This window comes from Zootoca vivipara, chromosome 4 (genome assembly GCF_965207765.1).
Source record: "Zootoca vivipara chromosome 4, rZooViv2.hap1.1, whole genome shotgun sequence".
Lineage (NCBI taxonomy): Eukaryota > Metazoa > Chordata > Lepidosauria > Squamata > Lacertidae > Zootoca > Zootoca vivipara.
Window position 1 is genome coordinate 93,562,686 of NC_142587.1, and position 72,089 is coordinate 93,634,774.

Consider the following 72,089-nt stretch of genomic DNA (forward strand, 5'->3'; position numbering starts at 1 on the left):
ACAGGTTAGGACAGTCCTATGACCCTTGAGCTGAAGCAGTGTTTCAGGCTGGATGGCCATCTGTAAGGGATGCTTCAGGTGAAATTCAGGGGTTGGACTTGGGACCCTTGGGCTCTGTTCCAACTCTCCGATTCTATGATTTTGTGTCAATTAAAAATCCACCCATTTGGAATTCTCAGTGGCATAGTGTGGGGGGGGGCAGAGGGGCCATGGCCCTGGGCACATAATTCTGAGAGGGGTGCAACCAGGCACAATGCTTATGCGCCCTGCCCCTGGGCTGGCTAAGCCGGGAGACAGCAGAGGTGCCAAGCCGAGGAGGTGTGCAGCCACTGCCAACATGTGCCTCACAGTCTACACACACCCCGATGCACACCTCCACCCCAGCAGCCCAATCCATCAGGTTGGGGCCCTGCCCCGGGTACCGGCATCCCATGCTACGCCACTGGGAATTCTAAACTGTAAAAACTGAATTATTAGGCATGAAGTATTCAGCACTTAATGATTAGCCTTTCTTGGTGATGGCTCTGTATCTGTTAAATGGTATTTCCCACTGAAGTGAGTCTGAAACCAACATTAATTTATTTTTGATTCCAGATACAAATCCCACCCTTTGGGGGCAGGCTTTTAGAATCTGATGGGTTGAGTGATTTTTCATGATGCTGTCAGTTATGTAACTCATGGGAATTTCAATGTTTCTGCTTATTACATATTCTGCTTCTATTTACCCTATTTTTGTAAGCCGCCCTGGGGCTATTTCTTAGGAATATAGGAAAGCAGAAAGCTGCCTTAGACTGGGACCAGCTAGCCCAATATTGGCAGTGGTTCTCCAGGGTTTCAGACAAGGGCTCCCTCTTTCCCAGCCCCACAATCTCAGGGTTGTAGGTTCCGAGCCCCACGTTGGCAAAAGATTCCTGCAGATGACCCTCACAGTCCCTTAAAATCCTGATTGTACAAAACCCCAGAGAGCCGTTGACAGTCATTGTACACAATGCTGAGCTAGATAGACCAGTGGATTGACTAGCTATGAAGCAGCTCCATCTGTTTCGAGTTTTATCGGCATCACAAATTATATCCGGTATCCAAATAATCAATTGCTTTGTGGGCATATCTTTATTAACAGAGCTGCTTGGCTCTACACCAAGCAAGCAAGCAAGCAAGCAGACTTGTCTTGTGAGGTCCTGCTCCTTGGCTTCTTTGAGAAGTTTGTTTTCTCTCTGCCTTGACACTTTGGGGTGCGAGAGCATCTCGGCTTGTAGCAAAGTATCTTGTCATCATAAAGCCCCCCCCCCTCTCCAACTGACAGCAGAGAATTTCAGATTAATTACCTGATTTCTCAAAGCTCTTAGCTCTCCACTTTCCAGCCTGATATCGAGCGTTTGTGGCTTTCTCTGATTTCTTGCAAACCTGTCTTCCCACGTAAGCTCCTAGCCATTTGCTGTTGGTTGTCCTGGGAGAGCTGCAGCTATCAGAACAGCAGTGTGTTTTCTACTGCTTAAGGCTGTCAATAAAATTAACAGGTCGGGCGAAGTACTTATTTGCCAGGTGCAGCAAACGCAGAAGACATTGTCAGATGCTTGGTCGAAAGGAGAGCGTTTAATATGCCACATTAGCTTGAACCAGGACAACAGAACCTGGGCTCGCGGACCACTTTCTCCATGGATCGCTGTTCTGTTTGAAGAGGCAGCAATGCTCATTCTGAGATGATCCAGGGTTTATTTGAATAAAGAAAATAGCTGACGGAAGGACAACCTGGCCATTCACCTGAAACCTATCCCTGCTCTCAAGTTAATAGGCCCATAGTATTCAAAATATAAATCTGAACTCCCAAAGGAGATACCCTGACTCCTACCAGTGCTGGATTCGCCCAATAGGGAGATGAAACATATGTTTAGGGTACCAGAAAAGCAAGGGCGCATATGAACACACAAATGTGATTTATTTATTTTTTTGAAATAGTTTGGCATTCTGCTCCAGAGGGTAGGACCCGGACCAAACAGATGGTGGTGATGATAATAATAACAATTTTATTATTTGTAGCCCACGCGTCTGACTGGGTTGCCCCAGCCTCTTTGAGTAGCTTACAACAAATATAAAAGCATAATAAAACAACAAACATTAAAATCTTCCCTATACAGGGCTGTCTTCTAAAAGTTGTACAGTTATTTATCTCCTTGACATCTGGTGGAAGAGTGTTCCACAGGGCAGGCGCCGCTACCGAGAAGGCCCTCTGCCTGGTACCCTGTAGCTTCACTTCTCGCAGTGAGGGAACCACCAGAAGGCCCTCAGTGCTGGACCTCAGTATCCGGGCTGGAGACTCTCCTTCAGGTAAAGGTAAAGGGACTCTTGACTGATAGGTCCAGTCATGGACGACTCTGGAGTTGTGGCGCTCATCTCGCTTTATTGGCTGAGGGAGCCGGCTTACAGCTTCCGGATCATGTGGCCAGCATGACAAAGCTGCTTCTGGTGAAACCAGAGCAGCACATGCAAACGCCGTTTACCTTCCTGCTGGAGCGGTACCTATTTATCTACTTGCACTTCGACATGCTTTCGAACTGCTAGGTTGGCAGGAGCAGGGACCGAGCAACGGGAGCTCACCCCATCGCGGGGATTCGAACCGCCGACCTTCTGATCGGCAAGCCCTAGACTCTGTGATTTAGACCACAGAGTTTTCTGCTGCTCCAGAGAAGCAGAAACGAGCAATGGATTCAAACTACAAGAAAGAAGATTCCACCTAAACATTAGGAAGAACTTCCTGACAGTAAGAGCTGTTCGGCAGTGGAATTTGCTGCCAAGGAGTGTGGTGGAGTCTCATTCTTTGGAGGTCTTTAAGCAGAGGCTTGACAGCCATATGTCAGGAATGCTTTGATGGTGTTTTCTGCTTCTTCCAACTCTATGATTCTATGACCACAGCACCACCAGCGTCCCTCTCCTTCAGGTAAGGTAAAGGTAAAGGGACGCCTGACCATTAGGTCCAGTCGTGACCGACTCTGGGGTTGCGCGCTCATCTCGCATTATTGGCCGAGGGAGCCGGCGTACAGCTTCCAGGTCATGTGGCCAGCATGACAAAGCCGCTTCTGGCAAACCAGAGCAGCACATGGAAACGCCGTTTACCTTCCCGCTGTAGCGGTTCCTATTTATCTACTTGCATTTTGACGTGCTTTCGAACTGCTAGGTTGGCAGGAGCTGGGACCAAGCAACGGGAGCTCACCCCGTCACAGGGATTCGAACCGCCGACCTTCTGATCAGCAAGCCCTAGGCTCAGTGGTTTAACCACAGCGCCACCTGGGTCCACAGGGCCAAATTACAAGAAAGGAGATTTTGACTATACATCAGGAAGGGCTACCTACCTGTAACTAGAATTAAATGTCAGCAAGAGTCTTTCTAGTCTTATTCCTGCTTTTCCTGCCTCTGGCAAGGAAGGAGGGCAAATATGTGGAAACCTTTCTTCTCTTCAATCCCACCACAACTGCTGTTGCCACCACTCATGAGACAGAAACCTGTAATATAATAATAATAATAATAATAATAATAATAATAATAATAATAATAATAAATTTTATTTATACCCTCCCCTCCCCGGCCAAAACCATGCTAAGAGCGGCTAACATCAAATATATAACATACTACCATAAAATCAAGCAATCAATTAAAATACATCCTAAAATCAAATCAGGAACTTTTTTTAAAATAATTTTTATTCAATTTTCCAAATAAACAAACAACACATAAACAAAAAAACAAAAAACCCAATTACAATTCCTCTTATATTCACTCATCTCAGTTCAATTAGAATCATAGAATCATAGAGTTGGGAGAGACCACAAGGGCCATCCAGTCCAACCCCCTGCCAAGCAGGAAACACCATCAAAGCATTCTTGACATATGCCTGTCAAGCCTCTGCTTAAAGACCTCCAAAGAAGGAGACTCCACCATACTCCTTGGTAGCAAATTCCACTGCCGAACAGCTCTTACTGTCAGGAAGTTCTTCCTAATGTTTAGGTGGAATCTTCTTTCTTGTAGTTTGAATCCATTGCTCCATGTCCGCTTCTCTGGAGCAGCAGAAAACAATCTTTCTCCCTCCTCCATATGACATCCTTTCATATATTTGAACATGGCTATCATATCACCCCTTAACCTTCTCTTCTCCAGGCTAAACATACCCAGCTCCCTAAGCCGTTCCTCATAAGGCATCGTTTCCAGGCCTTTGACCATTTTGGTTGCCCTCCTCTGGACACGTTCCAGCTTGTCAGTATCCTTCTTGAACTGTGGTGCCCAGAACTGGACACAGTACTCCAGGTGAGGTCTGACCAGAGCAGAATACAGTGGTACTATTACTTCCCTTGATCTAGATGCTATACTCCTATTGATGCAGCCCAGAATTGCATTGGCTTTTTTAGCTGCTGCATCACACTGCTGACTCATGTCAAGTTTGTGGTCTACCAAGACTCCTAGATCCTTTTCACATGTACTGCTCTCAAGCCAGGTGTCACCCATCCTGTATTTGTGCCTTTCATTTTTTCTGCCCAAGTGTAGTACAGTACCTTATATTTCTCCTTGTTAAAATACATCTTGTTTGCTTTGGCCCAGATGTCTAATCTGTTAAGGTCATTTAGAAGTGTGATCCTGTCCTCTGGGGTGTTAGCCACCGCTCCCAATTTGGTGTCGTCTGCAAACTTGCTCAGGATGCCCTCAAGCCCATCATCCAAGTCATTGATAAAGATGTTGAATAAGACTGGGCCCAAGACAGAACCCTGTGGCACCCCACTAGTCACTACTCTCCAGGATGAGGAGGAGCCATTGATGAGCACCCTTTGGGTTCGGTCAGTAAGCCATTTACAAATCCACTGAATGGTAGCATTGCCTAGCCCGCATTTAACCAGCTTCTTTACAAGAATATCATGGGGCACCTTGTCAAAGCCTTGCTGAAATCAAGATAGGCTACATCCACAGCGTTCCCTTCATCTACCAGGCTTGTAATTCTGTCAAAAAATGAGATCAGATTAGTCTGACATGACCTATTTTCCAGAAACCCATGCTGACGTTTAGTGATCACAGAGTTTCTTTCTAGGTGCTCACAGACTGTTTGCTTAATGATCTGCTCTAGAATCTTTCCTGGTATTGATGTCAGGCTGACTGGGCGGTAATTGTTTGGGTCCTCTCTTTTCCCCTTTTTGAAAATAGGGAAAATTGAAAATTTGCTCTGCCGAGCTGTGACTCCCCCCCCCCCCCCGGTCATTCGGCTTTGTTTCTCACTCTTATCTCGCAGTTCCTTTTTACCCACATTTTAAACCAGTTCGTAGGATTTATTTCAGTCCTGCAGTCTTTAAACTTCTACAGTTTTTCTTCATATAGTCAATGAATTTACTCCATTCCCTTTGGTACTTTGTCTCTCCCTGGTCACGGATCCCACAGGTAAACTTTGCCAACTCTGCATAATCTATCATTTTCGTCTGCCACTCCTCGATCGTCGGTATCTCCTTTAGTTTCCATTTTGGGGCTAAAAAAAATCAAATCAGAATCAAAGTGAAAGCTAATTAGATGGCAACCTGCAAATTAGGGATGGGGACCTTAAATGCTCACCAGGCCTAACTGCTTATACTGATGAACAAGCTGAATCAAAATGAAGCATAATACGTTGATAGCCTCCACAAACTCATGTTGTTGGTGTTTAGTCATGTCCGACTCTTCGTGACCCCATGGACCATAGCACGCCAGACACTCCTGTCTTCCACTGCCTCCCGCAGTTTGGTCAGACTCATGTTTGTAGCTTCAAGAACACTTTCCAGCCATCTCGTCCTCTGTCGTCCCCTTCTCCTTGTGCCCTCCATCTTTCCCAACATCAGGGTCTTTTCCAGGGAGTCTTTTCTTCTCATGAGGTGGCCACATAGAGATTTCTCAGGAGACAGATGAGGTGATCAGGCACTCCCATTTCTTTAAGAACTTGCCATGGTTTGCTGTGGTTGACATAGTCAAAGGCTTTTGCATAGTCGATGAAGCAGAAGTATATGTCTTTCTGGAACTCTCTAGCTTTCTCCATAATCCAGTGCATGTTTGCTATTTGGTCTCTGGTTCCTCTGCCCCTTCGAAATCCAGCTTGCACTTCTGGGAGTTCTCGGTCCACATACTGCTGAAGCCTGCCTTGTAGAATTTTGAGCATAACCTTGCTAGCGTGTGAAATGAGCGCAATTGTGCGGTAGTTGGAGCATTCTTTGGCGCTGCCTTTCTTTGGGACTGGGATGTAGACTGATCTTCTCCAATCCTCTGGCCATTGCTGAGTTTTCCAAACTTGCTGGCATATTGAGCGTAGCACCTTAACAGCATCATCTTTTAAAATTTTCAATAGTTCAGCTGGAATATCATCACTTCCACTGGCCACGAACTCATACAACCCCTTTTAAAGACACCTGTTGCCACTGTGAAATCTTGTGGCAATGAATTCCGTAAGTTAATGATTTGTTGTGTAGCAAGCCCTTTATTCTGTCCTGGCTCAGTCTACCGCTAGTCAATTTCAACAGGCGACCATGGGTTTTAGTGATACGAGGGCGGGAGGATTCCCTTTGTCCACTTCTCCACACCACATGGCAATAGGATGAGAACACAAAGCACAATCAAGCTACTTTATTTATATCTGTGGCCGTTGCTTTGCTATATCAGCATGCTTATAGCACCACATGTTTCAGATACACAAGGTGGACAGTGGGAGCAGTCAGAGGACTGAAGACAGAGCTTCATCGACATTAAATCACCTCCAAACTCTCTCCATGGTTGAAGGATGGGGGAAAGAACTGTATCACATCTCAGCAGTGAGAAGGAAACGGCGATTATAGTAATGTTGTCACTCATTTCAATGTATCTGTTTTAATTACAAGGAATTAAAATTAAGCAGCGGCCTCGCCGATATCTTGCTGTGAGTCGTACGAGTTTAACTTCCCCAAAGGATGGAGGAAGTCGAATTCGCCTTCCCGGAAAGCCGAAGTTCAAAGCGCTAAAAACTCATCAACCCACCCTGCTAGCACTTTTTCCCGAGATCAATTTTCCACTCAGGCAGTTTTGACCAACTGTGCTAACTACCGCCAAATCTATACCTACTAATGGATTAAAGCTGGGAGGGCAGGGATTGTAAAATCATCAATTCCCAAGCCTCATTAATATTAGAACTGCTGCTCTGGTTAAAGGGCTCTCGGCATATTTGTTTTAGTAAACCAGGTTTGATTCCACCCAAATCCAGCGAGTTTGTGGCAGCTACCCGTGTTTGGTGCCTTGAAAAGTGAATGGGTGAGAATAGGTTTCTTAAGAACCTAAGCAGTGTCTTGCTGGATGAGGCCAATGACTTATTAAATCCAGCATCCTGCTTTCAAAGATAATAATAATAATAATAATAATAATAATAATAATAATAATAATAATAATAATTATTATTTATACCCCGCCCATCTGGCCGGGTTCCCCCAGCCACTCTGGGCGGCTTCCAACAAAATATCAAAATACAGAAATCCATCAAACATTAAAAGCTTCCCTAAACAGGGCTGCCTTGAGATGCCTTCTAAAGGTCTGGTAAGCCAAGTTACAGGGAACCAGGCAGAGAGCCTTCTCGGTAGTGGCACCCACCCTGTGGAACACCCTCTCACCAGATGTCAAGGAGAAAAACAACTACCAGACTTTTAGAAGACATCTGAAGGCAGCCCTATTTAGGGAAGCTTTTAATGCTTGATATGCTATTGTATTTTTATGTTCTGTTGGAAGCCACCCAGAGGGACTGGGGGAAACCCAGCCAGTGGGTGGGGTATAAATAATAAAACATTACTATTATTATTATTATTATTATTATTATTAATCTTTGTGTTTTAACACTGTAAAGTGCCCTGTGCTCCTTGGGTCAAGGGCAGTATAGAAATTTGCTAAATAAACAACAACAACGAATAAATGACGAGGGCAGAGCTAGAACTCGTTGGCTTCATCTGTCATTGCCTCTGGCTCCCCCTGCTGTTCAGCTCCCCGCTCTCTGCCCAAACCGTCACATTGTGCACCGGACACCACTGATTTATACTCACAGGCGGCAGGTGAATTCAACAGGCAGAGCTAGCTACCTGTCATTACATGGTAAGTTGATCTCGCTAGGTGATGGTGGACGTCTTACCCTTCCCGCTTCCCTGGAATTTTAATTAGGATCAGATATATAACATAAAGAGAACAAGTCCCAGCAAACAGAGCATGAATATAGAAGTAAGCATTAGGGATAACAATGGTCAACAAAAGCTGCATTTTAATGTATTTTAAAAGGGAAATGAGTTTTCAAGTGCCTTTCTGCAGGATTTTTTTCTCTCTCCTTCCCAGAGTGCATGGCAGTTAACCTAGAGAAGGGAAAGGTCTCAGATCTCGCAAAACCGATTCTCTCGATGGGTTAGAGGTTACCAAAAGGGAGTCTAATTCAGATAGCATTATCTCGTGCTGCAATTCTGTTTGTTTAAGTTTCCCAGTGGAATTAAATTGCTTTTTGCTTCTTCTTTTTTAAGCAAAAAGGAAAACTGCAAAAAAAAAAAAGCAGCTGCAATCAGTCTGTCTTTTGCATCTGGCTTTGGTTGTTGGATCTTGGAGCTCCAGTGGGAAGTGAATTCTGCATGTCAGAAGTCTGTCCAATCCTAGTTAGGGGTGTCCGGTCCACCAGGGATGTGGAACACATTTGGAAAAATGCTCATCTTGGTGACTTTGGGCATAGGATACGTTAGGTCAGGAATGAGGAGCCGGTGCCCATTTGCTGGAAGATCAGCCCTGGCTAGCATGACCAATGGTCAGGGATGATGGGCATTGTAGTCTAACAGCAGCTGGAGGGCCACAACTTCCCCCATCCTTGAGCTAGATGGTTCAGAGAGGAGGGTGGGGGAATCTAAACACAGCACTTCAGAAAACCTCAGCTGCGTCCTGCTTCACCCTGTTTTGCCTGGGAATTTATTCCCATCATGACTTTTCTAAAATGCATTGGCATTTTGGAACATCTACACCATTTTAGTACCGGTATCTGTGATGTTATGCAGCAATTATGTCATTTAAATATGAAAAAGCAGCTTCTGAATTTCAGGGGAAATGCTTGCCCTCGCACATACACATCTAAAAAGTTTGCTGTGCTGCAGACGATATCGCTTGATACAACTCTAAACATTCTTTTTAAACCTCGGCTCATTTTTACTGGGTGATCTTCCAGGCTGTTAATCCCAAATGTTTCATAAGCCTACTTTCTGTAATATCATTAAAAAAAAAACACCCTACTGTCGAGTAATTACCCTTTGGAAACTGGCTAGTGCTATAATTTTAGCAAGAAAGTTTCAGCAGATATATTTAAATGATAATAGCTGCATATTACAATAGATCTTCAGATGGAGTGCACCAAGCGACAGAAAATAGCAGCTCCAGAGCAGTTAAATGTATGGGTGCTATTAGACTGTGTTAAAGAGCCAGCTGTTAGTCTGCATACACATGAGGGTCCAGATCCGGCTGTGGTTGCCTTCAAGTAATCACTCTTCGCAGCTGGTAGTCTTGTGTGCCATTCACTTTAAATGATGTCCTGCTAGTTCAAGGAATCTCAGATGAGCAGCACAAAGTTATTGACATCAGTAATGTGCGCAGAGGCTTAGATGGCGAATTAATGTTCCTGGCACCTACTGTAATCTCCCATCTCTCTTCCCCCTGCTTCATGTTATTATGCAGCAGTAGCATTTACTGTGACATTTGCTTCGGGAAGCACACAAAGGCTGCACACACACTGACCCATTTGTAGCACAAAGATGTGCGCTTCCTCATTCCAGGATTGCTCATGCTCATCTTCAACATGCTGCATTTACATTGGTTCGAGATCTTGCCATCTGCAAGGTTAGGTGTGGTTTCTTGAGATGCATTTGAAAGCCCTCCCCTTGGTTAGGTTATTTATGCCTTTTCATCCTGGCACATGACCCGGGGGGGGGGGGTGAAGAAGGAAGTGGTGGCTGAAGTCTTGGTATACACCCTCCCACAATGCCACTGGGCAATTGTGAATATGCCCCTTATTGTCAAGACAGAAGAAGAAGAAGAAGAAGAAGAAGAAGAAGAAGAAGAAGAAGAAGAAGAAGAAGAAGAAGAAGAAGAAGAAGAAGAAGAAGAAGAAGAAGAAGAAGAAGAATCAGGAGTGCCAACTTGGTCCTGTGACTGTGGGTGACCGGGACCGTAGGTGCCATGCAGCCCTGGCACCTAAATTTGTGGGTGCCCAGTCCCTTTATGGGAAATTTTGTGGGTGCTTGGGCATGCAGTGCCCCAGGGAGTTGGCATCTATGATGGTGATGGTGATGGTGATGGTGATGGTGATGGTGATGGTGATGGTGATAATAATAGTAATAGTAATAATAATAATAATAATAATAATAATAATAATAATACAGTGGTACTCAGTTTATGAACACAATTGGTTCCGGAAGTCTGTTCATAAACTGAAGCATTCATAAACTGAAGTGAACTTTGCCATTGAAAATAATGGAAAGTTGATTAATCTGTTCCAGACGGTCCCCGGAGTACTTAAACTGAAGCATTCATAAACTGAAGTGAACTTTCCCATTGAAAGTAATGGAAAGTGGATTAATCCATTCCAGACGGGTCCGTGGAGTACTCCACCTGAAGCGTACTTAACCCGAAGCATAGGTGTAATTGGTTCTGGAAGTCTGTTCATAAACTGAAGCGTTCATAAACTGAAGCGAAGTTTCCCATTGAAAGTAATGGAAAGTGAATTAATCCGTTCCAGATGGGTCCGCAGCGTTCGTAAACCGAAAATTCGTAAACCGAGGTTCCACTGTAATAATAATAATATCCTGCCCATCTGCTGGGTTCCCCAGTCTCCATCTGTTTTCAAATGGGCACACTGTGGGGTAATGTCAATCTGCAATGAGTTTATATTTTCAGAATGAAACCAGTCACTCAATAAGCGCTTTTTTAGGGGCAAAAAACAAAAAAGTGATAGATCTATATTGTGTGTGAACTACATAGACAAAACCTTGCATTACACCTTGAAAAGGCCCACTCAGTCTCAGCTGGACAGAAACTGGTACAACTTCAGTTGCTACAGATTCAGAGTCTTTGATTATTGAATCTGGCAGATTATTGAATCTGGCAGAGTCTTTGCAAATAGACCAGTGTACTTTTTCCAGCCATTTGAGGTGAATTGTTGGCATGTGTCCCTAGATTATAAATTCCCAGACTGTACTTCTTCAGACCACAAGGAGGTGCATGTTATCCTCCCCAGATGAGGCTTGCCCAGTAGGATGGACCTGCAATGTTTTCTTGGCAGCTGTGGTGTTGTTGCTGCTTACTGGGGGGGGGGGGGGAGAGAGAAGTTGAAGAAGAAGGCAGCCGAAAGTTCAGTGTGGTACGGGCTCACCAGCAAGAGTGCTGAATTGACTCTGCTGCAGAGTCTCTACCATGCCACCCTTCTGATCCTTCCACATTGAAAAAAGCAGAGAAAGAAGAAGAAGAGTTTGGATTTGATATCCCGCCTTATCACTACCCTAAGGAGTCTCAAAGCGACTAACATTCTCCTTTCCCTTCCTCCCCCACAACAAACACTCTGTGAGGTGGGTGGGGCTGAGAGACTTCAGAGAAGTGTGATGAGCCCAAGGTCACCCAGCAGCTGCATGTGGAAGAGCGGGGACGCGAACCCGGTTCACCAGATTACGAGTCTACCGCTCTTAACCACTACCCCACAAGGAGAACATTTATCACCTAGCCTTCTCCCTGGCATGGTAGTCATCTATGTGCAGGGAATGTCTCCCTATGAGAGATCACTGGAACACTACAGCCCAAGTACAACTTTGCTGTCATTGGTTTAAGCCTAGGCAGCTCGTGTTGTCAGGAGGCTGGTGGCCCAGGAAAGTATAAAGACAAGGGAAGGATTCTTACCGTCCTTTTTTCATTTGGTAATTACTCAGAGAGACTATAGAACCCAGCCTCTTGGATGATGTCATTGTCCCAAGTGAATCTCCACCCACCATCTCTCCCACTTCCTCATTGGTCACTTCTATGGGTGATGCTACATGCCCTTTGTCTTTGAGCTCTTTGCTCTCCTACTTTTAAGGCTCACCAGGTTCTGGGAGATGGAGGCTCTGGAATTGCTTTCTAATGACATGTCAGCCAGGTGTTGCTCTGGCTCCCCCATGATTTCCCAGCTTTTCCCCTCATCTGCCTCTGAGCTGTGACCTCCCTCAAAGCCCTGTTTCAAATCTATACTGTCTTCCTCTTCCTCCTCCCTGGAGGTGCCTGGGGAGGTGGTCTCCACCATTTCTCCTCTGCTCAGTCCCTGACACATGTAAATAAATCAGGAGAGGGCTTTGCCACTATTTCTGCTGCTGTGCCCATTGTATGCAGGCATATATAGTCGTACCTTGAATCCGGAACGCCTTGGTACTCAGACGTTTTGGCTCCCGAATGCTGCAAACCCGGACGTGATTGGTCTGGTTTTCAAACGTCCTTTGGAACCCGAACATCTGGCAGGGCTTCCGTCGCTTCCGATTGGCTGCAGGAGCTTCCTGCAGCCAATCAGAAGCCGCGGTTTGGTTTCTGGATGTTTTGGAAGTCGAACAGACTTCCGGAACGGATTCCATTCGGCTTCCAAAGTATGACTGTATTTAAAAGTTGTTTCTCAGAAAAAGTGAGTAGGCAGGATTGTGGTGGAAAACATGGGAGGCTGGAATCCTGAACATTTTGTTGCAGGACCCACTTGTAATTACATAAAAAAGCAAATTCCTTTGATTTTTGGGGGGTGGGGTAGGGATTTCTCCATGCTTTTAATATTTCCAATTGCAACATTAAGGATTCCCCAAAATTGCTGATGTTAAGTTATATATTATTTTCAATATGTATCATTTATTTACTGGAAACATTATTTGAATTCACAAGGCCCCTTGCATTATGCAAACAGGGAGGAAAACTTTGTCAACGGAGGGTAGAAGAAAAAGCATGCATCTCTTTATGAGTTAGAAATAATTGTTTTACATGTTGCTATAGAAAGAGACACTGAGTGTGGAAGTTTATATAAGAGCTCATATATAATGAATAGAATAATATTTAAGAGAAAATATATTAAGGCAGACTCAGAAGGAAGGAAATGTCCCCTTGTTGCATGCAAATGTAATTTGCATCCAACAAAAAAAAATGTGGTTTGGAACCTAATACCAAAACAAAATTCAAAAAGTGAATTAAAGTACAAATAATAATTTCAATGCAGCTATTTTTTGAGGTCAAAATAGAACTTGATTTGGGGCAGAGGGGGCTTGAACACAGGAAAATCACAGAAACAACTGGACTTTTCAGTGTTATATAACGCTCTCTGTAATGACCTTTCATAGGACGAACTTTTTAGGATGGCTTTTGAACCCAGTGCTTGCTCCTTCCTTGCAGTGGCAATAATTGCCATGGTTATATTGTTTCTGATTGCTGTTTGAGCAGAGCAATCCCATGAGGTTGTGAGAGGGAGGTTTTGTGGTGGTTGTGTAGGAAATTAATTTTAGAAGACTTTTAATTAGGTGCCAGAAACTTGATTTGGAAGCTCCCTCAAAACTTCCTTATCATCTCAAAATATCTTGCTAACGTTGTGATGTGGAAATGTGAATTTGCATTCATTCACAGCTAGCACAGTAATTGCTGAGACGTCTCCCCAAACTCAGGGATCAGGGCCCACTGGGAGCTGGCCATGGTCCTGATTTGCCTTGTCTTGAACCAGGACCTGGAGTGGGCTGGCCTAAGATCTGCTATTCATTACAACTTCCCTTACAAATACTCTTGTTATTGTCTTGTTGGGCTGTCTGTGCAATAAAGGGGAGCCACACCGGGGTGAAGGCATCCTCTTTTTATTTGTCCCCCTGCTAGTTTCAGTTCGTTGGTTAGCTTTTCTAGTTAGGCTATTTCCCATACAGGTTGGTAAGAACCCACCGACAGCATACAAATCAATATGGCTAAATTGACTCAGTGACTCCCCCCTCTCCTTCCCACCACACACAAAGAAAACTCACTGCAGTCAACCATAGGCAACCTACCATGCCCTGCTGCCCCACAATCTCTCTCACTGACAGGGAAAACTAATAAATGAATAGAAAGAAAACCTATTCACATGACACTGATGCCTTAAAACTTGCACATACACCGTGCAAGAGAATGAAAGTTTACTATCCCCCTTCTCTCCCTCCCCACCCGTCTTCTCCCCCCCCCAACCTTATACACAGGGCCGGCACGTCCATTCAGGGGACCTAGGTAGCTGCCTAGGGCGCTAGAATGGAGGGGGCGCTGGCCAGCCTGCCCGTCACCCGCCGGTGCTGAGCGGCTTCGGAGGCGCACAGGAGCGCGAGCCTGAGGCCACCTCCCTGCGCCTGTCAGCTGCCCGCGCCTCCGGAGAGTGGCCTGAAGCCGCTCTACAGCCTACAGCTGACAGGCGCAGCGAGGTGGCCCCAGGCGCGCGTTCCGGAGGCGCGTGGGAGCAGGAGCGGGAGCCTGGGACCACCTCCCCACACCTCTCAGCTGTTTTTTATTTTATTTTTATTTTTTCTACTTTTTATTTTTTTCTATTTTCTATTTTTATTTTTTCTATTTTCTATTTTTTCTATTTTCTATTTTTTTCTATTTCTTATTTTTATTTTTCTATTTTTCTATTTTTCTATTTTTTCTATTTTTTCTATTTTTTCTATTTTCTATTTTCTATTTCATTTTTTCTATTCTTTATTTTTATTTATTTATTATTATTTTTATTGGGGGGGAGCCCCCGGAAGGTGATCTCGCCTAGGCCGCAAAAAAAAACCTAGCACTGGCCCTGCTTATACAGTGGTACCTCGGTTTATGAACACAATTGGTTCCGGAAGTCTGTTCATAAACTGAAGCGTTCATAAACTGAAGCGAACTTTCCCATTGAAAGTAATGGAAAGTGGATTAATCCGTTCCAGACGGTCCGCGGAGTAACTGTTCATAAACTGAAGCGAACTTTTCCATTGAAAGTAATGGAAAGTGGATTAATCCATTCCAGACAGGTCCGCGAAGTACTTAAACTGAAGCGTTCATAAACTGAAACATGGGTGTAATTGGTTCCGGAAGTCTGTTCATAAACTGAAGCGTTCATAAACTGAAGCGAACTTTCCCATTAAAAGTAATGGAAAGTGAATTAATCCGTTCCAGATGGGTCCGCGGCGTTCATAAACCGAAAATTCATAAACCGAGGTGTTCATAAACCGAGGTTCCACTGTACATCAAAATCTCACACAGAATAGAACTGGCTTCATGCAGAAAGGACTTTATGATCTGAAAACAGAGACGATGTACAGTGGTGCCTTGGTTGTCGAACGTAATCCATTCCAGAAGACCGTTTGACTTCCGAAATGTTCGAAAACCAAGGAGCAATTGGCAAATTCATTTGAGAAAATGTCTCCTTGGAAGGCGTTTGACTTCTGAGGCACATTCGAAAATGGAAGCATTCAATTCCGGGTTTTCGGCGTAGTCACTTTGACTGGACTTAACCGTCCAGGGGTCCTTTGCCTTTACCTTTTCAATATATATATATGGAGCTGGACTTACGAATGAACTCATGTGAAATTCACATGAACCAGAAATACATTTCCCCCAGCTATCCATAACTATAACTCGGCAATGCCTTCATTTCACCATAGTTGGTTCCAGCATCACAAAGCAGGTAAAGCTTGCAGATTATGGACAGAACGTCATTCAAAAAGTAAAAGAGACAGGAAATACAAGCAGTTTTTCAGGCAGTTTTTCAAATAGTGCCATCCCCTTGCTATTAAAAGTTTCAGCACAAACAAACTTGTTAGGAGGAGTATTTTTTTTCCTTTAAATGTGGGTTTTCAAGCAAACATCCAATCCAGGCAATTCTCTCCCCCAGCCCACCCAGTGTGTGTGTGTGTGTGTGTGTGTGTGTGTGTGTGTGTGTGTGTGTGTGTGTGCAATGAATAACAACCCCCTTGGCTCCATGTTGTCAAGGAATTAGGATTCCAGGTAGAGCATGACATCTGATTCCTTCAGTTCTGTGAAGAATATTTCATAAGCGACCACAGTCCCGAGGGATTCCATTCCCCACTGAAATTCAAGAATGACACTCAATCAAATAATTTTATGGTACTGGCAGTTAAAATGGGAATTAAACTGCATGTAAATGCTGGCATGTCAGGTATCCCATGATTATACATAAGCCCTTGTCAGACTTGGGGGGTATATATATTTCCTTAAATGTGGTTTTGATATATAGTGTGGCTTCCCTGTTTCTTTTCAAGAATAAAAAGTGCAGAAGGAATACATCTTTGCAGATGCTCACTTTGAAGGGGGAATGAAATGGTGTGTCTCCCACCCCCCCACCCCCAACCCTACTATGGAGCAAAAGAAACAGGGGGGTCCCTGCAAGTATCTCCTGTCCTGGTTTCATGTTTAAAGTCACAAGGAATTGTCATTTCATTTCAATCCTCTGTTCTGCAAAAAGGGAGGCATAGCTGGAATTTGTAGCAATGGCAGCCAACTTTGAAGACTTTACGAGAGTATCAGTGTCTGCCATGACTGCTATGTTCTGCCTCGACTCTTGGAGGCAGCCTGCTTCTGACAGTGCCGGATTTATGTTTAAGCTGAACAAGCTGTAGCTTAGGGCCCCACTCCCTTGCCCCCCCCCAAAAAAACTGGATGTACATTTCCAAAATATAAGATAAAAAACAAATGAAATAAAACCTACATGAAGCAATAGTGTTTTGTGTTGTGTAGGCTCCTATAATGTACAGGTGAAACTCGGGAAATTAGAATATCGTTGAAAAGTGCATTTATTTCAGTATTGCAACTTTTTATTTTATTTTTTATTTTTACAAACGCTTTCTTTTGGAAATTCCACAGTAATAAAACAAATACAGTGGTACCTCGACTTGCGAAGACGATCCTCTCCGCAGTCGTCTTCGTAAGTCGAGGTTTTCGGTTGTCGAAGCGCTTTTACAGCGCATGCGCAAAGTGCGATTGTGCACTTCTACGTATGCGCTGACTGCCTGCGCGCACTGCTCTGCGCAGGCGCAGAACACGTGCGCCAAGAACACTTCCAGAGGCTTCAACTTCGGAGGTCGAATTCTTCAGAAGTCGAAGCCTTTGTAAGTAGAGGTATGACTGTAGTTACAATAATACAAAAATAAACAAAAATAAACATCGCTATTACATTTCATTAATTACATTCCATTTATAATTGACCCGCCTAACAACAAATAATTACAATTACAACAAATAAAGGCTTGACGTATCTTGCTTTGCATGTTGTGCATCTATCTCATATATTCATAGCTGCCAAGTATCCCGTATCTGCCGGGAAAACCCCTTTTTTCTTACTGTTTCCCGGCGGTCTCCCGTTTGGTGATAAATCCCGGCATTCTCCCTTAAATTCGCTTCTTCCCGGCGGCCATTTTTCTGGTGCCGCTTTGCCCTTCTATGGGCACCAGAAAATGGCGCCACCGGCGCCGGAAGTCGCTTCTGCGCATGACATCAGAAAATGGCGGCGCCGGCGCCGGAGGTCGCTTTTACGTGTTTCCGGTCATGCGCGGAAGCGACTTCCGGCGCTGGCGCCGCCATTTTCTGATGCCCATAGAAGGGCGAAGCGCCACCGGAAGTCGCGTCACGCAACTTCCGGTCATGCGCGCGCTGCCGATCCCGGATCTTTACGACCCGGACTTGGCAGCTATGTATATTGGTTTCGCCTTTTAAGTTGCATTACTGAAATGAATGCACTTTTAGATGATATTCTAATTTTCTGAGTTTCACCTGTAAGTAATAGGCCCCGCCTGCTAGCCTGCTCCCTAAAATATCACTGGTTGGCTCATTTCTATATAGGGTGCCTACATTCTGCGTGGCTTGGTTGCATGGCAACATGTGCAAATGGCTTTAGATACCTATTAGGTCCATAAATTAGCATATAGCATTTATTCAATGCAAAAAACAGTGACAATTTGTTGTTGAAAAAGGAAAGCTGGACATATAAAGGGCCCCATTCCCTTCAGTAGCTTAGGGCCTCATCAAACCTACATCTGGCCCTGCTTCTGAACGCCAGTGGCTGGGAATCACAGGTGGAGACAAGTCACAGGTTGCACTCAAGTCTGCTTGTGGACTTCCTATTGGGGCATCTGGGGGCCACTTTGAGAAGAGGACCCCAGACTAGGTGGGCCGTTTTCCTGATCTAGCAGCTGGGTTCTTATGTTATATTATACCCCTTAAAGATGGTGAGGGGTGTGACCTGGGGAGAGGGGCTGTGGTGATTAGTATAGCCTGCAGAGAATTCTGAGGGACACACAGAGAGACCTCCCCCCCCCCCCGGGCCTGAGGTCTCCCTCTCCTTTCATAGGCAACGGTTGGCATTTGTCTGTCTCGGGAGACAATGGAGGAGTGTGTGTTTTGGAAGGTTGCAGCACCTGCTGTGGCTGTAGAGACCAATATGGGAGAGCCATGTTTTGTTGCAGCTGGGGCAGATGAAGGCATCTGGTTGCACTGCTGCAGATGAACCACCATGTTACTTCTTTCTGAGCTCCCCTGAGCAGGCATTCCTCTTCTGGTCCCTGATCTGGATGCACAATCTGACTGTTGGTCTCCAGGCACTGTGGTTCTCTGCAGGGGATTCCCACATGGAGGGTTGGTGTTGCCAGCCTTCGTGTCATGTTTGCAGACATCTTTGTTGGTCTGCCAATGCGCCTGGTGCCAGAATCATAGAGTTGGAAGAGACCACAAGGGCCATCCAGTCCAACCCCCTGCCAAGCAGGAAACACCATCAAAGCATTCTTGACATATGCCTGTCAAGCCTCTGCTTAAAGACCTCCAAAGAAGGGGACTCCACCACACTCCTTGGTACCAAATTCCACTGCCGAACAGCTCTTACTGTCAGGAAGTTCTTCCTAATGTTTAGGTGGAATCTTCTTTCTTGTAGTTTGAATCCATTGCTCCGTGTCCGCTTCTCTGGAGCAGCAGAAAACAACCTTTCTCCCTCCTCTATATGACATCCTTTTATATATTTGAACATGGCTATCATATCATTCTCTTCTCCAGGCTAAACATACCCAGCTCCCTAAGCCGTTCCTCATAAGGCATCGTTTCCAGGCCTTTGGCCATTTCGGTTGCCCTCCTCTGGACACGTTCCAGCTCCCCGTAGAGCACGTCCTTAGGGATCCTGCCCTCTTCCATTCTGTGGACATGACCAAACCGTAGACATCACTAAGTCATGAGTTCAAGCATATGCAATAAAAATAATATAAAAGGAGAGCAAGTAGATAGGGCTTCTGTGGTGGCCACTTTTGAATGGCGATATGAGCCATATTCGAGCATTCAGTTCCTGCAGCGGTTGGGATCCCATGCGGCAGTGTGGAGACATGCTCCCTGGATCTATCCCCACCACCATTCCTGCCATGAGGCAAAGGCTACTGGGAGTCTACTCCCCCTTCCTATAAGGAAGAAGATAATGGTCGGATACAACCTGACCCTATACATCAACCAGAGAAGGATCAGCTACAAGGAGCCCACATCACTGCTTGAAAGAAGACTTTGTAACTAAGAATTGTTGCTGGCATCTGCTTTCTTCCTCTTCCCTCCTACTCCTTAATTTTTCATGTGGTGCATTTTAGATTGTTGTCCCTGACCATCAGGTCCAGTCATGTCCGACTCTGGGGTTGCGGTGCTCATCTCGCTCTATAGGCCGAGGGAGCCGGCGTTTGTCCACAGACAGCTTCCGGGTCATGTGGCCAGCATGACAAAGCTGCTTCTGGCGAACCAGAGCCATAGCTGCCAAGTTATCCCTTTTTTAAAGGGATTTTCCCTTATGCTGAATAGGCTTCCTCGTGAGAAAAGGGAAAACTTGGCAGCTATGACCAGAGCAGCGCACGGACACACCGTTTACCTTCCTGCCCTATTTATCTACTTGCATTTTGATGTGCTTTTGAACTGCTAGGTGGGCAGGAGCTGGGACCGAGCAACAGGAGCTCACCCCGTTGCAGGGATTCGAACCTCCGACCTTCTGATCAGCAAGCCCTAGACTCTGTGGTATGAGAAGTAGAACTGCCTTATTGCTCAAAGCTGTTCTGTTCTTGGAGCCTTTTGAGGCTGACAAATGCCATCGAAATGCTTTAAATAATAAACAAACGCCAGCAACGTCTAACTTTTTGTTGGATTGTACCCTTTGGGTTTAAATCCTGGAACGGATTTAAATTCTGTGGTGCAACGGAAGCTCGTGTTGGGGGATACAATTCTCAACTGGACCATTTGTTCAGTTGCTAAACCGTTATTATACTTAGAAAAATTCTTCTGTAACATTACGCCTAGATCTGTATTGCAGCTTAAAGCTGTTGCCTCCAGAATAGTGTTATTGACACAGTTTAAAAAAAACAAAAAACTGAAATGAAAGCCCTCAAAGCAAAGCTTAAAATATCTTGGGATATGTGCTATAATAAAGAGTGGGGATAATTAATTATTTGCTGTAATAGTTTTCTACATGGTAAAACTCTTAAATCCTTACTGGAGGGTATCAAAGGAATCTGATTAGCTTTCTCATGAGATAAACACACACATACACATATGGTAGACCTAAAAAACCAAAACCAAAATATATTACAGAATTTGAATTTGAGGAGGGAATAGAGTTGCAATCTGAAAATACACTAGAGGAGGGGACTTATGTAGGTTGTGGGAGTATAAGGTTACACTAAGTAAATGTAGCTTGGGGAGCAAAGAGGGAAAGTTTTAAACTCTCAAAGAAGTTCAGTTCTAGCTGCAGCGGAATAGATGAAGAAGGCAATAATAATAATAATATATTATTATTATTATTATTTATACCCCGCCCATCTGGCTGGGTTTCCCCAGCCACTCTGGGCGGCTTCCAACAGAAAAATGAAATAAAATAATCTATTAAACATTAAAAGCCTCCCTAAACAGGGCTGCCTTCAGATGTCTTCTAAAAATCTGGTAACTGTTTTTCTCTTTGACATCTGATGGGAGGGTGTTCCACAGGGTGGGCGCCACCAACGAGAAGGCCCTCTGCCTCGTTCCCTGCAACTTAGCTTCTCGCAACGAGGGAACCGCGAGAAGGCCCTCGGTACTGGACCTCAGTGTCCGGGCAGAACGATGGGGGTGGAGACGCTCCTTCAGGTATACTGGACCGAGGCCATTTAGGGCTTTAAAGGTCAGCACCAACACTTTGAATTGTGCTCGGAAACGTACTGGGAGCCAATGTAGGTCTTTCAGGACTGGTGTTATGTGGTCTCGGCGGCCGCTCCCAGTCACCAGTCCAGCTGCCGCATTGTGGATTAGTTGTAGTTTCCAGGTCACCTTCAAAGGTAGCCCCACATAGAGCGCATTGCAGTAGTCCAAGCGGGAGATAACTAGAGCATTCACCACTCTGGCGAGACAGTCTGCAGGCAGGTAGGGTCTCAGCCTGCGATTCACATTTTGCATTTGCAGAGGGGGTGTCTTGTTTCCCACAGCTTCCTTCCATGCCACACTGAAAACGCTTGCAGCTCAGAGGCAGGTGCACAGGTGTGATCTGGTCCTGCAGTTCCTTTCCACCAAAATATGACGTCCCTTCCTGGCCCAGGGAACAAGACAATGGGGATAGGGATCCTGCGTTTGACACCGGAAACTCAGGTAGCCTTGGTGGCTAGGAGTAGGGCTGGGCGATATCTGGCTTTCAACATCAACCTATGTCACCGGCTAAACATCGCAATATACCAATACATCACAGTGTTTGAAATAAGGATGAAACCATGTAGATTGCAGTCAGGGGAACAGTAAAGGGTAAAGGGGACCCCTGACCATTAGGTCCAGTCGTGACCGACTCTGTGGTTGCACGCTCATCTCACATTATTGGCCGAGGGAGCCAGCGTATAGCTTCCAGGTCATGTGGCCAGCATGACAAAGCCGCTTCTGGCAAACCAGAGCAGCACATGGAAACGCCGTTTACCTTCTCGCTTGGAGCGGTACCTATTTATCTACTTGCACTTTGACGTGCTTTCAAACTGCTAGGTTGGCAGGAGCTAGGACTGAGCAACAGGAGCTCACCCCGTCACAGGGATTCGAACCGCCGACCTTCTGATCAGCAAGCCCTATGCTCAGTGGTTTAACCAACACAGAAAGGGTGCTAAAATGAAAAAGGCCCTGAACCTATTTGTGTGCAGGCTTAACTCGCCTAGAAGGGACTCCTCTGCCTGCAAATTTCAACCACTTTGGACAAAAAGGGGAAATGTTAGCTGTTTTTAGAGTTCCCGTTGTACTGAATGGGGTACGCAGACCTTCATTTTATGCAGAGGGGCTCAGATCAATGCAAATCAAAGCAGAGAGAGCACAGAGTGACTTGGAAACAGATCAGCATTTCAAAAAATGTCAAGATGCGGATACAGTAGAAGGTGAATCTTGCTGCCCACGTGAAGCCCCAGTCGATGCAAGTTCACCCTCCACATCATTCAAACTCAAACAAATTCATTGGGAAGTTGTGCTGGTTTTGCTCAGTGATGGAGTTTTCTTCAAAAATGGCGACTTCTTCAAGTGGAGTTTAATGTGAGGATTTTGAAGCTTTAAAGAGAAATGAAATCCAGCGATGCTTTCTTGTAACAGAATGTTAACTTGAGTCCCAGAACCCCAAAGACATATACGGCAATCACGTTCCCAACAAAATAGCTCGTCATAACGGTTAATGCTACATGGAATGAATCCCTGAGAAATATAATTGGCTTTTTTTTCTTTACCAAAGTTGCAAGTTCTGCACATTCTAATGGAGGGGGGGGTGTATGATAGCAAATTACATTTAGGTAAGTTATTACAATGAGCTCCTAGGCTGTTGTGTTGCATGTGGCAGAGCAAAAGGAGCCCCTCCTCACTCTTCCCGCATAACCTTTATGCTCTCACTGCGCAGTGCCACTAAACCTCAGCCTCCCTTCCCACACTCTTGAGCAGCGTGATTTCCATTCTATGCAAATCGGTGTACTAATTATGTACTTAATTATGCTAATTAAGTGCGCTAAATTAGCACACCCAATTATTTCCAGCGCTTGCTTCATCCCTTCTCCTTCCGAGGAACGGAGGCGGTGAAGAAAGTTTTCCCCTTAAGGATCGACAGGGACTCGCATGAAGGTGGGATTCAGAGCACCATGGGATACGTTTCTGCATGTGCTCTGACTTTCAAATGCCACCTCTTCTAACCACAGCTAGAGATGGAGGAATCCTGAGTTGTTGTCGTCCCCCCCCCAAAAAAAGAAGCTAATTTCTTCCATTCTTAAGTTCAGTGTGTTTGAACGCAAGTAGATCTTCAGTGTTTCTCAACCTTGGGTGCGCAAAGGTTGTTAGACTACAACTCCCATCGTCCACAGTCAGCTGAGTCGCTTAGTCATGGATGATGGGAGTTGTAATCCGACAACATATGGCAATGTGAGATTGAAGACCACTGCTCTGTCCAGTTGGGAACTCTGATAAAACAAGGTTGGCAATTATACAGAGGCTCTCTCAGGCTCAAGCAAGAACAGGTATGAGCTCCATTCAGATCATCCCAGCTCAGGGAGGGAGGTCAAGGAACTACCTCCACTCTCAGAGGCGCTATGCTTCTAAATAGGTGTGGTGCCCCTATAGTCATATACACAGATGCCTAATATAACTGCATTCTTTTAAAACTATAAATTAAACAAAAAACCAAGCAACATTCAAAAAGAGAAGCAACCAAGCCAGAAATAAATCAGTGACATGAGCAGACCAGGGCCGGTGTTAGGGTTTTTGCGCCCTAGGCGAGATCACCTTCTGGCGCCACCCCCCCCCCCCAATTTCCCAGAGTCGTTGACCTTTCTTAGAAAAAATAAAAGTGGAATAAAAAAAATAAAAAAAGAGAGTTCCTTGGTTGTTGGTGAGGGGAAGGGGTAAAAAGCAGTCTCTTTACCTTGTCAGCTAGCGGCCTTCCCTGTTTCTGGCTTGGCCTTCCCCTGCTTCCTCTGGAGCCCGATCTCAGCGCGCTTGCGAGCGAGCGGAGAGGGCACCTCTAGGGCCGCCCCTATGTCCAGACTGGGTGGCGCAAGGCGCCAGGGTGCCTGGCCATCAGGGGCGTGGAAGGGGTGCCAAACTCAGCGGAGGCGGCCCCAGGCTCCTGCTCCCCACGCGAAGCTCCGGAGGCACGCAGGGAGTGGGAGCCTGGGGCTGCGCTCCCCGTGCGCCTCCAGAGTTTCGCGCGGGGAGCGGGAGCCTGGGGCCGCCTCCACTGAACAGCTGAGAGGCGCGGCGAGGTGGCCCCAAGCTCACGCTCCCCACACGCCTCCAGAGCTTTGCGCGGGGAGCGTGAGCCTTGGGCCGCCTCCACTGTGCCTCTCAGCTGTTGAGTGGCTTCAGGCTGCTCTCCGGAAGCTGCCTAGTTTGCCTTAATGGATGTGCCGGCCCTGGAGTAGACAATAACTGATGTTAGGAGAATCTGCATTAGATTTTTTTTAATTACTATACTTGTATAAATGCAACTGTTTCCATTGGTTTTGTTTAAATATAACGTTAGGTATAGACATATATCACACCCTCTGCTATTTCTGTGATAATATATGCACAACTCTCAAAGGTTTTGCACAAATGTGAAGAAGAATAAACGCATATATGTACAGTACAGATAGATACATCTATCTATTTATCTATCTATCATCTATCAATCTATCTATCCAGTGCTTTTTTTCCTGGGGGGATGCAGGGGTACACATACCCCTAAACTAAAAATGAGGATACCCCAACATATTTTTCTAGAAAAAAGAAATCTCTCTCTCTCTCTCTCTCTTAATAATAATTTATTATTTATACCCCGCCCATCTGGCTGGGTTTCCCCAGCCACTCTGGGCGACTCCCAACCAAATATTAAAAACACAACACAGCATTAGACATTAAAAACTTCCCTAAACATCTATCATTTATCTATCTATCTATCTATCTATCTATCTATCTATCTATCTATCTATCTATCATCTATCTATCTATCTATCTATCTATCTATCTATCTATCTATCTTCTATCCTTGGCATGCTTGCTGTGCCAAGGCAGCAACGTAGAGAAGGGAGTTTGCTTTCTTTCCTCAGTTGGCTGTGAGAGGCTGTCAGAAACAGCCTCACCTCCAGGGCCCTTTTTGAATTAGCACCAGCTTGACATTTTCTGCTGGATTAAAAGTGTGCAGAACAGAGATGTCACTCTGACCACAAGAGGAGATGACATTCAGTAGATTCTTATTGGATTGCATCTTTATTACAGGGGAAAGCATGTCTCCCTTGTTCTAGTGCATGTCTGGCTGGCTTTTCATTTCGGCAGGCACCAAAACAATGCAGGCTGACAGACTGATTAGCTTGAGTATCTTTCTCCCTTGATGATTCTCTACTCGGCCGGGTTTCGAAGGGGCCAGAGACCGCTCTGAGGCAAGGACAAGAAAGGCAGGACGTTAAAGTCAAACCAGTTCATCGTCACCTTTCAGACAGTTGAGCTAATGAGCCAAATTTTGTTCGTGTGGACTTGGAACGATGGACAAAGTCCCCCTCAAATTTTGACAAAGCCCTGTCAAAAACCCAAGTCTTTTGTGTTGCCCCCCCCCTAAACTACAAGAAAAATTATTTGGGCGTCTGTTTTTCCTCATTGAAGTAAGGCACTGAAGTAAGACATGAGTCAACAGTGTGATGCAGTGGCTAAAAAAGCCAATGCAATTCTGGGCTGCATCAATAGGAGTATAGCATCTAGATCAAGGGAAGTAATAGTACCACTGTATTCTGCTCTGGTCAGACCTCACCTGGAGTACTGTGTTCAGTTCTGGGCACCACAGTTCAAGAAGGATACTGACGAGCTGGAACGTGTCCAGAAGAGGGCAACCAAAATGGTCAAAGGCCTGGAAACGATGCCTTATGAGGAACGGCTTAGGGAGCTGGGTATGTTTAGCCTGGAGAAGAGAAGGTTAAGGGGTGATATGATAACCATGTTCAAATATATAAAAGGATGTCATATAGAGGAGGGAGAAAGGTTGTTTTCTGCTGCTCCAGAGAAGCGGACACGGAGCAATGGATTCAAACTACAAGAAAGAAGATTCCACCTAAACATTAGGAAGAACTTCCTGACAGTAAGAGCTGTTCGGCAGTGGAATTTGCTACCAAGGAGTGTGGTGGAGTCTCCTTCTTTGGAGGTCTTTAAGCAGAGGCTTGACAGGCATATGTCAAGAATGCTTTGATGGTGTTTCCTGTTTGGCAGGGGGTTGGACTGGATGGCCCTTGTGGTCTCTTCCAACTCTATGATTCTATGACTAGTGGAAGATAGCTGGGTTGTTTTGATAGGAACTCAAGAAAGGAAGGGCCTTCTTGGCGACTGAGCCCAAGATGTTGATACTGCCTTCTAGGGATGGGGGAGAAACTCTCTTCAGTTGACAGTGAAAGGTGAATTTATCAAATTCGCACTTTCTGAACGAGCTCGAAAACACAGCCGTTCTTTGAAATTCACACTTCTCTGAATTTCACACTGTACTCCACCCCACCCCCCCATCCATGCATTAGAGGAAAGTGTGCTTTAAAAGAATATATTCACAACCGTAGCAGGCAGAGATCAATTATATTAGGGGAAATTTATTTATGAAAATGGGGGTTGAAAATGGGGGGGGGAGGGTGCATTAGGAGAAATTCTACTCAAAATGCTGGTGGTTTTTAATTAGTTTTTTTTAAAAAAAATGCAAATTGCTGCAAAAATGTGGAGAACTGAATTTAAGACGGCAAAATTAAAAACGACGAGAAACTGAAATTGGCCAGAAGAGGGCAACCAAAATGGTCAAAGGCCTGGAAACGATGCCTTATGAGGAATGGCTTAGGGAGCTGGGTATGTTTAGCCTGGAGAATAGAAGGTTAAGGGGTGATATGATAGCCATGTTCAAATATATAAAAGGATGTACAGTAATATAGAGGAGGGAGAAAGGTTGTTTTCTGCTACCAAGGAGTGTGGTGGAGTCTCCTTCTTTGGAGGTCTTTAAGCAGAGGCTTGACAGCCATATGTCAAGAATGCTTTGATGGTGTTTCCTGCTTGGCAGGGGGTTGGACTAGATGGCCCTTGTGGTCTCTTCCAACTCTATGATTCTATCATTCTATGTCCACCCATCGCTATTCCATACTTGTTTTGTGGTTTTTTGTACCCCAGTGTAGAATACTTTGACAACCTTTTACTATGGGCTTTGCGAGTGTGGCAGGCCTTGCCCAGTGGAACTCCCTGCTGCTACAGGTTGGGCAGGAATCATTCCTCCTTTCCTTTAGACATCTTCTGAAAAATGTGTGATTCAGACAAGCCTTTGAAATATGAATGCCTTTTTCTCAACCAGTGCTTATTGGGGGTTTGAAAAAGAAAACATTTTCTCATAATTTTGTTTGTATGTTTCATAGTGCCCTGCTGTATTTTTATGAAAGCGAGATCTAGAAATATTTCAAAATAAACAAGCAAGCAAGCAAATTGCGGTGCATTACAAAATCAGATCTAGGAACCACCAAACCACTATGGTTTACTTTCAAAAAACAGTGACATATTTTCTAAATAAAGACCCACAGGAATCAAGGTGGTACCATTGCTTTATCTATGCCAGCTGTCTTGTATTCTAATAACCCATTTTAAGTCATCACGGTTATTTTTTTTAATTCCAGGGAGAAACTCCTTTCTGCTCTGTGCGTTAATCATAACTCAAGAAGACATGTATCCATCTTCCGAGCAAATCTGAATGACATCTGATTTGCTCAGCAGGCTGTGATCATTAAATTTAGAGAAGGCAAATTTGATTAATATCAAATAAAGCTCATTTGAGCAAGTCAGTTGATCAGGATGGAGTGGCACGTGCAATAATTACATTTTAAAAACACCTTGATTTCCGACTGGCATGAACAGAATTGTCTTTTCTTCTCACTTGACAGCGTGCCGGCTTCTTTCAATGAGACCTGCTAAGTTTTATTGCTGGCAAGTTCTTTTTTTCCCTGTAGGCTCCCGCCCCACTCCCCTCGAGGTAACATAATTCCTTGCTTCAAACAGAAATAATTTAACTTATTTATGCCTTTCTGTTGTATAAAGCTTCCAGGTTTCTCAAAGAAAGGAGAAAAGATGTGGTTTAGATTTACTAGTCCTGCTGGAAGTTTAATCATCCAAAGGATCCAAAAGAAAGGCAATGAAGATGCATTATTCTACTTAGGAAGAGTTACAACCCATTTAGCCCCTATGTAGAATTATACTCTCTCCCCACGCCCCTTATTTATTCAGCTGTTTTTGCGGCAATGAAGAGCAGTCAGCGGGCTCTGCCACAATTCACCATTGGTTCTGAGGAACCTGCCTGCGGTGAAGAACCAGGATGAATCAACATGGGAGGTCTGGAGCTCAGCAGCTTCTTCTTCTTTGGCAATCCCTCGTAGTCGAGTAAGATTGTCTTCCATAAGCACGTTCCCAAATAAACAACAACTATATATATATATATATATATATATATATATATATATATATATATATAACACATTCCATCTTATATAGCCCTCTCATTTCCATCTCGCTCTGCTGAGCTGTGACTTCCCTCCCTCCCTTCATTCGGCTTTCTTGTTTCCTCTTGTCTCACAGTTATTTTATAGGATTTATTTCAGTCCTGCAAGTGTCTGGGGCAACCCACCCAGATGCGTGGGGTATAATAATAATAATAATAATAATAATAATAATAATAATAATAATAATAATTTATTATTTATACCCCGCCCATCTGGCCGGGTTCCCCCAGCCACTCTGGGCGGCTTCCAAAAAAAACAGAAATTCTAAAATACAAAAATCCATCAAACATTAAAAGCGTCCCTAAACAGGGCTGCCTTGAGATGCCTTCTAAAGGTCTGGTAATTGTTCTCTTTGACCTCTAGTGGGAGGGCATTCCACAGGGTGGGCGCCACCACCGAGAAGGCCCTCTGCCTGGTTCCCTGTAACTTGGCTTCTCGTAATGAGGGAACCGCCAGAAGGCCCTCGGAGCTGGACCTCAGTGTCCGGGCAGAACGATGGGGGTGGAGACGCTCCTTCAGGTATACCGGACCGAGGCCGTTTAGGGCTTTAAAGGTCAACACCAACACTTTGAATTGTGCTCGGAAACGTACTGGGAGCCAATGTAGGTCTTTTAGGACCGGTGTTATGTGATCTCGGCGGCTGCTCCCAGTCACCAGTCTAGCTGCCGCATTCTGGATTAGTTGTAGTTTCCGGGTCACCTTCAAAGGTAGCCCCACGTAGAGCGCATTGCAGTAGTCCAAGCGAGAGATAACTAGAGCATGCACCACTCTGGAGAGACAGTCAGTGGGCAGGTAGGGACTCAGCCTGCGTACCAGATGGAGCTGATAAACAGCTGCCCTGGACACGGAGTTGACCTGTGCCTCCATGGACAGCTGTGAGTCTAAAATGACTCCCAGGCTGCGCACCTGGTCTTTCAGGGGCACAGTTACCCCATTCAGGACCAGGGAGTCCTCCACACCCGCCCGCCTCCTGTCCCCCACAAACAGTACTTCTGTCTTGTCAGGATTCAATCTCAATCTGTTAGCCGCCATCCATCCTCCAACCGCCTCCAAGCACTCACACAGGACCTTCACTGGTTCTGATTTAAAAGAGAGGTAGAGCTGGGTATCATCAGCATACTGATGGACACCCAGCCCAAACCCCCTGATGATCTCTCCCAGTGGCTGCATATAGATGTTAAAAAGCATGGGGGAGAGGACAGAACCCTGAGGCACCCCACAAGTGAGCGCCCAGGGGTCTGAACACTCATCCCCCACCACCACTTTCTGAACACGGCCCAGGAGGAAGGAGCGGAACCACTGCATGACAGTGCCCCCAGCTCCCAAGCCCTCTAGACGGTCCAGAAGGATGTTATGGTCGATGGTGTCAAAAGCCGCTGAGAGATCCAGCAGAACAAGGAAACAGCTCTTACCTTTGTCCCTAGCCCGCCGGAGATCATCGACCAGTGCGACCAAGGCAGTTTCAGTCCCATGATGAGGCCTGAATCCTGACTGGAAGGGATCCAAATGGTCCGCTTCTTCCAGGCGTGCCTGGAGTTGTTCCGCAACCACTCGCTCAATCACCTTGCCCAAGAATGGAAGATTTGAGACTGGGCGATAGTTGGCCATATTGGCCGGATCTAAAGATGGTTTTTTAAGAAGCGGTTTAATAACCGCCTCTTTCAGCGGGTCTGGGAAGGCTCCCTCATGGAGAGAAGCATTTACCAACCCGCGAAGCCCATCGCCCAGCCCTTCCTGGCTAGCTTTTATAAGCCAGGATGGGCAAGGATCAAGGAGACAGGTGGTTGGTTTCATTCGTCTAAGCAGCCTGTCCACATCCTCGGAGGTAACAGATTGAAATTGATCCCACAAAACTTGACTAGACAGGACTCTAGCACTCCCCCGCCCCGGCCCTGCTCCCACGGTGGAGTCTACCTCTTCCCGAATCTGAGCGACTTTATCTGCAAAAAACTTTGCAAAATCATTGCAGGAGATCATGTGGCCCGTACTGGGCCCGGATGGAGCAGGTGGTTCCGCTAAATTGCGAACCACCTGGAAGAGTCTCCTGCTGCTGTTTTCTGCAGATGCGATGGAGACGGTGAAGAAGGTCCTCTTCGCCGTCGCCATTGCCACTTGGTAGGCTCGAAGTTGAGCTCTAGCCCGTGTCCGGTCTGATTCAAAATGAGTTTTCCGCCACCGGCGCTCTAGCCGTCTCAACGACTGTTTCATTGCCCTCAGCGCCGGGGAAAACCACGGGGCTGTCCGGGCTCCATGCAATCTGAGAGGGCGCTTCGGAGCCAGACAGTCAATAGCGCTGGTTAACTCCGCATTCCAGCGGGCCACCAGGGAATCAGCTGAAAGGCCATCGACATGGGATAAGACATCCCCTACCACTCTTTGGAAGCCAATTGGATCCATTAAGTAGCGGGGGCGGACCATCCGAATCGGTCCCACCTCCCTGCAGAGGGAAAGGGTTGCGGAGAAGTCCAGTTGCACCAGAAAGTGATCTGACCATGGCACTTCTTTTGTTTCGCTTTTACTTAATGTCAGATCACCAACATCCATAGAGGTAAACACCAAGTCCAAGGCATGTCCGCGGCTATGAGTTGGGCCAGACTTATTCAGGGACAGCCCCATGGTGGCCATGCTTTCCACGAAGTCCCGAGCGGCTCCTTGTAAGGTCGTGTCGGCATGGATGTTAAAATCCCCTAAGACAACCAAGCTAGGTGTCTCCAGGAGCACATCCGACACGACCTGAAGCAGCTCGGGCAGGGAATCCTTGGTGCAGCGGGGAGGTCGGTACACCAAAAGGAATCCTGTACTGCCTCTATTGCCCAACTTCCAGAACATGCACTCAGAGAACTGGGTCTTCCCAATAGGACGCCTGGTGCAAACTAATGACTTCCTAAAAATCACTGCAACCCCCCCTCCCCGCCCAGATGGCCTGGGTTGCTGTGCATAAGAGAAACCTGGTGGGCAAGCAGCGCCAAGAACGGGCCCATCGGCTTCCTCCAACCAGGTCTCTGTCACACATGCCAGGTCAAATCCTCCATCCACAATCAGGTCGTGAATGGCGGTGGTCTTATTCATCATCGACCTGGCATTGCACAGCAGCACCTTCAGGTCATGTGGGTATCCCTTGCTGATTTCAATATCCGTCCGGTCAGGACCAGACCTGGAGGCAGGGATAGTCCTCAGACAACGACTAAGTCTGCCTCCTCGGTAATGACATGGTCTGGTCTTAGCGTAACTCCTCCTCCTACCCGTGACCACTGAGATCGGTTGTTCCAGTGCACACCCCCCTGTGGAATCTGCCCCAGCCATTTTGCTTGCTGGGACCCCCTCCCGGGCAGCCCTGGCCCCTCCCCTTAAAAACAAAATAAAACCTCTGTAAAAAACAGCAAAGAACTCAACAAAAGAAGAACACAAAAAAGACAATAAAACAATAAAACCAAAAACAATAAAAATTACAAATACATTAAAATTTAACAGATTCCCACACCCAACTAAAAATCCCTCCCACCTACCACCCCAAAGAAGATAAAAACATTAAAAATTCTTTAAAAAGCATTTTAAAAAGGACTCTGTGCTGTTTCAAGTTCCCCTGGGCAGCACCAGCAGCAGAGGGGCGGCAGCAGTCCTTTATGAGGCCTTCCAGGCCCCGCCCTAAACCAGGTGGAGAGAGGTAGGGACAGGGCCTGTGGGCACTCACAGCAGGAGAGAGTCCTGGGCAGCACCAGCAGCAGAGGGGCGGCAGCAGTCCTTTATGAGGCCTAATAATAATAATAATAATAATAATAATAATAATAATAATGGAATGTGACGTCTCTATTTTCATTGGAGGAATGTTGGAGGGTATGCTAAGTCAGATGGCCCAATGGTCTGACTCAGAATAAGGTAGATCATTTAGAGCAGGAGATCATTTTCTGGAAGTCTTACAAGCTGCAAGAATATTCAAAGCCCTATGCAATCTGAAGGCCCATATTCTTCCATACGAACCTGCCTGGTCTCTGAGATCTTCAAGGGAGGCCATTCTCTCAGTCCCGTCACCCCACAGCCATGCTTAGTGGAGATGCAGAAGAGGGTCTTCTTGGTGGTGGCTCCCAGACTTTGGAACTCCCTCCCTAGAGAAGCTCGGCTGGCTCCCTGTTGTCAAACCTCCACTGACAGGTGAAGAATGTTTTATTCCAACAGGCTCTGGGAAACTGATTTGGTTTTGTGTGTATGTTTAAGGGAAGCGTTTTTAATAGTGCTGTATTTCCATAGATCTGTATTTCCACAGATTTGTTTTTATATTGTTTTAATTCCATTATAGTTTAATTACTTTTTAACTATTATCCATCTATTTAATCATTATGCTTTTAGCATGATTCTTTCTGTTTGTATAGAAGTTAAAATTGTGTCTCATGCCATTGATCTACTTAACACTTCCAAAAAAACCACAAAAAAACCAGTTGCATGTAACTCTTAAGTGCTGCATGTAAATTGTATTGTACAGTGGTACCTTGGTTCTCAAACTTAATCCGATCTGGGAGTCTGTCCCAAAACCAAAGTGTTCCAAAACCAAGGCTTGCTTTCCCATAGAAAGTAATGGAAAACGATTAAATCCGTTCCAGACTTTTTTTAAAAAACCCTAAAACAGGAATTTAACATGAATTTTACTATCTAACGAGACTATTGATCCATAAAATGAAAGCAATAATGTAAAGGTAAAGGTAAAGGGACCCGTGACCATTAGGTCCAGTCACGAACGACTCTGGGGTTGCGGCGCTCATCTCGTTTTACTGGCCGAGGGAGCCGGCGTACAGCTTCCAGGTCATGTGGCCAGCATGACTAAGCCGCTTCTGGCAAACCAGAGCAGTGTACGGAAACGCCGTTTACCTTCCTGCCAGAGCGGTCCCTATTTATCTACTTGCACTTTGATGTGCTTTCAAACTGCTAGGTTGGCAGGAGCTGGGACCAAGCAACGGGAGCTCACCCCGTCGCAGGGATTCGAACCGCCGACCTTCTGATAGGCAAGCCCTAGGCTCTGTGGTTTAGACCACAGCGCCACCTGCGTCCCGTAATAATCAGTGTACTGTAGTATAAAGTAAATAAGACAGTATTGTAGATGATTAAAAAAAATTAGAAAAAATTCTTACCTGCACTGATGATAGTCATTTTTTGGATGGGGTGCTTTTATCCATTTCCGCAGACACACAATCAATCAGTCAGTAGCTGAACTGGGTTCCACACAGTCACAAAAACAAATGAACCAAAAAAAGCCTCAAAAACAAAAATGCAAAATAAATAGCAAAAACGAAAGAGCCAAACTGAATCTGTTCCAGATTAATCTGCTCGAAAACCAAGGAGCAGCTTCTGATTGGTGCAGGTCCCCCAGAAACAATAGCTGACAACCTCACTGGATGTTCAGCTTCCAAAAAAAAGCCCATTCAAAAGCCAGGACACTTACTTCCAGGTTTTCAGTGTTTGACAACCAAGGCATTTGAGAACCAAGGTACCACTGTATCTGTTTTGTTTAAATTTGTGTAAACTGCCTTGAGTCCCAGTCTGGGGGATAAGTAGGGTATAAAAGAGGAGAATAATAATATAATAAATTTTTATTTATACCCCGTCCTCCCCAGTGGGAAGACGTTTTATTTTTAAAATAAAATGTAAAAGAAAGAAAAACAATTGATTAAAATGCAGATTAAAATACAATTTAGATTTAAAAATTGTTTTAAAACAGAGGAGGAGGAGAAGGAGAAGGAAAAGACAAAAAAATAATAAAAATTGTTGTGTCTGGGAATCTATAGATGAGATCTTGCCTGGTTGCTTTTCCTACAATATCGGTTCCTTCTGAGTTCAATGATTAGAATGCCTAACAGATTGCTTAAAGTTTAATGAACTTTGTAAATGAAAAAAGAGATGATCTCAGCAGTTCCAAGGCCTGCATAAAATAATCTAGATTTCAGCTGGCAAGGAAGATTGCCCAGGAGGGCTGATTATCTAACCTTTTGCTCAGACATTACCTTTCCCACTATTGACGGAAATGAGACACTTAACACAATGCTCGCTTTGTCCCGGAAAATTGCAGGGTTTTAAACAATGCAAAATGGCCCTGTTCTGATCGTAACCACCAGCCCCTGTCAAGTAGGTATTAGCCAATAAATAATCATTAAAAATAGAGATTTAGAAATGTGCGCCTCATTTTTCAAATGGAATTAGGGGGGGGGGACTATTCCGAATAAATCAGCCCCACAGCTGGCTGCTGACACTACAAGGATTTGAGTTAAAAGTCAACAGGAAAGGATTTTACCACTAGGGTTTATTTAAATTAGCAGCTAAGTAAATGTAACCTTCTGCTTCAGCTCTCTGTTTTTGCGTTTGGAAATGAACTCAGGCGATCGGAAGCAGGCTTACCAGGCAAGGCTGCATTAACCATTGTGATCGGTGCTCTCTAAAGGAAGGTGCTCAGTTAAATTGGTTCCTCTCCAGGGTTTCAGAGAAGGGTCCGTCCCTATCCCAGAGCTCCCTAAAAATGCCAGAGATTGAACTCGGGATCTTTTCCATGCAAGGCAGCTGGTTAACCACGCTGAGCTATTGCCCTTCCTCCGAGTTCCAATGCTGGCTGTCACCGAAAAGAGCATCATTTGTGCTTATCTCCCCCTGAAAACTTTTCTGCTTAAAACAAGACACTTGGGGGGGGGAATGTCATAGGGATGGATCTTGAAGCCAGATTCCTCCTCTTTCGCCTCTGCATCACCACTGTAGAACTCAGCACCTAGGAAGGTCGGGACAAAATTGGAATCAGTTGGCTCTGCCCTTTGTTGGGTGTCTCCCCCACCCTGCTGCTTGGGCTCCTGGCTGGCTGTCGGATCCTACTCAACTCCCCCAGAGCCACAGGAGCAGAGAAGAAGAGTAAGCCAGGCATGAGATTCAGGGCTAACCCCACCGAAATGAGGCTATTCTGGATGAGGGGACAGCACAGGACCTGGCTGAGAAGAAGCAACATCTCTCTTTCCTAGCTGTAGCCTTTCTGAACGGGGGAAATGGACCACTGAGGTCACCTGCTTGATGCTATCATCAGAAGATGAAGAAGATCTGGAGTCTGAAGTACAGAAGTGTGAACATTACTGCTCTGTAGACCAGGCAAAGGGAGGGAGGGAGCCAGAATGCATTTATTCATTCCAGGCCTGGTGCATCCAGTGGCTTCATTTTGCCTGCCAATTTCTCGAGTGAAATGCGAGAGAAGAGGTTCCTTTCAATATCAATTGATTCACACACACACACACACACCCCTGGCTGGTAAGCAGGCTTCCTACAAGTGGAACTGGAAGCTGTAAATTTCATTATCCAGATTATATCGCAATGGCTTGCGAGAGACGGGAAGAGTGTTTTCAATAAATAAACGCTAATCTAATCTCTACAAATATTTCAAACATAGCACCCTGAATGCTTAATTTGCCAGCAGAATTCTACTGCAAGCCAGGCAATGGACAAGGACAACACATCTCTGCCAGGCCCCATGGTCTGCACAAGGAAGGTTAGCAACATAAGAAGTTGCCTCATATTGAGTTCTGGTTCCTCTACCTCAGCGCGGCCTACGCAAAGTGGCTGTGTCTCTCTTGTGCAGGAGTTGGGTACCTGCGACCCTCCAGATGTGGTGGAACTCCAGCTCCCACCAGACCAAGCCAGGTAGTGGAGAAGGTTGATGGGATTTGTAGTCCAGCAACACCTGGAAGACCACAAGTTCTCCATCCCTGTTGCACACCCTCCAACATTCCTCATATAAAAATAGGGATGCTGGCCTGGGCTTTGAGGCACACCTTCTTCTCCCACTTCAGATGGCCCTGACAGACACCTAGCTCTGTCTCCAGCGCAACCACTTTCTCCCACAGGGTCACCAGCTTGGAGCCCGATGGTCCCAGAGCTTTGGCCATCCTTCAGCTTCCACCGCCCCATTGCTTCACCTTCTCCTCCTCTCCAAGGCCGAGGCAGGAGCACAGACGCAGCAGCCGAACAAAGCAAGATGGCGCCAAGAAACCATAATGGCTCTGCAGACAGGACCTGCCCCCTTCGTTCACCCACTCACCGGCTGAGGAGAGGGAAGCCTTTCTTAGGGACATGCACGTGACCCAGAACTTGTTTGCATAGACCAAAGAGTTCAACTTTCTATTCTCACAGTGGCCAACCAGTCCACAAACAGGACACAAGAGCCATTACTCTCTCCTCCTTGTGTTTCTTAACAACTAGAATTCAGAGGCACCCTGTCTCTAATACCTGAGGTAATATATATAGCCATCTGTTGGGTGGGGAAACAGGGCAGAGTGCAGGACAGGTTGCAACTTAATGACCCCTGGGGGTGGCCCCAAATGTCCCAATTGGTTGGTTGGGCTTGCCACCAGGGGAATGCCCAAGCAAAGCCTGCGGGCATTGGCCAATTAGCCAGCATCCGGCCCATCTGGCCTGCCATTTGCCAGATCACCTGCATGGCCTGAGGTCTGGCCGCAACACCGCCCACCAAGGACTCTACTGCAAGATGTAGAAATGAGCATGAAAGGAATAATTGGGATGCTATTTCCAATGAAATCTATTGTCTCATTCCACAAGTTGCAGCACCCTTCCATCAGATTCAGTAAGCTGCCAAGTCCTTGCATCTGCTGAGAAAATTGAGCAGTCCCACCTACGGAGAACATGTGGAGAAGTTACAAGGGGTGGGCATCCTCTTAGTTGGCTGAGAGCCATGTTACTCCTGAGTGTGCCAGGCTATCTGTGGGCTGCAATTTCATCTTGCCATCCTCCTGAAGAAGCTCACGCATTGTATTTTCCCCAGATTTCGTTGCTCACAGTTCTTGTGGAGTCCTCTGCCTGGTGCTCCATCTGTTACAGGTGGAATCCTGAGCAGTTTGCTCCAATTGAATCTTGAGCCGAAACATATGTGCTCGTTCACAAGGCCGTCTGCTCACAAATGAAGTTACGTCAGAGAAACCTTGGGTTGCCATATTTCAAAAAGTAAAAACCAGGACGCCCCGAATAATAATCCCAATAATGTCCGGGATAATCCAGATGTATGGCAGCCCTATATAAACCAAGGATCACAAAGTGTGATTTGCAGTTATGTTGCATACATTTGTGAAGATGGGGAGGGAGCTCTGGTAGAGATCATGGAGGCAAAAGTTTCACTTTAAAATATAATCTTTTTTCCAAAAGAAAGGATTATACTCTTATGTGTGAAGTGATGATGATGATGATTTCAATTTATGTACGGCCCTCTATCAAAAGATCACACAGCATTAAAAACACATTACAGAACATCCATTAAAAAAACATAATAAAAAGCATACTGACAAATAACAAAATAGTTAATAACAGTCCTCTCCCCCACGCTTCCACAGGCCATAGTTCATTTAATAGCTATAGGCCTGGGTAAAGAGGAATGTTTTTGCGTGGCGTCTAAAGACATGTATTGATGGCACCAGGCGAGCCTCTCTGCGGAGAGCATTCTACAGTCGGGGAGCCACCACCAAAAAAGGCACGTTCTCTTGTTGCCACCCTCTGAACCTCTCTGGGATTGGGGACATGGAGAAGGGTTCAGGGTCCGGGTTGGTTCATATGGGGAGAGGCGATCCTTAAGGTATTTTGGTCCTTGACCTCTCAAACGCTACACCTTCAGTGTAGAGGAATTACTTGGCATTATGGTGATCTGTTTTAATGTTTATTAGCTTAATACAGCAACGTTTCTGTCGTTATTATTTTTGTGTGTGTGTTTTCTTTTTTTAAAAAAAAAAAAGACTAGGGAAGCAAAATGAATAGAGATGCTAAAAATAATCAAATATTCCCATTTTACTTCCCCCCCTCCCTCTCCGCTTTGAAAAGAAAAAAGAAAAAGAAAGGGGAGAAACCAGTATTACCTCCATGCAAAGTCGAAAGTGCATTAAAAAGTAATATTGTGCTGAGCTCACATATATGCAAACGCCTCTAGATATCTTGTCTCAATAAAGTTTATAGGATGCATTCCCAGAGGTCTGACAACAAAAACAGAATAAATCGCAAGGCTCATAAAAAGATAATGCATGCTTTTTTTTCTTTTTTTTCTTTTTGCTTACATAAACACAAACAAATGTAGCAAGTGGTGGTGGTCGTGGTAGTACGAGGTGTGTGTGTGTGTGTGTGTGTGTGTGTGTGTGTGTGTGTGTGTGCTTGAGAGGCAGCCTCCAAATATTCCAGCCCATTTTCTTCATCCTACAATTGTGAATAAATTACCGCCAAGGAAACGTGGGGAGAGGAGAATTGCTATTGTAGCTCAGACACACGTCCTAAGCTTTAAAAATGGCAGGCAGGCCAAGCCTACAGAGGGTTGTTCAAATTCCCCCCCCCCTTTTCTCGTTTTTTCTTTTCTTCCAGTAAGCTATTCAAAAAGCCATCTTCGGGAGGCTCCATTCCCCCAAAGGCGAGAAATCAAGGGGTAAGAAATCAGGGCTAAATAAGTCATCAGGAAAAGCCCCGTGCAGAAGAGAGGAAGGGGCAGGCCCCAGAAGAGAATCTACGCACTGGGAAAGTCTCCTGAAAAAAAGGTCCCCGTCCCTCCAGACCACACTGTTATGAATGGGGAAGTGTACATTTATTTGTGTAATTGATTAGCCATCCCCCCCCCCTTACCAGTGCTACCCAGAGAGATTTACAGCAATAATTATTTAACAAAAACAAACAAAAAGAAAACCCAAACATTAAAATAAAAAAATTCCTTCAGTAGCACCTTAAAGACCAACTAAGTTTTTATTTTGGTATGAGCTTTCGTGTGCATGCACACTTCTTCAGATACAGTGAAATGGAAGTTTCCAGGCACTTATGTAGAGAAGGGGTGGGGAGGGGTGGGGATGGGGAGGGGGGATCACTCAGAAGGGTGGTGGAAATGGGTGATTGACTGACTGATAGCTGTTGATGACCGGAAACGACTGCAAATGGTTTTGCATGAAAAAGCAAGGGTTGAGATGGCTGAAGATCGCTTATCATGTATAATGAGATAAGAACCCGATATCTCTGTTCAAACCAGGTCCCTCCATGGTTTTGAGCTTGGTGATAAGTTGCAATTCAGCAACTTCTCTTTCCAGTCTATTTCTGAAATTCTTTTGTAGTAAGACAGCTACTTTGAGATCTTGTATAGAATGTCCTGGGAGATTGAAGTGTTCTCCTACTGGTTTTTCTGTCTTCTGGTTCCTGATGTCAGATTTATGTCCATTTATCCTTTGGCGTAGGGTTTGGCCTGTTTGTCCAATATAGAGAGCTGAAGGGCACTGTTGGCATTTGATGGCATACACAATGTTAGAGGATGAGCAATTAAATAGTCCTGAGATGGTATGTTGGATGTTGTTGGGGCCAGTAATGGTGTTGTCTGGGTGTATGTGGCAGCAAAGTTGGCATCTGGGTTTATTGCAGGCTCTGGTACCAGTGTCCATGTTAAGTCTGGTGGTTGTATTATTGTGGGTGAGGAGTTGTTTAAGATTGGGTGGCTGTCTGTAGGCAATGAAAGGTCTTCCTCCCAGAGCTTGAGAAAGGGAGCGGTCATTGTCCAGGAGAGGCTGTAGATCTCTGATGATGCGTTGTACTGTTTTAGCTTGGGAGCTGTATGTGATGACTAGTGGTGTTCTGTTATTTTCTTTTTTGGGTCTGTCTTGCAGCAGGTTCTCTCTAGGTATCTGTCTGGCTCTGTTGATCTGTTGTTTAACTTCATCAGGTGGATATTTTAGTTCTAAAAAGGTTTGCTGTAGATCTCTTAGGTGAGATTCTCTGTCTGTAGAGTTGGAACAGATGCGGTTGTAACGTAAGGCCTGGCTGTATACGATGGATTGTTTGGTATGTTTGGGATGGTAGCTAGAGGCATGTAGATATGTTTGTCGGTCAGTTGGTTTTCTGTATAAGGTGGTGTCTATACGTCCATCCTGTATTTTTATAGTAGTGTCCAAAAAATGTATTTCTTGCATAGATTGGTTCATTGTTAGGTTGATGGTGGGGTGAAAGTCATTGAATGTCTGGTGGAAGGTTTCCAGGGTCTGTTGTCCATGTGTCCAGATAATAAAAATATCGTCAATGTATCGCAGGTACAGGAGAGGTTTGAGTGGGTAGGAGTTAAGGAAACGTTGTTCTAAATCTGCCATGAAGATGTTGGCATACTGTGGGGCCATGCGGGTGCCCATGGCTGTGCCGCTGATCTGGAGGAACAGGTCATCACCAAATTTGAAGTGGTTGTGGGTAAGGACAAAGTGGCAGAGTTTGGTAGCAAAGTCCGCTGTGGTTTTATCTGAAATGGTGTTCCTTATGGCTTGTAAACCATCATTGTGTGGGATGTTGGTATATAGAGATTCCACATCCATAGTGGCTAGTATAGTATTGTTAGGAAGATTGTTCAAATATTGTATTTTCCTCAGAAAATCTGTGGTGTCACGTACGTAGCTGGGAGCACTGATAGCATATGGTTTCAGAACAGAGTCCATATAGCCGGAAACACCCACTGTAATGGTGCCAATACCTGAGATGATGGGGCGTCCTGGGTTTCCTGGTTTGTGTATTTTGGGTAGAAGATAGAAAGTTCCTGGCCGAGGTTCCGTAACCAAACATTAAAGCGTGGGAAAATCTAAAACACATTCATTCTCTTTTTAAAAGGCAGGATTAAAACATTCCACCCCACAGACAATTAAAAGCCAAAGGTCAGGCAAAAATAAAATGTTTTCACCTGGCGCCTAAAGACCATGACGCCAGGCGAGCCTCCTTTTCCACAAATGGGGAGCCACCACCTAAAAGGCCTGTTCTCATGTTGACACCCTCTGGGCCGTCCATGGAAGGGTCACGTCTCAGTTGATGACTGCAGGGTCCAGGTTATTATTATTTATTAAATTTATATACCGCCCTATACCCGGGGGTCTCGGGGTGGTTCAGAGAATAAAATCAAGATATAAAACCACAAAATACATGATGATAATAAAAACAACAACCAAATAGCCTCCCCCACAAAAAACACATTTTAAAAAGGGTATAGGATGTGTAGATCAAGTCAGGCAAAGGCCTGGTTAAAAAGGAACGTTTTTGCCTGGCGCCTAAAGGTGTATAATGAAGGCGCCAGGTGAACTTCCCTGGGGAGAGCATTCCACAGATGGGGAGCTGCTGCAGAGAACGCCCCGTTCTCATGTTGCCACCCTCCGGACCTTTCCTAGATGCGGCGCACAAAGAAGGGCCTCAGAAGGATCTCAGGGTCCGGGTAGGTTCATATGGGAAGAGGCGGTCCTTGAGGTATTGCGGTCCTGAGCCGTCTTAGGTTTTATAGGTCAAAACCAGCACTTTGAATTGGGTTCATATGGAGAGAGGTGGTCCTTGAGGTATTGACGTCCTCAGCCACTGGCTGCCAATTACCTAGTTTCTGGGACCAATTTAAAGTGCTGGTTTTGTTCTATAAAGCCTTCAGTGGCTCAGGACCACAAAATCTCAACGATTGTCTTAGTTTATGCAATTTTCTTAGTTCACTTAGATCCACTATTGTTTTAATGGGCTTTTATGGATGTCATTGTTTTATGTATAATAATAATAATAATTTATTATTTATACCCCGCCCATCTGGCCGGGTTCCCCCAGCCACTCTGGGCGGCTTCCAAGAAAACAGAAATTCTAAAATACAGAAATCCATCAAACATTAAAAGCTTCCCTAAACAGGGCTGCCTTGAGATGCCTTCTAAAGGTCTGGTAATTGTTGTTCTCTTTGACCTCTACTGGGAGGGCATTCCACAGGGTGGGTGCCACTACCGAGAAGGCCCTCTGCCTGGTTCCCTGTAACTTGGCTTCTCGTAATGAGGGAACCGCCAGAAGGCCCTTGGAGCTGGACCTCAGTGTCCGGGCAGAACGATGGGGGTGGAGACGCTCCTTCAGGTATATGCTTTTGTTGTACTGTGAAATCGCTTTGAGGTGCTTTGTCGGAAGAGATTCATAAACTACAGTCACACCTCGGTTTAAGTACGCCTCGGTTTGAGTATTTTCAGTTTAAGTCCTCCACGGACCTGTCTGGAACGGATTAATCCACTTTCCATTACTTTCAATGGGAAAGTTCGCTTCAGGTTAAGTACGCTTCAGGTTAAGTACGGACTTCCGGAACCAATGACACTCATACCTCGGGTTAAGTACGCTTCAGGTTGAGTACTCCGCGGACCCGTCTGGAGCAGATTAATCCCTTTCCATCACTTTCAGTGGGAAAGTTCACTTCGGGTTAAGTACGCTTCAGTTTAAGTACTCCATGGACCGTCTGGAACGGATTCATCCATTTTCCATTACTTTCAATGGGAAAGTTCGCTTCAGGTTAAGTACGCTTCAGGTTAAGTGCAGACTTCCGGAACCAATTGTGTTTGTAAACCGAGGTACCACTGTAAACTAAACTAAAAAAAAAAAATCCCAATCCTGTATTATACTCCCAATAGGGAAAGGCTGCAGCTTAGCAATAGAGCAAAGGCCTCGCATGCAGAACATCACAGGTCCTGGCATCTCCAGGTAAAGTTGAGAGAGCCCACTGCCAGTCCATGTTGACTCCACAAGGCTCAATGGACCAGTGGTCTGATGCCGTACAAAACTGCTTCTTTTGTCCCCATCTTCAAGACAAATAGCAGTTTCACGGAGCTCTTTCTTAGCGTTTGTGATTGCCCCAGCCCAAAGTGGTCGGTGATGTCTCAGTACAATGGAGCTTTCATCAATATATTCAGAAGAGGCTGTAATCATCGGAGACAGAGCACTATAATTTTTAGCTCATGGCTTTCTTTCACATTCTTCAGTACTCCTTTTTTTCGTCGCATTAGTGATTACATGATACATGGTTTTGAAACAAAGTATTGCGTCGAGCTGTCGCTCGTTTCACCGAGTCTTTTGATCCAATCGCTGTAAGTGGGAAATGTTGAGCCTCGCCCGAGCACCGTAATGACTTATTCAGAACCAGGTTATGAGTCTCTTGCCAATCAAAATGAGCACTTACCAAGATGTGTGTTTCCTATTATCAGCACTTATGAAGCAGATGCTATGGAAATCAATGCGTTTTCATGTTGGTCTTGCGATTTGTGCCTGAAGGCTTGCTTCATGCATGAATCTGTTCCTACACAAGAGTAGTGGCTTCACCCCAGTGTGGTTCCCCTTTATTGCATACATAGCATAATAAAGGTAAAAGATAAAGGACCCCTGGATGGTTAAGTCCAGTCAAAGGTGACTATGGGATTGCTGTATAAAATAACAAATCAATATGGCTAACCTGACCCAACACCCTGCCAACATACAAACCAGCCACACTGCAACCAAGTAAACACAACCAACCTAATCTCTTGTGCATATATATATATAGAGAGAGAGCTTTTTTCCTTTAAAAAATGCTTCGGGGTACTCTCATTTTCCAACTCACATGGAAATACTGCTCCTTAATGTGGCGAAACTTAGATTCACAAAATGTTTAGGGGTATGTGTACCCTTGCGTACCCCCCCCCAAAAGCACTGTACAGTGGTACCTCGACTTACGAAGGTGATCCGTTCCACGGCGCTCTTCATAAGTCGAAGTCTTTGGTTGTCAAAGCGCCCGCTTTGCGCATGCGCGAAGCACACTTTTGCATTTCTTCGCATGCGCCGACCGTGCGGGCCGCTTCTGCGCATGCACAGAACGTGCGCAGGGTGAAAAGACTTCCGGGTTTGTCGACTTTGGAAGTCGAAACCTTCGGAAGTCGAGTTGTTCGGATGTCGAGGTACCACTGTATATATATCCTTCCCCATGTGATGCTGACACAAACCCCAACACAAAAACTAGGCAATAGAATGAAAAACCGACAGCCCCATCTCTCTTCCTCCTTCTCTCTCCTCTCTTCGCCCCCTATTGTGCTTTCCTTTGCTTATTTATCTGTTTTGTAACACAAGAAACTCCTTAATAACTAACTTATATAAAAGAATTCCTGAACATGCCAAGAAAGAAAGAAAGAAAGAAAGAAGGAAGGAAGGAAGGAAAGAAAGAAAGATATACATTCATGTGAGATATCTGGTGGGGAAACTATGGAAGCATGTGTGGAATGTCCCTGAGTAATATCTGTAATCATAGAGTGAAGACAGATATATATGTGTGTGTGTGTGTGTGTGTGTGTGTGTGTGTATATATATATATATATATATATATATATATATATATATATATATATGAATGATATCAGGTTGGAGTTGATATCAGGATGCATTCTGAGGGCCACATTTCCTCATGAACATAATAATAATAATGATTTATTATTTATACCCCGCCCATCTGGTTGGGTTTCCCCAGCCACTCTGGGCAGCTTCCAACCGAATATTAAAAACAATAAAGCATCAAACATTAAAAACTTCCCTGAACAGGGCCACCTTCAGTTGTCTTTTAAAAGTAAAATAGTTGCTTTTTGCCTTGACATCTGCTGGGAGGGCATTCCACAGGGCGGGTGCCACCACCGAGAAGGCCCTCTGTCTGGTTCCCTGTAACCTCATGTAGCACTTGTGGGTTTGGTAGTAGTAAACAAAGCAATGGAGCTGATCCTTAGGATAAATCTGAGAGAGGAAAAGGTTTCTGAACAAGCGGATCTCCTCATCTGGTAAACCAAGAAGCATTATCCGCATTCCAGTTGCGTATAAATGCACAAGGAGAGCATGGATCAGAGATGGTGAGAAGCGTTTGGGCTCAAGGAGAGTCAGAGAGGCTGCTTTCAGCTCATGAGAAAGAGGTTGCCCGACTCTCTTTTAAAGTATAGTGTTAGAAGTAGCTTGAACATCCATAACTTCCTGGGAATGCAGTGAGCTGGGGTTCAAATCTAAACAACGAAGCCAAGGGAATCGCAGGGAGAGTAATGGAACTGTGAAGTTTTCCATATTGCCGAGTTATAATGGGATTCTGCCTAAGGAGAGCTTGGAACAAAATTTGGAGGAAAGCTCGATTCAATGAGAGAGGTTTGAGAGGACAAATGAAATTGCTTAAATTTCGGGATTCTCAGAGGGAGACGAGTGCTGCATCAAATGTAATTCAAATTCAGTTCAAAAGTGCAACTCTCCATCAGAGAAACATTGGAGAAATTGTGGGAATCCAAAGCTGTTTCAGTAAGACAAGCAAAATTTGGACTGAAAGTCCCAGCAGCTTACTACAGTGGTACCTCGGTTTAAGAACAGCCCTGTTTAAGAACTATTCAGTTTACAAACTCCGCAAAAACCGGAAGTAGTGTCCCGGTTTGCGAACTTTACCTTGGTCTAATAACGGAATCCGAACGGTGGAAGGGCACTGATGACGAGAGGCCTCATTAGGGAAAGCGCACCTCGGTTTAAGAATGGTTTTGGTTTAAGAACGGACTTCCGGAACCGATTAAGTTCATAAACCAAGGTACCACTGTAATGAGTATATCTATCCCATCATGCGTTTTCCAAAGCTAAGCCTCACCAAAGATTCCGTACAATATAGATTTTCCTGCCCATTGGCCTTTCTGTTCAGATTTTCTAGGGGTGTGGGGAGTATAGCATCTAGATCTAGGGAAGTAATAGTACCACTATATTCTGCTCTGGTCAGACCTCACCTGGAGTACTGTGTCCAGTTCTGGGCACCACAGTTCAAGAAGGATACAGACGAGCTGGAACGTGTCCAGAGGAGGGCAACCAAAATGGTCAAAGGCCTGGAAACGATGCCTTATGAGGAACGGCTTAGGGAGCTGGGTATGTTTAGCCTGGAGAAGAGAAGGTTAAGGGGTGATATGATAGCCATGTTCAGATATATGAAAGGATGTCATATGGAGGAGGGAGAAAGATTGTTTTCTGCTGCTCCAGAGAAGTGGACACGGAGCAATGGATTCAAACTACAAGAAAGAAGATTCCACCTAAACATTAGGAAGAACTTCCTGACAGTAAGAGCTGTTCGGCAGTGGAATTTGCTACCAAGGAGTGTGGCGGAGTCTCCTTCTTTGGAGGTCTTTAAGCAGAGGCTTGACAGGCATATGTCAAGAATGCTTTGATGGTGTTTCCTGCTTGGCAGGGGGTTGGACTGGATGACCCTTGTGGTCTCTTCCAACTCTATGATTCTATGATTCTATATATAGCTCACCTGTGCCAAGCTTTTTCCCGCCCAGAAAATAATTTATCTAACTCAGGAGAGTTTTCTTTTGGCTGGATTCTGATTTCGCACAATGAAGCAGCTCGGGCCCTGCAGACCCCCCTTCTCTCTCTGCCTCACCCAAGGGAGGTGTGAAGAATGAGTCTTTTTCTGGGGTGCCCCTGAGCTTATCTGTGGAATGCTCTCCCTAGTGAAGCATGCCTGGAACCATCACTGCCAGTTTTAAGGTGCCAGGGCTATATATATAAAAAATCATATTTACCCAGGAATTTGGTGATTAATTAACCTCTGCTGTGGTGTTCATATATTGGGGAAATACAGAGTGGGTGGCGCTGTGGTCTAAACGACTGAGCCTCTTGGGCTTGCCAATCAGAAGGTCGGCGGTTCGAATCCCCGCAACAGAGTGAGCTCCTGTTGCTCTGTCCCAGTTCCTGCCAACCTAGCAGTTCAAAAGCATACCAGCACGAGTAAATAAATAGGTACCGCTGCGGCGGAAAGGTAAATGGCATTTCCATGCACTCTGGCACAAATATATAAAAGGATGTCATATAGAGGAGGGAGAAAGGTTGTTTTCTGCTGCTCCAGAGAAGCGAACATGGAGCAATGGATTCAAACTACAAGAAAGAAGATTCCACCTAAACATTAGAAAGAACTTCCTGACAGTAAGAGCTGTTCGGCAGTGGAATTTGATACCAAGGAGTGTGGTGGAGTCTCCTTCTTTGGGGGTCTTTAAGCAGAGGCTTGACAGGCATATGTCAAGAATGCTTTGATGGTGTTTCCTGCTCGGCAGGGGGTTGGACTGGATGACCCTTGTGGTCTCTTCCAGCTCTACGATTCTATTATTCTATGAAACACTGGCTCCCTCAGCCTGAAAGCAAGATGAGTGCAACAACCCCTTGGTTGTAGAATGGAATCCATTCCGGAAATCCGTCTGACTTCCAAAAATGTTTGGCAACCAAGGCGCAGCTTCCGATTGGCTGCAGGAGCTTCCTGCACAAACAATCGGAAGCTGTGGAAGCCGCGTCGGACGTTCGGGTTCCAAAGAACGTCCACAAACTGGAACACTCACTTCCGGGTTTGCTGCGTTTTGGAGCCAAAACGTCCGAGTCTCAAGGCATTCGGGATCCAAGGTACGATTGTGCAGTATGTAACCCCCTACACCCCACTGGATCTCTTGCCCTGTCTCTCCTCACTCAACCACTGCCCCCAAATTGCATGAATATAAGGCATGGGTAGGCAAACTAAGGCCCAGGGGCCGGATTCGGCCCAATCACCTTCTAAATCCGACAGTCCGGGAATCAGCGTGTTTTTACATGAGTAGATTGTGTCCTTTTATTTAAAACTAGCTGGCCCTGCACGTGTTGCTGTGCGTTAGTCTGTGAAATGGAGGGTAATAGCCCCCCTTCAGACCCCCCTGAGCCTCAGAGTCCCCCTGAGTCGAGGCGAGATACTGTGGAGAGGGCAGGTTTCATCCCTGTGCCTCCCCCCACCCTGTTCTGACCCATTACGTATCCCTGCCCCCTATTTGGGCCCCCATCCCCCCCCCGGCAGGCCCCTACCTCCACTTGGCAATGTTGGGCCTTGTTGCTGGAAAAGGCCTGTTTTCAGTTGGTTTGGTCTTCAACACCTCTGCCGGATGGATGGATGTGAGTGGTGGATCTCGTGGTGGAGGCGGGGTTTGTGGGTGTGGTGTAGATTTCACAGGAAGGGAGAGGGTGTACTGTGGGAGGAAATCCACTTGAGGGCGCTGTTTTACTTTGTGGAAAAACAGGTTTCTACCTGCCCAGGTGTGAAATTTGAGGGATTCTTTTTCTAACAACGCTCGGGGAGTGGCCTGGATTGTTGTGTCAAAATTTCAGGACGATCGGTCAAGCGGTTACGGAGAAAAGTGGAGCCCGCACTTTCATGATTTTTACATTTTTACATTTACATGCATCTCTGGGTTATTTGGGGGGCATAGGAATTTGTTCATCTTCTTTTTTCAAAATATAGTCCTGCCCCCCCCCAACAAGGTCTGAGGGACAGTGGACCCCTGATATAAGGCCACCCTTCCACGTTGACAGACTACCGGCAGTTTTGATTATATAAATAGCACTTTGCAATTCCAAAGCAGTCGTGGGAAACAAGGGGAAGGGGCTCGCAGGCCGCCTTTTGCAAGCTTCATCTATCACTGCATCGTTTCCCGCTTGCCATACATCATCTGCCTCCCCCCCCCGTGCCTTCCTCGACATCTGCAGGATTTGTAGCTGGCTAAGTGGAGCACGGCCTCTTCTGAAATTCCTTACCATGTACCTGGGCTGCCTGACACACTTCTGCATTTTTTGCCGCTTTCGCTTTACTTTAAATAAAGTTGACAGGTTCAATATATCCTTCCTACGAAAGGATATATTTGGCAGGATCATAAGTAAAAGGGAGTAAACTGAAGGTCTTCGGCTGGAGAAGAGAGAGAGAGAGAAAGGGAAAGGGAAAGGGAGAGAGACTTAGAGAGTCGGAGAATTGCTCATCTCTAATGCTTATGCGCGTTTATAATAACACAAGCAGCTACTGCTACAATAATTGTATTTGCTCTTAACTCAAGGGGCCTATAAAACAGCATAATGTAGAGTAGGCATTGCTACTGAGTCCTTATTTGTGCAAAGCATTATTTCACATAGGGAAGCTCACTTCCTGGACATAAATGCATGTTAGCCTTTTCTCCTGTAGGTTGCTCCTCCAAAACTTCAACTTTTTCAATATGGTGAATTATGAAATTTTCCTCACTCGAATTTCTCTCCACATTTATCTTCTTCTTCTTCTTCTTCTTCTTCTTCTTCTTCTTCTTCTTCTTCTTCTTCTTCTTCTTCTTCTTCTTCTTCTTCTTCTTCTTCTTCTTCCCCTCCTGAATTTTGGACAGAGAATTTCCCATATAAATAAAGTGGTACCTTGGTTCTCAAACTTATTCCGTTCCGGAAGTCCATTCCAAAACCAAAGCGTTCCAAAACCAAGGCTCGCTTTCCCATAGAAAGTAATGCAAAACGGATTAATCCGTTCCAGACTTTTTAAAAACAACAACCCCTAAAACAGGAATTTAACATGAATTTTACTATCTACTGATACCATTGATCCATAAAATGAAAGCAATAATTAATTTACTCTTCTATGAAATAAATAAGACAGTATAGTAGATGATAAAAATTAAAATTATTATTTTTTCTTAGTTGCTCTGATGATAGTCATTGTTTGGATGGGGGGGGGCTTTTACCCATTTCTGCAGTCACACAATCAATCATTCAGTAGTTGAACTGGGTTCCACACAGTCACAAAAACAAATTAACCAAAAAAGCCTCAAAAACAAAAACACAAAATAAATAGCAAAAACAAACGCGCCAAACTTAATCTGTTCCGGAAGCCCGTTTGACTTCCGAAATGTTTGAAAACCAAGGCGCAGCTTCTGATTGGTGCAGGTGCCACGGAAACAATAGCCGACAACCACATTGGACGTTCAGCTTCCAAAAAATATTCAAAACCCGGAACACTTATTTTTTGGGTTTTCAGTGTTTGGGAACCAAGGCATTTGAGTGCCAAGGCATTTGAGAACCAAGGTACCACTGTAATTTGAACTTAAGTCCATATGTCTGAGTATATCTTCTCTGTAAAACACTATGTTGTAAAACTGTCTGGAGATCTATGGATGTAGAGCAGTTGTTCATCATCATCATCATCATCATCATCATCATCATCATCATCATCATCAAATCTGCACTTCTAAATGAACTTTATATCAAAAATGCACATTTATAAACATGCATTATCTCAAAAATACACCTTCTAAGCCACATTCCACATTGCAAGAAGTTTGTTGAGCTGAGAACTAAGTCACAACATTCGAGAACTGCCAAGACCTAATGACAGACCTTCCGAGAGTCCCTATTTTCTAGGGACAGTCCCAGAGTTACAGAAGACGTCCCCATTTCTGATTTGATTCCAGAATGTCCTACTTTTACTTAGGAAATCCTTATTTTCATCAGAGAAATGTTGGAGGGTATGTAATGGATCCCTGTGTTCCAACCTGCGCCTTTATCCACAATGTGCCTAGCAGATCACTTAGTAGCTGAATTCAAGCATCCATAACTATATCAATATACTTCCTGTGACTTTTATTCATTATGATGTTTCTTCCACGCACCTTCCCTACTTTTGCTATGTCTCTTAGTCTATTTAGGAAAGGCCGTGGCTCAGCGACAGAGACCTGTCTTGCGTTCAGGAGGTCCCAGATTAAATCCTTGCCCCCCTCCACATAGTAGAACTATGAAAAGGGGTTGTCTAAAACTCATAGACCATGAGCTGAGACTCTGAGACCCTCTAGATCAGGGATCAGCAAACTTTTTCTGCAGGGTGCCGGTTCACTATCCCTCAGAACTTGTGGCGGGCCGGACTGCGCACACACACATGTTCCCTGCCTCCCTCCTTCCTTTGGAGACAGAGCAGCTGAGATACCTCCACTCACCGCATTCAGGCGGAGCAGGCTGGGCTGGGCTGGGGAGGGGGCTCCCTGCTGGTGCTGGGTCTAGGCTTGCATGGAAGGGGCCACAGCCACCTTCCATGTGCTGCTAATGTTCCACCGCCGAGCAGCACAGAAAAGTCCTCCTCCTCTTCCTCCTCCTCCCTCCTCGCAGGCTCTCTGCTCCCTCTTACTCCCGCCCCTTCACTTCTCCTCCTCCCTTCTTGGAGCTAGACGTCAACAAGGCACCCTGCCCTCCGCCTCTCCCTAATTGGAGCAGCGGGTCTCGGGAAGGGTTGCCATTGGCCGCTGGCTCACGTCAAACCGGCCAATGGAGGGGAGGCCTGAGGTTGGTAAGTCTTTGGATTGGCCAGCGTCACAGAAATCTGAGCAACTTTGGAACAAACTGGGAAATGTAGTCGGGGTGGGGGGAAATTGCAAAATATGGTGCCCGGGGGGGAATAGGTGATTGTGCCAATCCAAGTGGCGATTGCAGAACTGTTCATGGGCTGGATCCAGAGGACAATTGGACCGGATCTGGCCTGCGGGCCATAGTTTGCCAACCCCTGCTCTAGATGTTGCAGGATGACAACATTGACCATCCCTGTCCAATAGAAATGCTGGCTGCGAATGATGAGTGCTAGAGTCCAGCAACATATGGCAGGCCAAACTTTCTCCATCACCGGTATAGACAATTCTGAGCTAGCTGAATCAACGGTGTGGCTTGGTTGAAGACAACTCTTCCTATTTAAAATAAATATATATCCGGAGGGACTCATATTTCAGTCATCATTGGGAATGGCGAAGAGAGAGTGTTGTACCTTCACCTTTCAAGCACACACTTTAAAAAAGATCTTCAGGAGAGACTTAATAATTGCAAATGTCGAAAAACATAAAAATAGACAGGTCTTTTTTTTCTGGAAGGCTTTAACACCCCCCCTTTCTTTAACAAGCTTCTTCTGTCTTTCTTAATCAACTAAGAATAGGCTGTGATTACAGTCATCATTATGCAATTAATCACTATAATTACATTTTATTGGGGGTAATAGTTTAAAAATCAGTGAACATACTCTGTACTTTCGCTTGACTGGGAAACATTCTAGAGCCTGTCAAACAGGAGTTTCTCTGAAAAGTTCCATTGTTACTTCCTTTTCTTGTTGGCATTTGTTAAGGGGTTTCACCCCTTTGCTTTCCTTTTGCAGATATAGCACTTGTGGTAGAAATTGGGAATGGTTGACCATCCTGGTCCAAAAAGGACCTATGCAGTTAGAATTAGAATTCCAGATATTTGACATTTGTTTGTGTGAATGGTGTTTTCAGTTCAGGTCAGCCTCCATCCTTGTTGAACACTGGAAGATTCAGGACAGATAAAAGGAACACAGTTCATGGTTTAACTATGGAACTTGCTTCACCAGGGGCGATGACCATTCACTTAGCTTTAATAGAAGGTTGGACAAAATCAGGGGTCAGCAACCTAAGGCCCATGGGCCACAAGTGGCCCACAAGGGTTGTTTTACCAGCCCACAAGCCGCCCCCAAACTGAGCCGCCTGCTTGGCGAGTCCCTGTGCGCTGCGCTAAACCAGTGCAGCGCGGCATGGGGACTCGCTTCCGCAGGACTGTGTGACGGAATACTGCCTGATGATGATTCCGGTTCATCATGGGTTAACCTGTCACTCCCATGACAGGCAGGTGTTCCCTGGGAGGCGGAGCTAGACGGCGTTCTAAATGGAGGGGGAACAACCGTTGAAAGGCAGTTGGGGGTTGGGAGTTGGGGAAGTGGAGTGTTAGAGAGGGAGCAGGAGGTTAGGTAGATGGGAAGAAAGGTTATAACCGTTATTCTCAAGATGCAGGAGATGTATTAACATGTCTGTGTTATATGAAAAGAAGATAGGCGCTTTTAAGAACCAGAGAAATCCATGTTTTCAAGTTAAATAATAAAGTTAAATGTGCCTAAACATTCGTGGATTCTGGCAGCGTCTCAGTACCTTCAGAGGTGTGACTAAGAGTGACAAAGCTTTCCTGTGGAAGAGGAAACTGTTTGCTTTTTCTCCTGTCATACAAAGGGCTGGTTAGTGAAACCAAAGGAGCCACATAGTTGCCTAAGGGAGAGGCAAATTGTAGCAGTAGGGATCCATGGGAGGGAGACACCACTGGTGGCAATAGGTTTCAAACGCAGAGCCCTGAGGTACCCTGGGGACAAGTCCAATTTGGACACTGGAGGTTTTCTCCCATTTGTAGAGAAGCACAGGGAGAGCCTCTGTTGTTAAAGCAGTGAGGGGTGGGAAACGGGGAATCCCTCACAGTCTGCACAAACACAGATGCCGGAACTTGCGGGCGCATGTGCTCATGCACGCCTGTGATCCAGCCCACGGAGGGGGCTCCGTGGCAGTGAACCAGCCCAGGCAAGGTAAGCCTTGCCGAACCCTGGACAAAATGATGATAAGACAATAAATGGCTCCTAGCCACGAAGGCTATGCTCTACCTCCATGGTTGGAGGCAATAATGCTTCTTAATGCCACTTTCTGTCAGGTTTGGGGGAAGCAGCTCCCTCCCTCCCTTTGGCCTTGGATAAGCAGAACAAAGCAAAAAATAGTCTCTTGCCATTGAAATAGATTTTTATAATCCCAGTGAAAGAACAAAGAGTCTATTCTCGGAGTAAAGGTTCTCCCAATTAAGGTTTACACCCACTTCCCCACAAGTCACCCGAGTCACTTCCTCGTCTCGCAACCTGATCCCGCAACCACTTTGCTTTCTGTGCTGCCACTTTATCTGCTCGTCGTGGTCTTGGGCTGGGCGGATGTTGGCTTTCCAGCAAAAGAGAGTCTGTTAGCTCTCTCTCTCTCCCAGTTCTTTGTCTGCTAGCTGTTCACCACCCAACTTCCCAACTTCTGAACTAGGTCCCTCTGTGAACCACTGTTCCAAATCTATACTGTTTGAGGATGCCTGATCTGGAAGGAGCAACAGTGCCCCTTGGGACTGGTAGGGCTGGAGGCAGGGAGCCCACCATTAGGTGGCGCCAGAGCCACCGACAGCCTGAGCCAGAGCCTATGACAGGTGGAGCCAATTAATTCCAGTTTGGTCCCCATCCTTCTCCTTGCTGAGGCAACACGGAGACTTAAGAAGGAAGGAGCTGACAGGCAGTGCTCCCCCGCACCCCAAACAGGTTGCAAGGAAGAAGGCAGGGTGATCAAGGCAGGCTGTAGTTGGGAGGGCAAGGTCCCGATTTCCCCCACAGGCTGACCACCACTGGTCAGGAGGCTGTTTGCACATCTTCCATGTGACACCTAGTTTGGCCCTATGTTTCTTCTCTTGTCCAGTTGTAAGCGGAGGTGGCTTGGCTTCCTTTCCCTTCCCCCAAGTGCTGCCACGGAACCGAGAGCATCACACGAGTTCAGTTATGATAGACAAGATCACCCAGTAAGTCACGGAAATAGGATTTTGTGTACAAATCCAACCAGTTTTAAGGAAGGCTTTGACGAGTGGAACACAGAGGGAGAGAAATACCAACAGGAGCAAAGGTTTCTTATTTGAGTGTGTGTTCAGTTATAATGTCACTAAACTCTCAAAATGCAATGAAAGCCTTTCTAAAAAAAATAATACCCAGAAATGTTCAGATTCACGTTGTTAGATCAGAGGTTGAGAAAACCATTATAAGTTACTGTTTCTTTTCTTCTTCTTCTTCTTCTTCTTCTTCTTCTTCTTCTTCTTCTTCTTCTTCTTCTTCTTCTTCTTCTTCGCTCGTAAGAGCAATATACATATTCAGAAATTCCCTCAGGGGGAGGTGGCAAAGCATTTCGTAGCTCACCAGAAAGAAATTACAGTACATGAGATTATAATTACAGCACGTGAAAAAGGCGGTTGAATGTTCTTGTGGCGCTTCATCTGTCGGGTCTTGCGGAAGCTTCCCTTGTCTTGAAAAGCATTGAAAAATGTCTCTTTAGTGGAAAACGTGTACACAAAATGGATACAGTTGGCATGGAAATTTGTCCTGTGAAAACCTGCCAAAATCAAGTTGAAATAGATCGATGTCTAGTTACCGGTGAAACTGACACAGAATTCAGCTTAAAGTGATCTGTGCATTCCTGTCTTTCTTGGGGACATCCTATAAAGCTGAGAGTTTCAGACTTTGTACTCCTTATGCATACTTGAGATGGTTGAGAGTTACTGAGGCCCACCTGCCATAAAATGGGGGGGTTCGGGGGCAGAGCCAGCCACAAAATGGCAGCAGATGGAGGTGGAGTTTGGCATAATCATCTGGCAAGTCCTGACATCACTTTCTAATTCATCTATGGAATTCCCTAAATTATTTTCTGCTGCATTTTCCTTGTGGCAAGGAGTTCCACAGCTCATCCCATCAGCAGATAAGGTTGTGTGGGCAACCTGAACTCAATTCCATGCCATTTTCACTGGTACTCAGTTATGTAATGTGCAAACACCCCACGAGTGACAAATGGATGAATCTCATTTCTTCACATTTATTGCTCTGGACATGTGTTTCAGAATGAAGAAAATTAGCACCTCTGGCAGCTTTGGTTAAGCTTTTTTCTTTCTTACCAAAACAAACGTACAATGCTGTCAGGAAATCCGTAGCGTTTCTGGTGAACAGGGGCTATTGGCATATATCTGTAACACCCAGCTCCAGTATTCTGTCCCCTGCAACACATAGACTCTTCTGTCTTCTACCTAGCACAGAAGTTGTGTTTTTTAATAGCTCTGTAAATCAAATGTGCCCAGCTAATAATTTCTGTCTATGGACCAGAAGATTATTTATGGGAGGCAAAGCACTCTAGGAAATCCATCATTTTGTTCCTAAAACAAACTTGTAGGAAGCAGTTAAATCTTTTCTGGAGGAGAAACTTGCCCAGAAATTGTTTCCTCAAAAGGACAAAGGGAAGAATCGCAAGAGTAAACACGGATGCCCGTTTTTCATCTTTCTCTAAATTGTAGTTATAGCCACAAAAAGGGTAGGGTTGAACGAAATCAGTCTGTTTCTAGTCTGCCTCCCTTTCACACATGCTCACAAAGGTCCTTTTGGTCCTTTTTCGACATGAAACTGCAAAAATAAATGAGTAGATGAATTCTGCATGGAAATTTGTCGATAAATATGTACTGTAGTCTTCTTTCCACATTTCTCTCTCTGCTTTAAAAAGAATAAAAAAAGCTTTCAGGAAGTGTGAAACAGGAGAAATAACTAAGTCCTCGTCTGCACACTAGTCTGGTGGGGGCATGTTGTTGTTGTTTAGTCGTTTAGTCGTGTCCGACTCTTCATGACCCCATGGACCAGAGCATGCCAGGCACTCCTGTCTTCCACTGTCTCCCACAGTTTGGTCAGACTCATGTTGGTAGCTTCGAGAACACTGTCCAACCATCTCGTCCTCTGTCGTCCCCTCCTCCTTGTGCCCTCCATCTTTCCCAACATCAGGATCTTTTCCAGGGAGTCTTCTCTTCTCATGAGGTGGCCAAAGTATTGGAGCCTCAGCTTCACGATCTGTCCTTCCAGTGAGCACTCAGGGCTGATTTCCTTCAGAATGGATAGGTTTGATCTTCTGAGACCAAAATTCAAATTCACAAAAAACACAAATTCCTTAAGCATATGTATGTGGGAGAGCTTATTCTGTCTATAACAATACAGTAATCAAAACACGCCAATGAATTCTGGTGTTTTCTGGGAGAGGGAGCCATGCATAGTTTTATAAAGATCGGACAGCCCTCATCACTTCTCTAAACTAAATGCTGCAACCTTTCTTAACAGGGAAGTCACTTCATCTTATTCAGGAGATTCCCAAACTAAGGCCCGGGGGCCGGATGCGGCCCAATTGCCTTCTAAATCCAGCCTGCGGGCGTTCCAGGAATCAGCATGTTTTTACATGACTAGTAAAGGTAAAGGGACCCCTGACCATTAGGTCCAGTCGTGACCGACTCTGTGGTTGCGCGCTCATCTCGCATTATTGGCCGAGGGAGCCGGCATATAGCTTCCAGGTCATGTGGCCAGCATGACAAAGCCGCTTCTGGCAACCAGAGCAGCACGTGGAAACGCTGTTTACCTTCCCACTGTAGCGGTTCCTATTTATCTACTTGCATTTTGATGTGCTTTCGAACTGCTAGGTTGGCAGGAGCTGGGACCGAGCAACAGGAGCTCACCCCGTCACAGGGATTCAAACCGCCGACCTTCTGATCAGCAAGCCCTAGGCTCAGTGCTTTAGCCCGCAGCGCCACCTGGGTCCCATGACTAGAATGTGTCCTTTTATTTAAGATGCATCTCTGGGTTATTTGTGGGGCCTGCCTGGCGTTTTTACATGAGTAGAATGTGCCCTTTTATTTAAGACTAGTGTCATTCAGCCCATTTAATAAACGGGCGCTAGAACATTCGGCCTTTTTCGGTGGCAGCGGCGTGTGTGGGGCTTTTATTCCTTGTCTAATTGATTGTTCCTAATTTATCCCTAATTCCCCCCCCCGTTCCCAAACCCCAAGCCAAAGTCCCCCCCCTTTTTTTACCTTTACAGCCCGGGCTCGGCTGGGGGGTGCAGGGGGTATTTCTTCCTTTACCCCCTCTGAAGCTTGTGTTTGGAGTGCGGATCCCTCCCCACCCTGTTTTCGCGCACTTTTTGCGCCTGCCGTTTGGTTCCTAATTTTCCCCCGTCAATAGCGCTGCTGCTGCCAGGGCCCAGTGGCCGAATTCTGGCTCCTGGACGGCCCGGCCGGCTGCTCCGGGGTGTACGCCCAGTTTTTCGGGGGTGGGGGTGGGGTTGGCTCCCGCTACTTTTGTTGGCCTCCGCGGCTGTTTATCAGTCGCCTGCTGCGTCCGGGGGGGAGCTTTGCTGTCCGGGGGGCTTGCGCCCGCCCCGGCACTTTCTAAGGGTCCCACGGTTGGCGCTGAGCATTCGGTGGCCTCCCCGCGCCTTTCCTGGCCGTTCCGGCCCAGCGGGGGTCTCCCGGTTGCTTGCGCTGTTTGGGCCTCAATTTTGGGCCTGTTAGTGAGGAGAAGCCGGGGCCTCGATTTTTTGGTCGTCCCGGCTTCCTCCTCAGGCCCTTGGGCACGTTGAGAGAGGGCCTGCCCTGCTTAGAGGCCTTGCTGCCTGCTCCTGCCTTACACCTGGTGGCCTCTGTTTTAACTGCTTATTGAGCCAGTGCAGGGCAGAGGGGTGGGGTGGGTGTGTACGTGCAGTCTCTGCGTCCAAACCCTGTGTCCCTGGGGCACATGCTCAGTAGCGCAGAAAACGGGACACAGGGAATCTGGGTGCAGAGACACTTGCACTTTATTATATAGGATGCACCTCTGGGTTATTTGTGGGGCCTGCCTGGTGTTTTTACATGAGTAGAATGTGCCCTTTTATTTAAGATGCATCTCTGGGTTATTTGTGGGGCAGAGTAATTCATTCATATATATTTTTCAAAATGTAGTCTGGCCCACCACAAGATCTGAGGGACAGTGGACCGGCTCCCTGCTGAAAAAGTTTGCTGACCCCTGATCTTATTGATCATTTTTGGCTGCCTTTTTTCTGACGGTGTTGGTTGAGCCCCAATCCCTTCCCTCCCAAGCTGCAGCTAAACAGTATGGTTGAGATGAGATTCACTCTCTCCCCCCCAATCTCTCTGTGTGGTGTGACATCATCACGACATCACTGCATGTCGCATTTGGCCTGCCTCTGCAATGCCCAGCCAACTGAAATGAGGGTGGGAGGGGCAGCACTTACAACTGGCTTTTTGTTTCTTGCACAGTACTAAGAAGTGGGGGGGGGGGTTGTATTTATCTGTTCTTCCCTCTCATCCACAGCGAACATTCAGAGCTGCTGCAAAACCATCAGCTTCCTTTACCTTATTAACGCTGCTTTGAAAGTAAATCAAAAGAGCGTGGAGTATGAAGTGATGTAAAACTATGAAAACACCGTTCACTACAAAGACAGCCGGTCGCAGTAAAGTAAGAACTGATCTTTTCAGACATGAATGCACAATCAGATAACCCTGCTTCGCTTTTCCGTGTTGCGGAAGGGTTTGCGGAAATCAAAATGCTTCTTTTAATAGGCTGGCTGAGTTGCAAATACTTGTGTTTTTTTTCTTGAGAGATAGCACTGATTTTCTTCTTTCTTTATCAAAGAGCGAGTTAATAGACTCAGCACATTAGGAAATACATTCCATGCATATTGCATTGATAAATATTGCAGAATATCAATGGAGAGAGAGAGAGAAGCAGTTGCTTTTTTAAAAAAGTACATTGTTATGAGGTCCGTTCTTAACCTGAAACTGTTCTTAACCTGAGGTACCACTTTAGCTAATGGGGCCTCCCACTGCCACTGTTGTGCCGCCGCCGCCGCCGCCGCCAGATTTCTGTTCTCATCCTGAAGCAAAGTTCTTAAAGCGGAGTCTGTAACCTGAAACGTCTGTAACCTGAAGCGTCTGTAACCTGAGGTACCACTGTATAGGCATCCCCAAACTCAGCCCTCCAGATGTTTTGGGACTACAACTCCAATCATCCCTAGCTAACAGGACCAGTGGTCAAGGATGATGGGAATTGTAGCGCCAAAACATCTGGAGGGCCGAGTTTGGGGGTGCCGAAGCTAGTACAACATGGGTCGCCAAGGTAGTGCCCACCTGCAACACTCTGCCCACCAATACTTCCTATGAGACTGTGGAAGGTTTCAATATATATATATATATATATCCCCTCAAAAATATACAGTGGTAGCTCAGTTTGCGACAGCAATCCATTCAGGGGGGCAGTTGCTCGCCGAAGTGGTTGCTCCCCGAAGGCATGCTTCTGCACATGCGTGAAGCGCTGATAGAGCACTTCTGCGCATGCGTGAGATGCGCAGATCGCGTCTGCGCATCCGACGCCACAGAACCCGGATGTAAACACTTCCGGGTCCGCGGCGGTCAGAAACCGAAGCGGTCGCAAACGGAGACGGTCGCAAACCAAAGTTTGACTGTACTACACATGAGACGGTTGGTACTTTTTACTCAGTTCCTGTTTGATATAGAACTAGACAACTTTTAGAAGACATCTGAAGGCAGCTATGTATTGGGAAGTTTTATTATGTTTTTTATGTTTTCATATATGGTAGAAGTCACCCAGAGTGGCCAGGGATACATGTGGGGGTATAAATGATAACATTGTTGTTGTTGTTGTTGTTGTTGTTGTTGTTGTTGTTGTTGTTGTTGTCATCACCATAAACACAGCCCCTTAAACATACCCACATTTCATCGATTGCTACATTTCATTGGACATTCGTTCGTTCTCCATGCATTCTGATCATAGTGGGAGGTGATACAGGAGTCCTTTCCCTTAAGGATGGGGCAGGGGGAGTTGAAACGCTATATGAAAACATTAACATTCTCTAGGGTTGCCATATTTTGAAGAGCAAAAAATAGGACACATTTCCCGACTTCTACTTTTAACTATGGATCGCTATGACGACTCTCATTTTACATGAAAAAGAGGGTGTGTCCTGGGAAAAGAGATGACATTTTTTCCCCTTTCTTCGATGAGTGTTCCAAGGTGACTCTGTGGGAATCCTGAGTAAAAAGGTAAAAGGTAAAGGACCCCTGGACGGTTAAGTCCAGTCAAAAGTGACTATTGGGTTGCGGAGCTCATCTCGCTTTCAGGCTGAGGGAGCAGGCTTTTGTCCGCAGACTAAACAGCTTGGACAGTCACATGGTAGGCAGGACTAAACTGCTTCTGGCGCAATGGGACATCATGACGGGTGCCAGAGCACATGGAAATGCTGTTTACCTTCCTGCCGCAGCGGTATCTATTTATTTTCTTGCACTGGCATGTTTTCGAACTGCTGGGTTGGCAGGAGCTGGGACAAAGCAACAGGAGCTCACCCTGTTGCACAGATTTGAACCACTGACCTTCCAATCAGCAAGCCCAAGAGGCTCAGTGAGTACACATGGATTGGATCAGACTGTACACCTGTATTGCCAGAGGAAGCCTTGCTCAGGGATGCAGCACCTGCTTTTTGTGAAACCAGAATACGGCAGCTAGACTGGTGACTGGGAGCGGCCACCGAGACCACATAACACCAGGTTTGAAAGACCTACATTGGCTCCCAGTACGTTTCTGAGCATAATTCAAAGTGTTGGTGCTGACCTTGAAAGCCCTAAACGGCCTTGCCCAGTAGATGTGAAGGAGTGTTTCCACCCCCATCATTCAACCCGGACACTGAGGTCCAGCACTGAGGACCTTCTGGCGGTTCCCTCACTGCAAGAAGCGAAGTTACAGGGAACCAGGCAGAGGGCCTTCTCGGTAGTGGCGCCTGCCCTGCAGAACGCCCTCCCATCGGATGTCAGAGAAATAATCTGATGTTTAGAAGAAATCTGAAGGTAGCCCTGTTTAGGGAAGTTTTTAATGATTGATGTTTTAATGTATTTTTAATCTTTTGTTGGAAGCTGCCCATAGGCGGGGTAGAAATAACAAATGATGGTGATGGTGATGATGATGATGATTCCAGGTTTACGGAGCTCAATGGGATATCATCACCATTGTTATTAGGGTTGCCAATGACTGTTCACCATGATAACATCATCGTCACCATCAAATGGAATTTCCATCACTACCTGAATTGGTTTTTGCCTCTACAACTCCGGCACGTCGAAGACTTGTTTGTCACTGCATCACCTTCTCAGGGATGTTTGTTACTTTCCCGCCTTCTCAGAAAACAGCCGTGCTCAAACCTGAACTGATGTTTTCGGGGCTAAAGTGTTAACTTCTCTGTCACATATTTCTCCGCAAATGTGTGCTGTAAAGATCACTAATGATCACGTTCTGAGATGCCCTTGGTAGTTCTTTTTTTTATATGTATAAAAGCCTCTGGCACATTCGCGCTGCAGCATATATTATTCCACCCCCCCCAACCCCCCGTTCTTGCTATTAGGAGATATTTGCTTCTTTTAATCTCTGCACAGCAGGCCGGCATGGAAGTTGGGGGACACAGAGAGATGTAGGGAAGAAAATGAGAAGGCGGACGGCCTCGTTTTATCTTCCTTCAACATAGCATAGCATCACAGAAGTGGAAGTGGAGTTAAGCCCCATTGAATACAGCAGGACTTCTATCCGAATTAAGCAATCAAAGGCTATCCCTGTGGGACAAGAATGTTATTCTGCGTAATGTTTAATCTGAGGCTGAAATTCTCGCACACTTACTTGGGAGTAAGTTGTGTTGAAGACACCGGGACTTAACTTCCGAGTAAGGGCTGGAAGAAAATCAGTTTGCCTTTAACAAGTGAACATGCCTAATTTGAATTTTCCAAAACAATATGGAAACTGAAACACAGCTGCTCTTCAAAATTCATAGTTCCTTTAATTTCACAATTCGCACTGCTCCAGCCAAGCAATGTGCCTACAAATACATACAAAAATGTATTCTATTCTGCTTTGCAAAATTGCATCAATAAGGTATTAGGCAAAATTGCATTAAAAGGTGTGTTTATATGGGGAGGGGACGCGGGTGGTGCTGTGGTCTAAACTACACACACAGAGCCTAGGGCTTGCCGATCAGAAGGTCGGCATAAAATAAAATAATATAATAAAAAAGTGTAAGATGGTATAAAAATGGTAAGAATATAAGAACATTTAGGTAAAAGATTTCAGAATTCAGGTAAAATAAAATAAGCAGGAGAAGCTAATGTCAAAACAAACCAGAAGAGGAGGTTGAGGGACATCAAAGGAGGGAAGGGGGAGAGATTTGGATTTACATATTTCTTCTTGTGATGCCGACGACTATGTTCCCTATAAAATTGTAAATTCAATGCAATATATTTTTTTAAAAAAACTTAGTAGGTACTCATCAGCTGACCATTCTAACTTTTTAAGAGTGACAGACTATAGTGTTGTTGTTTAGTTGTTTAGTCGTGTCCGACTCTTCGTGACCCCATGGACCAGAGCACGCCAGGCACTCCTGTCTTCCACTGCCTCTGTTGTTTGGTCAGACTCATGCTGGTAGCTTCGAGAACACTGTCCAACCATCTCATCCTCTGTCATCCCCTTCTCCTTGTGCCCTCAATCTTTCCCAACATCAGGGTCTTTTCCAGTGAGAGCCAGTGTGGTGTAGTGGTTAAGAGCGGTAGACTCGTAATCTGGGAAGCAGGGTTCGCGTCTCTGCTCCTCCACATGCAGCTGCTGGGTGACCTTGGGCTAGTCACACTTCTTTGAAGTCTCTCAGCCCCACCCACCTCACAGGGTGTCTGTTGTGGGGGAGGAGGGGAAAGGAGATTGTTAGCCGCTTTGAGACTCCTTCGGGTAGTGATAAAGCGGGATATCAAATCCAAACTCCTCCTCTTCTTCTTCTTCTTCTTCTTCTTCTTCTTCTTCTTCTTCTTCTTCTTCTTCTTCTTCTTCTTCTTCTTCTTCTTCTTCTTCCAGGGAGTCTTCTCTTCTCATGAGGTGGCCAAAGTATTGGGGCCTCAGCTTCAGGATCTGTCCTTCCAGTGAGCACTCAGGGCTGATTTCCTTCAGAATGGATAGGTTTGATCTTCTTGCAGTCCATGAGACTCTCAAGAGTCTCCTCCAGCACCATATCAGCACTTATCAGCTGACCATTCTAACTTTTTGAGAGTGACAGACTATAGTAGTAATTATTATTGTTGTTGTTATTACTGAGAAGGCATAAATTGCAGCAGATGCCTGATTTGCACATGAACATTCTCCAATCTGCGTATGCTATAATCAGCATTTCGCCGTACATCGTTATGTTGGCCACAATCCAAAACTGAGCTAAACATGCTGCAGCCCACTGATTTCAATGGGCTTTAATATGCTTCGCTCCATGTATGACTGCAGCTTTTGTCTTGTGGAATGTGTTATCCCCTTGTGGGATGTGTAGTCTATCTGCTCCACTGACTGGTGCAGACACAACGCTGAGTTAAGAAGAGCAAGCTGTCCAGAGTTTGAGCCTCTGGGCTATGATTAAGGTTTTTTTTGTAGCTTGCAGGTGGCTTTGGGAACAAAAATAAAACCATCACGAGATCTTGCAATGATATACTTTCAAGGTCTATTTTCTTGAAATGGCAAGGCTTCTCTGCACCTGAGCTGGCAAATATAGACCAGGTACAGGGGTACAGTTCTGAAATCAATGTGAGAAGCCCATTTAGACACGGGAGAATTTTGTGTACTTTTTTTGGGGGGGGGGCACATTTTCTCTCTGGCCACACAGGCGTGCTGTGCATTCTTTGAAACTCCGGCACACACGCAACGCCCCCAGATCTGGCTGCCGTGTTTGATTAAATTAGGCTAAAAATAAAACGAGCTTTCATTATGACTCAGAAGGGTGATTGGTTCTGACAAATCAGCAGCCGAACTGATTTGATGCTGTCCCTCAAAGACGAACACACAAGCTCGTGAGTCACGGCGCAAGTTGTGCAAGTGGGATGCTGAGCCCTGGTGTCGCCCATCCTGCCTCCAGTGTAAACTTTGACTCAGGACCTGCAGCAGCTGGCAAAGCAATTGCTCGTGGTGGGAAAAGGCACACCATGACCCCCAACTGGAATGGTACAGAAGCATAGATGCACTTCCATTTTATATGCATACAGTCGACGCACAACTGGCGCACATTTAACTTGTGCAATTGGAGGCTGGTCAGTATGCAATTGCACAAATTAAATGCCTGCAAGGCGGGAGGAATATCCGCAGACAGCCCAATGATCTCCAGGCTTCCTCAGTGGCCAACAAAAGGCCATCTTGTGGGGAAGGTGTGTGTGAAATTGGTGGCAGGGAAATGGAAAATAATCAGGGAGGTGGATGGAATAGAGTAGTTCAAAAAGATGAACTCAGGCTTCCTCAACCTCGACCCTCCAGATGTTTTGAGACTACAATTCCCATCATCCCTGACCACTGGTCCTGCTAGCTAGGGATCATGGGAGTTGTAGGCCAAAAAAATCTGGAGGGCTGAGGTTGAGGAAGCCTGATGTAACTATCAACTCGCATCTGAGCTTGCTTATTTCCTCCTCCCTCCCAATCCACTTTCCTTTAGTGTGGTGTCTTTCTCGATTGTGAACTTGAGACCTCTTGCATGCAAAGGAGGTATGCGCTATGGACGTTAGCAATATGTATTATGTGTTCCACAATAGCTTGCATGCAAACTACTATTTTATGCATACGGATTGGGGGCTGTTATTTTTTATTGAGCGGTCTATAAATCTTGTTGAATAAATAAATGAATATTAAATAATTAACAGCTATTTAACCATTCAGTGCTATATACGCCTACTCAGAAGACCCACTGAGTTCAGTAGCACTGATTCCAAGGTTTGTGAGAATAAGACCTCAGCCTAAATGGAAGAATAAAATAAAATTTCCACGGGGATGGGAGATGGCGGGGGGAGGCATTTCAAATGCAGCTATTGTGAAGTTGCGCCATGGAAGTCAAATCTAAGCACAGCACCATTCACATTAAGAGTTTGTCAGATCTGGCAATTAAAAGGGGAGTCTGATCTACACGATATATAAATATTTGTGAGTGTGATTATACTGGTAAAATGATCAAGGGGCTGCCTCACCTTTCTCTCACACAAAAAAAAGAAAAGCGCTGAAGTGTTTGGGGATGTTTTATTTCAACAGAAAGTGTTGGGGCCCAGGGAAGGCCTGTGTTTATAAAACTATTTATGGTGTTGAGAGATGGATTCCCCCCCCCCCCCCACACACACACTCCCTCCTGTTCTCATAATACTGGCGGCAAAAGAAAAAGAAGAAAAATACTGCTTCATACGGCACATAATTTAATGGACAGGATTTTCTAACGTAAAATCTGGGAACCAGCTTAGATGGTGTTTTTGAAATGCTTTCATCCATGCAGAAGGGGTTAGGCTTTTCGATGGCTTTAAGCTACAATAGCTAAATTGAACCTCCATTTTTATATGTAGCACACCTCTGATGATGATGATGATGAAGAGTTTGGATTTGATATCCCGCTTTATCACTACCCGAAGGAGTCTCAAAGCGGCTAACATTCTCCTTTCCCTTCCTCCCCCACAACAAACACTCTGTGAGGTGAGTGGGGCTGAGAGACTTCAGAGAAGTGTGACTAGCCCAGGGTCACCCAGCAGCTGCACGTGGAGGAGCAGGGAAGCGAACCCGGTTCCCCAGATTACGAGTCTGCCGCTCTTAACCACTACACCACACTGGCTGAAGACAAGCCATCATAGCTATGGTGTGCCTCAACAGCTAGAGGCTGTCAGTTGCTGGGTACCACCGAAGGGAAGAGAGCTTCTGTGGCCAGACTCTGCTTGAGGGTTCCCAACTGGTATCTATCTGGGCCTTGTGAGAACAGGATGCTGGACTAGATGGGCTGTTGGCCTGATCCGGCACACTCTTCCTGTGTACTTAGGGAATGCTTTTCTCCTGACTGTCCAGAGGTATTTGGTGGCTGCTGTTACAAATCAGAGGGAGCAATGTCCCTGAAAACCCGTGGGTGGGAATTGCTGGTTGGGGAGAGTGAACTTCTAGTCAGGTGGGCATCTGGGTGGGCACGGTGAGAAGATGATTAAATCCTGCTCCCTGGGCTGCCCGGTACTGTTGCCAGGTGCAGCCAATGCAAGATGCCAGCTAATGGGTTGGTGGGTGTGGTTTGGAGAAACCCCTTGTGAGCCAATATGGGTAGAGGGTCTTCTAGCAGGCAGAGGGCCTTCTCAGTAGTCATGCACACACTGTGAAATGCCCTCCTGACAGATTTCAAGGAAATCAAGGTTGTCAGGTTGAATCCTGACAAGATAGAAGTACTATTTGTGGGGGACAGGAGGCGGGCAGGTGTGGAGGACTCCCTGGTCCTGAATGGGGTAACTGTGTCCCTGAAGGACCAGGTGCACAGCCTGGGAGTCATTTTGGACTCCCAGCTGTCCATGGAGGCACTGGTCAATTCTGTGTCCAGGGCAGCTGTCTATCAGCTCCATCTGGTACGCAGGCTGAGACCCTACCTGCCTGCAGATTGTCTCGCCAGAGTGGTGCATGCTCTAGTTATCTCCAGCTTGGACTACTGCAATGTGCTCTATGTGGGCCTACCTTTGAAGGTGACCCGGAAACTACAACTAATCCAGAATGCAGCAGCTAGACGGGTGACTGGGAGCGGCCGCCGAGACCACGTAACACCGGTCCTGAAAGATCTACATTGGCTCCCATTATGTTCCCGAGCACAATTCAAAGAGTTGGTGCTGACCTTTAAAGCCCTAAATGGCCTCGGTCCAGTATACCTGAAGGAGTGTCTCCACCCCCATCGTTCTGCCTGGACACTGAGGTCCAGCACCGAGGGCCTTCTGGCAGTTCCCTCGTTTCAAGAAGCCAAGTTGCAAGGAACCAGGCAGAGGGCCTTCTCGGTTGTGGCACCCGCCCTGTGGAACGCCCTCCCATGAGATGTCAAAGAGAAAAACAGCTACCAGATTTTTAGAAGACATCTGAAGGCAGCCCTGTTTAGGGAGGCTTTTAATGTTTAAGAAATTAGTGTATTTTATTTTTCTGTTAGAAGCTGCCCAGAGTGGCTGGGGAAACCCAGCCAGATGGGTGGGGTATAAATAATAAATTATTATTATTATTATTATTATTATTATTATTATTATTATTATTATTATTAGCTCATGGGCCAGAGGTTCCCCAACTCATTCTAAATAGTAGAGCATAACTGTATAAGATGGGTAGCTCAGTTACAGAATGGTTACAGAATGGTGTTGATAATGCCAAGGTTGCAGGTTCGATCCTGGACAGCTGCATATGCCTTCATTTCAAAGAGTTGGACTAGATCAGGCACCTCCAAACTCAGCCCTCCAGCTGTTTTGGGACTACAACTCCCATCATCCCTAGATAACAGGACCAGTGGTCAGGGATGGTGGGAATTGTAGTCCCAAAACAGCTGGAGGGGATGCCTGGACTAGATGATCCTCAGCGTCCCTTCCAACTCTATGGTTCTATTCTTCTCTATTCTAAAGTTGCAAACTACTACCTTTGCACTCCCCTTCGCTCTCCTCCTTTGCTTTTCTGTTCACCGCTCCCCACAACCTGTCGTTTTACTTCGCAGAGTAAACTTCCGCTTACTCCTCGTCTCCTAGCGATGTCCTTGTTCTCCAAAATGGCTCACCCTGGATTTGTGCCGCACTCCCAGCCATTTAATATCTCTGATCAGGGTATGCAAATGAATTCAGATTGGATTCCTGCTATCTACATCTGGCATGTCTCATTGCATTATCATATCGCTGATGTATGGCTTGATGCTACATGACACCTTTTAATGCCACACGAACTGAGTTGGCAGCCGTGCAAAGGGAAGGGCTTGCACACGCTCGCTCGCTTGCTCACACACACACACACACACACACACACACACACACAGGTTTCCATCACCCTTTCTTTCTTTCTGATGGGCCTTCTGATAGTCTAAGACAAACTGATCTGATGGGGAGGGAAGCAAACAGCGAATGTTTGAAAGGGAAGGCAGCTTTGTCTTCATTCCGCTTCCAGCGCCGCTCGTTCGTAAACGTCTGTGTGAGAATTCACTTAATGTTAGAGCTGGGCAAATTCTCTGTCAATTGTCACCAACGTTTGTGAAGCCTCCCTGCAAAGTGCCCTCCCCTATCTGTATTCTGCTCTGGTCAGACCTCACCTGGAGTACTGTGTCCAGTTCTGGGCACCGCAGTTCAGGAAGGATACTGACAAGCTGGAACGTGTCCAGAAGAGGGCAACCAAAATGGTCAAAGGACTGGAAACGATGCCTTATGAGGAATGGCTTAGGGAGCTGGGTATGTTTAGCCTGGAGAAGAGAAGGTTAAGGGGTGATATGATAGCCATGTTCAAATATATAAAAGGATGTCATATAGAGGAGGGAGAAAGATTGTTTTCTGCTGCTCCAGAGAAGCGGACACAGAGCAATGGATTCAAACTACAAGAAAGAAGATTCCACCTAAACATTAGGAATAACTTCCTGACAGTAAGAGCTGTTCAGCAGTAGAATTTGCTACCAAGGAGTGTGGTGGAGTCTCCTTCTTTGGAGGTCTTTAAGCAGAGGCTTGGCAGGCATATGTCAAGAATGCTTTGATGGTGTTTCCTGTGTACGTAAGGCTCCTCTTGATTCCTGCAAACTGTCACTACGAGAGTAAGCATCAGAGCTGCAACAAAATGTTGCAGTGCAGAATGTGCAGTGCTTCAGTCAACCAGTCACACCTTCCTCCAGAGCAGTCCATTCAGTTTCCCATTCCTCCTCCCAACAGCCAGCCAGCTTTCTGGTGCCACTAAGTATACTAAGCCATCACTGGATTGTGTTTTTGGGGGGTGAGGGGGGTTATATCCCCCCATAAATATATTTCCCCATGCTTTCTGATATCTCCCTCTCAAGAGGCAACACTCACCTCTGAACATTGGAAATAGTATTCACAATCAAGATACCCCAACGCTTGAAGATAACACTTGAAAGATTGGATGCGAAAGCCGACAGAGGATTGTTAGGAAAAGCAATAAAATGTGACTATCTCTTATGAACTGGTACATCTTCTCTCCCCCCCCCCCTTCCTGCCTGACATTACATCCTTGCATCTGTCATGTCCTTTTTCTTACAAACACATTCATCAAAAGCTCCCTCTGCCAATAACGGCTGAGCCACTTGTGCTGGCCAGATTTATCATAAAATTCTTTCCTGTCTCTTTTGGGGTTGTCATCTGGGGAAAGGAAGTAAATGCCACCACACCGCACACAGTCGCTAGCTTCTGTCTCACTTTGGAATCCAGAAGTGGGAGTGTTCATTCAGAAACTGCATTCACATGGCAGTTTATTCCATTTTTGTGACGTTCCCCTGTTTCCAGCAACTGGTATTGTTGCCTCCGAAAATGGAGGCAGAGCATAGTCATTATGGTTGGTAGCCTTCGATAACCCTACCCTCCATGAATTTGTCAGATCCTCTTTTAAAGCCATCTGAGCTTGTGTCCAACACCACATCTAGTGGGAGGGAGTTCCTGAAATATACTCAGGGTCCTGTAGTGATTTCCTGTTCTTTATTGCAGCTTGTAAAACGGTGAATGAATCTTTCCCCAAAACGTCTGCTATATATACATTATTTAAACAATGGCCCCTGCGTGATTGGCTAATTCCGGGCTGCTCCTGTATGCCAATCAGGTTGCGGATTCACTTCCTCCAGAAGCCTGATTGGCTGCTCCTGCAGGCCAATCAGGTCGTTGATTCACTTCCACCTGGAGCTGGATTGGGTGGCTCCTGCGGACCAGTCAGACTGCTGCATTCTGGATCCTATTGTTCTAGGATTCAGCTCAGTACATAACAGTTCCATAGGCTAACAAGGCACAAAGGTATTTCTTTGGTCTGCCCTGAACGTGCCCGACATCCAGCTTCCCTTCCCTACTTCCAGGGACTTCCTGGTAACTTCCGTGTCGTTTTCTCACTGGGTTCTCTTTAACTTAGATCAGCATCCTGCACCCCTCTTTAAGAAATAAAACCCCAAAATGACTCTTTTGCATTGCGCTGGGGGGGGGGGATATGAAGAGCTACATAAATGGTTTGTTTTCTTAGGAACAACACAGCAAACTCGCGCAGGATTTCTCAAACTATTTACATTTCTCCCTGCGTGTCCCCAAATCACCCAGCCGCTGCAATGTCTCTTTTTATTATTGCTTCTGGGAGCGATTTATGAGTTCTTAGAAGAAGAAGAAAATCTCACTCCTGTGTTTCCACTATTTAGGAACATAAATAGTGCGAGGAGACTAGGTCTGGCGTTATTAAGGCCTCGCCCGAGGCATTGAGTAAAACCTACGAGACAGCGGAGGGGGGAAAAGAGAGGAAACAAATGGAAGTGGTTACAAAACAACCACTCTTCCCCCCACACACACCTGGGGAAACTGCTCAGGGAGAATGCCTTTGTTCAAGGATCACACGGCAAATGCTCAGGATAGAAAAGCTTTTGAGGAAGCCCAAGGATTTTTTTAATGAGGGGCTAATTGGGGGCTTCTCAACATTAGGGATGGAAAAGTTTCAGGGTCACATTCCCTTGCGGGCTGCTGAGGTAGAAATTCTGCAATATCCATTATCAGGAAAGCCAGCTTCATGAACGCTCAGGTACAACATGACCACAAAACGAGGAATAACCAGTTTTAAGAGGAGACTAATGCTGATTGCTGTAGGGAAAAACAACTAACAGGTTAAAAACTACATGGTTTTTAGAAGACATCTGCAGACCCACCAAGTGTTCCTATTTTCCAAGGACAGTCCCAGATTTACAGAAGCCGTCCTGGTTTCTGATTTGATCCTGGAATGTCTTGCTTTTCCTTAGCAAGTCCTTATTTTCATCAGAGAAATGTTGGAGGGGAGGGAGTTAGGCAACCCTGAACAAGGAGATAAGTAACTATACTGTATAATGTTTAATGTTTTATTATGTTTTATATATATGGAAGCTGCCCAGAGTGGCTGGGGCAACCCAGTCAGATGGACGTGGTACAAATAATGAAACTATTATTATTATTATTATTATTAGTAGTAGTAGTAATGAGGCCTCTATGCACAGCAAAAATTTGGGTTAAATCAGTGTTTTCAAGGATTGTGGTTGCATGAGGAGGTGAGGAGGTGTTGATGTGTCAGGAGGTGGCTAGCTGGAGAATAAGCTGCTGAAAGAACATGTTTTTGTTTTTTTCCTGTGCTGAATAAAAAGCCTGACTATTTGAGAATCTGATTCGAGCCTCTGCACTAAAGCCACGTAGGGAATTTCCCCCCTTCCAAGATGCATATGGAAGTGATGGGCGGAGCAAGAGGCAAAGTGGGCGGAGCAAGGGTGTGGCTTTCTTGCAGCCATGCAGAAGCTGGACCAAGCTCAGCCTCCTTAGCCAGCCACCTCCTGCCAACCTTCTTTCTTGAAACTAGTCCTGGAATTGGCAGCAGCAGGCTATCTGCTTCTTCCCCCTCAGCCTCAGTGCTGCCCTTGGAGAACTCTGCAGGGAGGAGAGTGGAGACAAAACAAGAATAGGCTCTGGCGCCACCTACAGTTGGGCTCCCTGCCTTTTGCCCTACCAGTCTCAATGGGCAACAGCCGCCACTGAGTGGAA